The sequence below is a fragment of the Meles meles genome, chromosome 8 (assembly GCF_922984935.1).
Source record: "Meles meles chromosome 8, mMelMel3.1 paternal haplotype, whole genome shotgun sequence".
In the NCBI taxonomy this organism is placed as follows: Eukaryota; Metazoa; Chordata; class Mammalia; order Carnivora; family Mustelidae; genus Meles; species Meles meles.
This window is the reverse complement of record NC_060073.1, coordinates 16,820,594-16,892,682: the sequence shown is the minus strand read 5'-3', so window position 1 is coordinate 16,892,682 and position 72,089 is coordinate 16,820,594. Positions and strand designations below refer to the sequence as shown.

Sequence of the window (72,089 nt, the reverse complement as noted above, 5' to 3'; positions counted from 1 at the left end):
GCATTCTCATAAAAAAAACACCCTGTTACACGTTTTAGGGACTGTTATAAATAGTGTGATACAGGGCTTTCTGTCCCTGGCTTGCATCCCCTCACTGCACCTCAGCTGACTTCCCAAGGCACGCAAAGTTCTTACCAGACTTATATGAAACAGTCTCTCTTCCTCCAATCCCTGTTCATCCTTCCACTCACGCTCTCAATTACCTTCCATGTGTCCCCATTCCCTTAGGATGAAGGAAACGTACCTACCTCTATATTCATAGCTTTGACATCCATTTCTAAACACGATTTTCAGACTTAACAGCTAGTAGGACTACATCAAGATAGGTTCTTCGTCATCTCGGACAATGATGTGTGCACTGACACTCTTCAAGAACTCAAAACCACTTTCCATCTCAGAAACCTCCTGAGAATCCATAACTCAGTAGAATTTATGCATTTGTTATTTATAAGATGAAGACAGTTAATAAAGTTAAGGTTACATTACTTAAGGGGATTTCTTTTTCAGGTAACGTATTTAAACATACTATGAAATGATGAAGAATAGGAACAACCTGAGAGAGTTTGTTCTGCTGGGCCTCACAGAAAATCCAAAGATGCAGAAAATCATGTTTGTTTCAGTTTGGGTTATCTATATCATCTCTGCGGTAGGTAATGTGTTCACTGTGGTCACTATCACTGCCAGCCCATTTCAGGGTTCCCCATGTCCCTTTTCCTGGCCTCTTTCTCTTTCACTGACACCTGCTATTCTTCTGTCAATATCACTACAGTGATCTCAGATTCACTCCATGAAAAGAAGACGATTCCATTTAATGCCTGTATTATCCAAATATTTGGAGAGTATTTTTTTTTTTTTTTGAGGTGCTGATGATATCCTGCTTACTGTGATGGTGTACAACAGCCATGTAGCCATCTGCAAGCCATTGCACTACATGACCATCATGAATTGATGGGTTTATGGCCTGCTAGCAGGAGAGGTGTAGGTGGAAGACTTCCTACAACCATACAAGTCCTTTTTATTATCCCATTATCCTTCTGTGGCCCTAACATCATAGATCACTTCATGCGTGATCTGAACCCTTTGCTCAATCTTCCCTGCACAGATATCCATAATATAGAGCTCTTTGTGCTTCCAAGAGTGGTTTCATCTATCTATTAAACTTTCTCTTCTTGATGGTCTCCTATGTGGTCATTCTGAACTTCCTAAGGAACCATAAGTTGGAGGTGAGGCACAAAGTTCCCTCCATCTGCCTCCCAAATGACAGTGGTCATCCTATTATTATTGTGCCCTGCACATCTGTCTAGATGAGACCCAAAGCTATGTTATCTATTGATAAGACAATAGCATTGTGCCATTGTGCTATACTACAATGGTGCCCATGTTAAATCCTTTAATCTACACCTTGGTAAATGACCAGATGAAAAGTGCCATTAGGAAATTGTGTAGTAAGAAAATTATTTTAGGTGACACATTAAATCTCTTTCAAGTTCTCCATTGATACAACTCAAGCAAATTCAAAAAGATGCTTTGAATGATCTCAGCAAAGAACACCTATGAAGAAAATAAGAAAAAATGACTGCTATGAATCATAGATTTCGCACTGAGAGGAGAAGAAATGGGTGCAAGAAAAGGAGAATTAATCTTAACCCAAGATCATTCCTTGCATTTTGGACATTTCTACCAAATTAAATTTTAGTTTACTAGCTTCATTCATGTATATGGATTTATAAGCTTTCATCCAAAATTTTTTTAAAGATTTTATTTACTTATTTGACATACAGAGATCACAAGTAGGCAGAGAGGCAGGCAGAGAGAGAGGAAGGGAAGCAGGCTCCCTGCTGAGCAGAGAGCCCGATGTGGGGCTCGATCCCAGGACCCTGGGATCATGGCTTGAGCCGAAGGCAGAGGCTTTAACCCACTGAGCCACCCAGGCGCCCCAGCTTTCATCCTAATTTAACAATTAAAAATATTTTGGAATTGAGCTATAATCTCTATAACAATCCAAAGAGGGAGCCACTGCCATTATTCCCATTTTATAGTTGAAACACAAAGGTGAGTATCAAAATACCTGGACTGAAGAGTCGGTGATCAGAATCTACCAGATTTTTCAGGCCATGCTCTTCAATGTTGTGATACAGTACCAGACAATGATGATAGAAAGATGGTTACAATAGTTACCATTTATTGATGTAGGGATTTCAAAATATTATACATTTTATATAATAGTATAATATTTACATATTATATATAGTTTACATATACATGTTATATTATTTTATATGTGATATATCTTAATTACACACACGTGTGTGTGTGTGTGTGTGTGTGTGTGTAATATATATTAATCCATTATCCATAACAAAATTCTATGAACATTTCATTAAAACTCTCTGCTCATTTTTATCATATTTGATAATAATACATCCACTATAATATTGTGGTATGTAACTACATTAGGAATAAAATCAATGGTCCACTAAACCCTTAAGGGGTAGGTGACAAATATTATACTATGTTTCCAAGTTTCCTTGTAGGCTTCTAACTAATTTTGTATTATTCACATCATCCATCTTATGCTGATAAACCATTAGAAAATATAGTGCTTCAAATGAAGGATTATTTTAATGTCAGAGAAGAATTTTTTACTTTAAAATACACATTTATCTCATAATGTTTTTGCCTGCCTACTAAAAAATTAATTTCTATGTGTACAACAATGTCTGGTGCATCACAAATGTTGAATAAAAATTAAAGTATAAAGGGGCATGAATAAAGTCAGTAAAATGTACAGGGAAAAATGACTGGGTTGAAGGAATTTTTTTCTTTATCTGATTCAAACTCTGAGACTTCAAGCTAGATCTCTTTGAGAAACCACGATTTGTTGTAATTCCTACTTAAACTGTGTGATGAAAAACAAATTGAAACAGATTCTCAGTGAAGGAGCCAATAGTTTATTTGGATACTTTCCCTGCTCTCAGAAAGATTTCATCATATGATTGGGAGCTGTGTTATTTTTCTCTTTCAATTAGCTTAATTTTGGTAACATTTCATTAGAATGTATTGCTAAAAATATGTGGTTCCATCTACACACAAAACAAATTCAGGATAAATATATTCCACTTATTCCTTCTATCCCTCATTCATTAATCAACAGAAATTTCTTGAGCCCAAAAAACATATCAGGCACATTGATTGCTGCTGGGCCTCATCAGGGATATTGGCCTGAAATTCTCCTTTGTGATGAGGTCTTTGCCTGGTTTGGGGATCAAGGTAATGCTGGCTTCAGAAAAAGAGTCTGAAAGTTTTCCTTCCGTTTCTATTATTTTGAAAAAAATTCAGGAGATTAGGTATTATTTTTTCTTTGAACATTTCATAGAATTTGCCAAGCAATCCACCAGGTCCTGGACTCTTGTTTTTTGGAAGGTTTTTGATCAATGCTTCAATCTTGTTAGTAGATATTGGCCTATTCAAGTTGTCAGTTTCTTCATGTTTCAGTCTTGGAAGTTTATAGATTTCCAGGAATGCATCTATTTCTTCCAGGTTGCTTAACTTATTGGCATATAACTGTTGATAATAACTTCTGATGATTGTTTCTCTTTCCTTGGTGTTAGTCATTATTTCTTCCCTTTCATTCATAATTTTACTAATTTGGGTCCTCTCTCTTTTCTTTTGCATTAGTTTGGCCAGTGGTTTATCAATCTTATTAATTCCTTCAAAGAACCATCTTCTAGTTTCATTGATGTGTTCTACTGTGTCTCTACTTTCTATCTTATTGATCTCTGCTCTAATATTATTTCCCTTCTTGTGCATAGGTTTGGCTTAATTTGTTGTCAGCTTTCCAGTTCTTCAAGGTGTAAAGAGAGTTGGTGTATTCAGGATTTTTCTTTTTCTTTTTTTTTTTTTGAGTGAGGCTTGGATGGAAATGTATTTATGCCTTAGGACTACCTTTGCCATATCCCAAAGGATTTGGCCTACTGTGTCTTCACTCTCATTGGTTTCCTTGAATTATTTAAGCTCTTCTTTGGTTTTCTGGTTGATCCAAAGAAACTTGGATGACTTTAGGAGAAGGAAAGGAAAGTGAATTGGGTAAATCTGAGAGGGAGAAGAAACATGACAGACTGTGGACTCTGAAAAACAAACTGAGGGCTTTGGAAGGGAGAGGGATGTGGGGATGGGTGATGCTGGTGGTGGGTATTATGGAGGGCACATACTGCATAAAGCTCTTGGTGTGGTGCATAAACAATGAAACTTGGAACACTGAAAGAATAAAATAAAATTGATTAAAAAATAAAAAAAATTAAAAGGGTCAAACACCAAAAAAATAATAATAATAAAATAAAATAAAGAATGAATTTTTCATTTAAGATTGCCCTTAACCCCCCTAGGTGGGTCCAAAAGATATACCTTTTATCATGGCTGTGATAAATAAATTTGTGACGGTAGTCCCAGAACCTGTGAAAACCTTTATGATCACTGTTTTTTTGTAGACCAGACCTTTAGTATCACTAAACTGGAAAATCCCAATGCAATGGGAGATAGTTGATCCCAGATAATAGTGACCTTGTTGAAGTACTCAAGCTCCTCAATGCGAAGGTAAGCACACTTCCCATGAAGGAGAGAAGATGCAATACAACAATGAGATAATCAATACAAGCAGTCTTGGGGTAGTTTTTGACAGTGTTATTAGAAGTAAAATAGAGAGAAAACCTATTCAAGTCTTACTTATCCAACATAGAAAAAAGGTTTAGGTTAAGCAAATAGACGTCTAAATCATAAAGTCAGAGATTCATGGCTTCATAGTAATTTGCAGACTGGAAGCAGTATATGGACTCAAATTTGTTGAATCAATGGGAGATTGGATTCCCTTGATGAAAGACCCCAGGACATTTTTATATATTAATCTTCTCCTCAGCCTTCCCCCGGGGAGACCTGAGGCATTCTCTCAGTCAGGTTGTGCATTGGAGATAAGAGCATAACCATCTTTCAGGCACTTCTGGACATACTGACCTGAAACTGATTCCAGGAAATCCAAAATAACAGTATGGTCCACCAGTCAGAGTAGGAGTTTATGGAGGAATGTGCTCATTGAAGATTTAGCTCAGCCCAAATCTGCGTTGTAGGCAGTAGGTCAATGAACTCATCCTATGGTTACTTCTCCAGTTCCAGAATGCATTATTTGAAAAGCATATTTGCAACTGGCAGAATTCCCACATTGGTTCCCTGACATGCAGGCTATAATGGTGAAAAGCAAAGTTGAAGCCTCTAGAACTGCCTCTATTGAGGTAAGTTGTAGACCAAAAGCAAAACTACTCCCCTGGATGAATCATGGAGATTTGTGCCACCATCAAGGACCTGAAAGATTCAAAGTTGGTAATTCCCACAAAACACACATTTAACTCACTTATTTGGCCATTGCAGGAGAGAGATGGATCTTAGGGAATGACAGTGGATACTTACAAGTTTAATCAGGTGGAGATTCAAAGAATTGCAATAGCTATAGCTGGTGTGGTTTCCTTGCTTCAACAAACTGACAGATTTTCTGCTACCTGGTATACAGTGCCTGATTTGGCAACAGCTTCTTATCTCCCTGTCTGTAAGGACCATCAGAAGCAGTTTGATTTCAGGTAACAAGGCCAGCAATATGTCTTCCATGCCGTACTGCAGGGGTGTGTCAACTCTCCAGCAGTATGTCATAATTTAGTTCATAGACACCTCGATTGCCTTTTATTTTACCATACTGTACCAGTGTGTGCATTATATTAGTGACATTATGTGGAGTGAATCTAATGATCAAGATGTATCTACTCTAGATTTATTGGTAAGACATTTTTGTCAGAGTTTGGAAAATAAGTGCCATTAAAAATCAAGGGAATAAAACACAAGGAAATATCCAGGGCCAGGGGTATAAAACATATCAAAATATTTCTTTTGAAAGAAAACTAAAACATGATAGAAGCAGAGAAGGAGGCAAACCATAGAAGTCTCTTAACTAGAGAGAACAAACTGAGGGTTGCTGGAGGAGATGGGGGTGGCTAAATGGGTAATTTAATGATGGGTATTAAGGAGGACAGTTGATGTAAGGAGCACTGGGTGTTATCAGCAACTAATGAATCACTAAATTCTCTCCCAAAATAAATAATACTTTGCATTTAACCAAATTGAATTTAAATAAAACCAGAAAAATAAAGATATTTCTTTGAAGGTAAAGCTTATCTTGGTCCATCTATCCCCTCCAACATCAAAAAGATATACAATATCCAAAAGGACTCTTTGGACAGGAAAGGCAAAAGCTTTTTTATTTGGGTGTTTTTCTTTGGCTTATTTTTCAAGTGACTCAAAAATCTGCTAGTTTGAGTTGGACTAAGGACAAGACTCTGCCACTGGTCCAGACTGTGGTGCAAGCTTCTATTCCACGTGAGGGTTAAGATTCTGCACAACCAATGGTTCTTGAAGTGTCAGTGGAAGAAAGGGATGCTATTGGGGTCTTGCCATCCTCCATTTATAGATTGCAATGGAGAACTTCAGGATATTTGAGCGAATTCCTGCCATCTTATACAGATCATTATATTCCCTTTGAGAAATGGCTCTTGGCCCTTAGTACAGAATAAGGCTTAACTGTGGGCCACAAGTTTCTGTGAAATTTGAACTGCTCATCATGAATTTGGTGTTTTCATAGGCAGAACCATAGAGTTGGTGTCCAAAGCAGCACTCCATTATGGAACAGAAAGTCTCCTTTTATATATGTTTTTTTCTTTCCATGTTACAGTTACCTGAAGTTCAGAAGCAGATGATCCTCCTTCTGACATTATGTCAGAAGGTCAGTGGTACCATGCTTTCTCTCTCCCAGCCTACACCCAAGGCCTTGGGGGGAATTCACTATGATCAAGTGACAGAAGAACGCATTTGGGCTGATAAATAAAAAATTCAGCAGTGATATGTAGGTACACCTCAAAAGTGAATAGATACAACACTACATCCCCATTATGGAAAAATCCCTGAAGGTCCACGGTGAAGGGCGTTTCTCTAAATGGGTAGAACTTGACACAATGCACTCAGTGTTGAATGAGAAATGGCTGGATGTAGAAAGTATACTGATTCATAGGTTTTGGACAAAGATTTGGCTGAATAATCAGGGACGTGGAAAACAAACAAACAAACAAACATTATTGGAAAACTGGTAACAAGAAAATTTGAGGAAGAATCATGTTTCCATCCCTCTCTGAATGAAAAAAAAAATAACACACAAACATATTTATGTCCATTGTGAATGCTCACCAAACAACTGACCAGCAGAGGAGGATTTTAAGAATCAAGAAGGAATGGGGCACCTGGGTGGCTCAGTGGGTTAAAGCCTCTGCCTTTGGCTCAGGCCATGATCCCAGGGTCCTGGGATCGAGCCCCGCATTGGGCTCTCTGCTCAGCAGGGAACCTGCTTCTTCCTCTCTCTGCCTACCTCTCTGCCTGCTTATGATCTCTCCCTCTGTCAAATAAATAAATAAATAAAAATCTTAAAAAAAAAAAAAGAATCAAGAAGGAATGACCCAGTTGGTGCATACCAGTCAGCCTATTTCCCATGCACTCCTGTGATTAACCAATGGGCTCACGAACAAAGTGATCATGATGGCAGAGATGGAGGTTGTACATGAGCCCAACAACATAGACTTCCATCCCTAAAGCTACCATGGGCATGACCACTGCCAAGGGTCAACTCAGCAGATGCAACCTGAAGTACCCGATATGGCAGCATTCCTTGTCATGAACAGCTTGGATTCAGGTGGATTCCATTGGAATGTTTCCATCATGGAAGGGCAGTGTTTTGTTCCTACTGCCATAGACACTTCCTTTGGATAGGGATTTGCATTCCCTGCATGCAGTGGTGCTGACAGAACTACTATCCATGGACTTAGAGAATTTTATACCCAAAACCATAGCTCTTCATACAGCATTACTTCTGACCAACAATCTCATTTCACAGCAAGTGAACTGCCACAATGGGACCCTGCTCATGGAATTCACTGGTCTTATCATATTTCCCACTATCTTTAAGGAATTGGCTTGATAAAATGGGAGAATAACATTTTATAGAATTAGTTCTAGTATGAACTATGTAGCAATGCTTTCCAGGGCTGGAGCAAGAGTGTTCAGTTCTCAGGAAGACCATATATGCTCTGAATCAGCATCAATTTCATGTTGCTCTTCCTCCCATAGTAATCAAAAAATAGAAATGGGAGAAGCACCACACATTGCTACTCTTAGTGACTCACTAGCAAAATTTTTGCTTCCTATTCCCATTTGCTTATGCTCTTCTTGTTTGAAGTGTTCATTCCAAAGGGAGAAATGCTTCCAACATGATACACAAGAAGATTCTATTGAAAAGAGTGTTAAGACTGCTGCCTGACCTTTTTGGGTAGCTTATGCCTTTAAATCAATAGGCAAAGAAGATATCTGTGCTGATTCGGGTGAATGATCCTGACAACCAATGCGAAATTGGCTCCATAATAGAGGTAACGAAGAGCATAGCTAGAACCTGGAGTTCCTGTAAACATTTGGTCATCATGTTCTGTGCTAAGGCCAATAAAACTCCAGAAATTCAATCCAGGTAGAATTATTAATTACCCAGGCCCTTCAGTAATGAAGGTTTGTGTCACCCCACCAGCTAAAAACCACAACCAACTTTGGTGCTTGTTGAAGGCACATTGAATACAGAATGGGTAACTGAAGAAAGTAATTATAAATAAACCATGCGACTGTTACAAAAATGAGGACTGTAATTATTGTATTTACTCCTTACATTATGAATAATTCTGTCTATATATATATATATAAAATATCTTTGTTTTCTTCCATTTCTTATCACCTTATCATGAAACTGAAGATATATTGAATTTTTTAGAGATATTTTATTTATTTATTTTTAAATTTATTTATCTTTTTCAGTGTAATAGTATTCATTGTTTTTGCACAACACCCAGTGCTCCATGCAATACATGCCCTCCCTATTACCCACCACCTGTTCCCCCAACCTCCCACCCCCAACCCTTCAAAACCTTCAGGTTGTTTTTCAGAGTCCATAGTCTCTTATGGTTCGCCTCCCCTTCCAATTTTTTTTTTATAAACATATAATGTATTTTTATCCCCAGGGGTACAGGTCTGTGAATCACCAGGTTTACACAATTCACAGCACTCACGATAGCACATATATTGAATTTTTGCCCTAGCATTTTAATATATTTATTTTCCATAATATCTTTTAGCTAACTAAATATCAAGGGAAAAACAAAAATCACTCCAAAATTTTACTTTTTCTTCTTGTGGAAGTTTTAGTGTATTTTTGTTTATATACGTGGTTGTTGTATGATGTCATTTGGTATTATAACCATTTGTACCATTTACTGGAGGTTAAGTATGATTTACAGAGATGTATTTAGGTACTAAATGGATAATCAATGGGCTTTTAACAATTAATTTTATGAGTTAACTTGCCTAGACCACAGGGTGCTCAGATAGTGCCTTGACTATTATTTTGGTTATGACTATGAGATTTTTCTGGATGATATTAACTTTTGAGTTGGAGGAGTGAATAAAGTAAATTGTTCTCACTAACATAGGGCCCTCATCTAATGAAACGAAGGCTTGAACATTACAAAAGGCTAACCTCCCCTGAGTAAGAGGGAATTCTCCTGCCTGAGAGCTTTCAGACTGAACCATTAGCTCCTCCTGTCTGATGACTTGCACTCTGACACATTAACTCTTCCCTGATTTTACACTAGCTTCCTGCCTCTGGACCTGACCTAGGATATCGACTCTTTCTGGTTAACTAAAGTTTCTGGTGTTTAGACTCAAAATGGGACATGGATTATGCAGGTTTTGCACTTGCCAGTTTCCATATACACAAGAGCAAATTGTTATGTGTGTGAGTGTGTGTGTGTGTGTGTATATACAGAAAGATATCAGATCCTAATGGATCAAGATACTCAATATCGTTCAGATGTCAATAATATCTGAAACAATATACATTTTATACTACCCCTATAAAAACTCCAATGACAATTTTTGAAGACATAGAAAAATCAGCTGAATGTTTCATATGGAATATCAAGGGATCTTTAATCAAATAAAGATTCTTGAAAATAAAAATTTGTATGACCTACATGTCCTGATTTTAACATTATAAAACTATGTAATCAAAACTATGGTAATGGTATTAAGCCAAGGACATAGACAAATGGAATGAGCTGGAGAGCCTGGAAATATACCATCTCCTTTATGGTCAACTGGGTTTCTGCAAGGGCACCAACACTATCCAAGAGGAAAGAATAGGGTTTTCAGCAATAGTTTAGTTAAACTAGATATTCAAAATCTAGTTATGCAGAAGAACACCAGATACGCAAAAGAAGGAAGGCAGGGGGGCCTGGGTGGCCCAGTGGGTTAAGCCTGTGGCTTCCACTCAGGCCATGATTTCAGGGTCTTGGGATCGAACCCCACATTGGGCTCTGTGCTCAAAAGGTATCCTGCTTCCCCCTTCACTCTCTGATTGCCTCTCTGCCTACTTGTGATCTCTCTCTCTGTGTCCAATAAATAAATAAAATCTTAAAAAATAAAGAATGAAGGAAGATCCCTAAATTACACTACAGACAAAATAAACTCCAAATGGATCAAAGACTTAAGTATAAGAATAAAACTATAAAATGTTTAGAAGGAAAAACTAATGATGTATTTTATGTTGGCTAGCTGAATATGACAACAAAAAAAAGAATAAAATATAAATGAAATAAAAGCTTCAGGACATTACCTTAGGAAATAACTTCTTGAATATGACACCAAAAACACAAATTACAGAAGGAATAAATAAATTAATTGAATTATCTCAAAATTAAAAATTTCTTTGCATCAAAGGCCCCAATCAACAGAATGAAAGGCAATTCATGGAATCCTACACGACAATATCAACAAAAGGTGAATAAACATTTCTCAAAAAATATACATAAATGAGCTATGAGCAGCATGAAAAGATAAACTAAACACACTCATGCACACTGTCCATAAGAATATAAAAATGTTGAAGCAACTGTGAAAGGCAATAAGAACTTCTTCAGAAGTTAACAATACTGACAAAGTGATCCAGCATTTCCACTTGTGGGAATATAGCAAAAGCAATGGAAGTGGGGACTGGGAGAGATATGTATACGCTCATGTCCATATCAGCATTCATTATGAGAGCCAAAATGTGTAAGCAACCCATGTGTCCATAAAAGTATGAATAAACAAAATGTGGGAAAGCATACAATAATATTATTCAGCATGGAAAAGAAAGGAATTTCTGACCCATGCTCAACACAAACATACTCTGATGACATTAAATGAAATAAACTGTGTATCATCATGTCTTCTTCAATACCTCCAGACACTGAGAGTTTCTCTGTATATCCTTTTGTTGATTTATTTCAGTTATGTTGAAAATACAAGGTTATTTATTTATTTTTTATTTATTTTCAGCGTAACAGTGTTCATTATTTTTGCACCACACCCAGTGCTCCATGAAACACATGCCCTCACTAATACCCACCACCTGGTTCCCCCAACCTCCTGTCCTCCACCCTTTCGAAACCCTCAGGTTGTTTTGCAGTGTCCATAGTCTCTCACGGTTCATCTCCCCTTCCAATTTCCCTCAACTCCCTTCTCCTCTCCATCTCCCCATGTCCTCCATGTTCTTTGTTATGCTCCACAAATAAGTGAAACCATATGATAATTAACTCTCTCTACCTGACTTATTTCACTCGGCATAATCTCTTCCAGTCCCTTCCATGTTGCTACAAAAGTTGGGTATTCATCTTTTCTGATAGAGGCATAATACTCCATCGTGTATATGGACCACATCTTCCTTTTCCATTCATCCGTTAGAAGGGCATCTTGGTTCTTTCAACAGTTTGGTGACTGTGGCCATTGCTGCTATAAACATTGGGGTACATATGGCCCTTCTTTTCACTACATCTGTATCTTTGGGGTAAATACCCAGTAGTGCAATTGCAGGATCATAGAGAAGCTCTATTTTTAATTTCTTAAGGAATCTCCACACTGTTCTCCAAAGGGGCTGCACCAACTTGAACTCCCTCCAACAGTGTAAGAGGGTTCCCCTTTCTCCATTTCTTCCCCAACACACATTGTTTCCTGTCTTGCTAATTTTGGCCATTCTAACTGGTGTAAGGTTGTATCTCAATGTGGTTTTAATTTGAATCTCCCTAATGGCTAGTGATGATGAACATTTTTTTCATGTGTCTGATAGCCATTTGTATGTCTTCGTTGGAGAAGTGTCTGTTCATATCTTCTGCCCATTTTTTGATATGATTATCTGTTTTGTGTGTGTTGAGTTTGAGGAGTTCTTTATAGATCCTGGATATAAGCTATCTGTCTGTACTGTCATTTCCAAATATCTTCTCCCATTCCGTGGGTTGCCTCTTTGTTTTGCTGACCGTTTTCTTTGCTCTTGGATCCAAAGAATAAACATTGTTAAAATGTCTATACTGCCTAGAGCAATCTATTTTTTTTAATGTCATTCTGATCAAAATTCCACCGGTATTTTTCAAAGAGCTGGAGCAAATAATCCTAAAATTTGTATGGAATCAGAAGAGACCCCGAATTGCTAAGGATATGTTGAAAAACAAAAATAAAACTGGCGGTATCACGTTACCTGATATCAAGCTTTACTACAAAGCTGTGATCACCAAGACAGCATGGTACTGGCATAAAAACAGACAGACCAGTGGAACAGAGTAGAGAGCCCGGATATGGACCCTCAACTCTATGGTCAAATAATCTTTGACAAAGCAGGAAAAAATATACAGTGGGAAAAAGACAGTCTCTTCAATAAATGGTGCTGGGAAAACTGGACAGCTATATGTAGAAGAATGAAAGTCGACCATTCTCTTACACCATACAGAAAGATAAACTCGAAATGGATAAAAGACCACCACAATAATTCTGCTCAACTTTCCTTGTTTTTGATAAACTTGAAAGTTTTGAGGAAAACTAGTCAGACATTTTATATAAAAACCTTTATTTAGGGTTTGTTTGATATTTTATTTACGTTGGGACTGTGGTTATGGGTTTTTGGGAGAAGAGTCAAAGAGGCAAAATGCCATTTGCATCACAACGTGCCATTTGCATCACAACATGCCAGTGGGTACATACTTTCATTGTGACTCATCATCCTTGAGGTTAACCTTGATCACCTGGTTGAGGTAGTGTTTACCACATTTTTCCCCACTACCAGATTCTACAATGTGCCTTTTGGCAGGAATTCACTTGTGTGCAGGCCAAATAAGAGATTGAGTGTTATCCTATAAACCTTTGAGAGCTGAATACCAACAAAATAATTAGAAATATTTTAATATTTCTTGTCTATTATTCCCTCTTCATTAGCTATTTATTTAAGTGTTCATATCACTATGAACTTGTGGATCTTTAAACTATGAGTTATAGGGGCGCCTGGGTGGCTCAGTGGGTTAAAGCCTCTGCCTTTGGCTCGGGTCATGATTCCAGGGTCGTGGGATCGAGGCCCACATCGGCCTCTCTGCTCAGCGGGGAGCCTGCTTTCTCCTCTCTCTCTGCCTGCCTCTGTGCCTACTTGTGATCTCTGTCAAATAAATAAATAAAATATTTTTAAAAACTACGAGTTATATATCCTTTTGTGTTGTTTATTTTGTTGTTCAATTCTTTTCTAGCTTTAGGCATTGTGGGCTCTTTCCAGTGGCTCTTGTGTCCCTTTTGCATATTCTTATCACAGTGTCAGTTATCTCTGTGTGTGTGTGTGTGTGTGGTGTTACCACTTTTTTACCAGTTCATCTTGTACATTCCCCACCTGAGACCTAGAATCAGCCTTTTGTTTAAGAAATCCTAATTAATTTTTTTTGGATAAAGGTATCACGAACCAAGTCCTGCCACTAGATCACTAGAAAATCACTGTTTTTTTTAATTATTATTATTCTAGTCAAAACTTGTCATTTATGGCCCACATAAACACTTTAATTGCAAGAAGTGATCAACTTTTCCACAAAATCCATTAATACATAGTGAAGATTAAGTTCTTATCACATCAGGCTCATGTGTCTTAATTAAAAGGGAAGAATCACTTTAGGGAATGATGTCCCTAGACTCCTATATTTTGCATCATTCATATTTAAATACGGCTGTAGGAAAGACAGAAGACAAATATGTCCCTGTCAAAATTACAAGTGAAAATGGATATCAGAAAGTGTGAGAAGAATCCTGTACCAACTTTGTCTTCTGGAATGCAGGTGAGAACCTGAGCCTCAGTGACATCAAAAGAGAACAAACAGAATTTTAGAAGCACTTTTTAAAATTCTCATTGGAGTAAAGAGAGGCTGAATTACATTGAGAAGAAAAGAGAATGACTGAACTTCCTACCTTTTGCATAAGCTCTTAACACTACTGGTGAGATTTGTGTTGGGGATTAACTTAGTTGTGTTTAATACTCAGAGAAAATTCATCCAATCTATGCCAAATGTGCACCTAACACATAAAAGGCATTTGTGGAAAGATAGAAAGTTCAGGGAATTTTTTACAAGTGTTTGACAATCGAAACTGAGAAACAGAATAAAAGAAATACACAGTAGCTCCTGGTGGAGAGAGTGGCAAATAAAAATTGTATCTAGTCCAGTGTTCCAGGATGCTCCATGGATGGTTTTACTTGGGATGATGGTTTTACTTGGGATGTACTAGGCTTCCCTTTTCAGTGGTAACAAAGTATTGAAGGACTGACTGAATAGATTCTCTTAATTCTTTCATTTGCTTTATGAATACTTATTATTAAATATGTACATATTTCCAGATGCTTGAATTCAGCAGTGAACAGATAAAGATTACCTTCCTTATGTTGCTTCTTTAGAATGTATGCCCCTCTTATATCTATTCTTATTTGAACTACACAAATCTTTCAGTCTGTATCTTTGTAAGATAGATGATTGATAATAGATGATAGATAGAAAGATTGATTGATAGATATATGATAGATGATAGAAAGGTAGTAAATTGATAGGCAGATGTATGGATGAATGGATAGACAGACATCGCTTTATAATACTTAATTGTTATAATCCACAGACAGGATTTCACTCCTGTTTGCTGAAGAGGTGGACAAAGAGCATATTTGGCAAACTCCTAAGAGTGTAGGGGAACATGAAGTGAATGGTAGTATGGTGGGGGCAGTGCAGTTGGGGCATGATGTAGTAAAGACCCCGGAGTCCAGAACTGTCTCTACAGTGACTCACTCTCTTACACAGACATTGAAGTCTTACTCTAACCCTAGAAATTTTGCTGTTTCTGCAGCCTGTGTCAGAACACAGTTGTTATGTACCAGTAATATGCCAAAGCCAGTAATAAACCATCTACTAAGAAAAAGTCTTTAAGAAGCTTTATTTTGTTGCAGAACCACTATGACAGATTTTCAACTACCAATGGGAATATTTTAAAAGGTAAGTCATCCTCCTAACTTTGATTCAAAGAAAAAAATTTCCCCACCCTGAGGCCACACATATGTTATCTCAATACTCTCGTAAATACAATTAATTGATATGACTCTGTGTGTGTGTGTATGTGATATTATTCTGCTGTTAATGAAAATATTACCATCTTCAATAGACAGTCCTGAACTCTGCCCCTTTACAACATATTTTAGAAATCATTGTGTATATATATATCCACTTCCCTTTGTTTGATTATTGCATAAAATACCATCCCTGAATCATTTAGCATTCTTCTTGTGGGCATTGAAGTTGTCTCTTACCTTTGGTCAACATGGAAAGGATTGCTGTGATGATCTTCCTGCCTATGAGTGAGATTATTTGCAGAAAATGCATACACTAGACCTGTGTCAATGTGACACTGAAATATCATCAATGCTAAAAATCACCGCAGGAGAGATTATATCCCCTTAAACTCCTCCCAAGAATGTGTGGAGTCAATTGTGTCCAACATCATTTTCATAACAGTTTGTTAAGAGCCATTTATCAAAGGTGACATTTTGTTAATCTAAGTGAAAAGATAAATAATTGGATTTAAATGGAATATTTTTCTATGAAAGAAATTGGGAATCTTTTCACATTATTTCTAATAAGAAGAGTTCCTTTGAGATCAGTTCTTTTGCCCACTTTCATTTTAACTTTTTTTAAAAAATTTATTTAGAGAGAGAGAGAACACAAAAGAAAGGGAAGGTACAGAGGAAGAGGGAGAGATAGAATCTTAAACAAGCTCCATCCCCAGCACAGTACCAAGTATGGGGCTGGATTCCAAACCTTTGAGATCATGACCTGAGTGGAAATCAAGAGTTGAATATTTAAACAGCTGAGCTACCCAGACACCGTATGGATTGTGTTTTCAGTCTTGAGATCTATTCATATTTGAGAAAATTATTCTTTTGTCTGCAATACATGTTGGTAATATACTTAAATGCCTTGGCAATTATACATTTAATTGTGCTATTATATGGGAAATTTATGTGATGAAGACAGAAAAGGATTTTTCCAGTTTGATATATATAAATGAATATTCATTTTTTTCTTGTTTCTATCTTTTACTGAAGTCAGGACATGGGACTTACAAGAACATATGCTCCAAGAATCATATGAAAAATTTTAGCTATGACCTGCAGTTTCTTTATCTCATTGTCTAAATCCCTGTTGCTTAAAATAATGTGAAATTTGAAATAATATTTTGATTTATGCCAAACATTCCCTATTTATCCTTTATTTTAGAATCAGTCTTTCCTTCTGTCTTAAGAAAATATGCAGAAAGACCTATCAAAATACTAGATGAGTTGAAGAATTCCACTTTGGACAACATAGGATAATGTAAAAAGTACAAATTTTATGAATTCACAACTATAATCAACTATAAATTAGAGAGAGTTAAAGTAAAAGGAAATAAATTTAGTCAAGGCAACAGATCAAAATATACTTGGGGCGCCTGGTTGGCTCAGTGGGTTAAAGCCTCTGCCTTTGGCTCAGGTCGTGATTGCAGGGTCCTGGGATCTAGCTGGGCATTGGGCTTTCTGCTCATCAGGGAGCCTGCTTCCTCCTTTCTCTGCCTACTTGTGATCTCTGTCTGTCAAATAAATAAATAAAATTTTTAAAAAAGAAATAAACTAAAACAAAATAAACTTAATGATTGACTAAATGAATTAACTGAACATTCACTGCTAAAATATTGCTTATTTCTCTCTTGTCCTTTTTCTCTTTCCCTCACCCTGTCTCTCTCTCTCTCTCTCATATGTTTCATTAAACAAACAAACAAACAAACACACAAAAAAACTATTAAAAGTTTCCATGTCATTTACTGAATGTTCAGAATATTTACCAGAAGATACTTTATAAATATCTATCAAGTTCAAAAAAGTATGAAAGCACATTATGTATATCATGCATGAGTTTTCTCCTTTTTGCAACATTCTACCTTAATGGGTCCATGATGTAAAATAAGGAAAGATATTCAGCTCAGAAAGATACATTCTCAAAATAAATTCATTAATACTATGTTTATTATGCCTGAAGAATTGGGTACTTACTCATTATTAATGTATTTCATCTTTCCCTACGGAATCAGGTGAATAGATTGCGAATAAATATTATGATCCTTGCTTTATTCAAGGGAAAACAACACATGGAAAATAAGGGACTATCCACTGGTACGTGGCCCTTCCATGAACAAGCATATGAATTTGACCTCCAAAGGTAGTATTCATTTCCTCATATTTCTTTCTTTGCAGATTAATTATTTCTAACCTGCATTTTCTCCACTTGGCCTGAAATAATGGAGCAAAATAACACTGTTACTGAGTTCATACTTCTAGGACTGACCCAAGATCCAATGAAAAAGAAGATGGTATTTGTAATCTTCTTCATTTTTTATTTGGGAACTCTGGTAGGGAATTTGCTCATTATTGTGACCATCAAGTCCAGCCGCACACTTGGGAGCCCCATGTACTTTTTCCTATTTCATTTGTCCCTTGCTGATTCCTGTTTCTCAACGTCCACAGCCCCAAGACTAATTGTGGATTCACTCTCTTCACAAAGAACCATATCTTACAATGAGTGCATGACTCAAGTTTTTGCAATACATTTCTTTGGCTCTATGGAGGTCTTCGTTCTCAACCTCATGGCTATTGATCGCTATGTGGCTATTTGTAAGCCTTTACATTACTCAACCATCATGAGACGGCAGGTTTGCACAATCCTGATCATTCTTGCATGGATAGGGGCTTTTATCCATTCCCTTGCTGAGCTGTTGCCAGCCTTGAAATTGCCTTTCTGTGGGCCCAATTTGATTAATCATTACTGCTGTGATTTGCAGCCCTTGCTGAAACTTGCATGCATGGACACCTATATGGTCAACCTAGAATGGGTGTCTAACAGTGGGAGCATTTGCACAGGCAGTTTTGTGTTTCTGATGATTTCATACATTGTCATCTTGCATTCACTGAGAAACCACAGTGCAGAAGGGAGGAGAAAAGCTCTCTCCACCTGCATTACTCACATAATCGTAGTAGTCTTATTCTTTGGTCCATGTGTATTCATATATGCACGGCCCCCAAGCACTTTCCCTATGGACAAGATGGTGTCCGTATTTTATACTATTGGGACCCCTTTCTTCAACCCATTCATCTACACACTGAGGAATGCAGAAGTGAAAAATGCTATGAGAAAGCTATGCCATATCACAACTACCTCAGAAAGCAAGAGATGAATTGAGGGTTTTGGTTGATTCTTTAATCTGTACAGATATCAAATGTAATAGTGTATACCCTCACTTGTCCATCATGCTCTATTACAATGCACCTGATTTCCTTACTTTTTTCTGTACTTCTGCCCTCAAACTTGTAGCTTCCCTCGTAATGCCAGTCTGGTTCTTACTCTCCTGAGAGTTCAGTTCTGACATTGTTGGTTATGAAATACTCCTCACATTGCAGTCTACACTCTGGTTTGATAAAGGTGGTGGGTGATGGGGAGGGCACGTTTTGCATGGAGCACTGGGTGTTGTGCAAAAAGAATGAATACTGATAAGAAGAAAGATATTTACACAATCACAACTGTTCAAACAGTGAGTATTTATCAGTAAAAAGGAGCATATTCTCTAAGATTTGTAATTTTCTCTATAGAAAATTTCAAACCAGGTATCCTGTTTTCTCTTGAACACATCAGAGCAAAGGTTCTAACTTTGTGTGTCAATAATTATTTTTATTATATCATTCATTCATTTAAAAAATTTCTGTAATGGTGAACCCCTCACCAAAAAGGGGTGTGTGTGTATGTGTGTGTGTGTATAATTTATTTTTTATAATAAATTATTATTACTATTCTCCTTATTTATTTTCCTTTGACTATCAGGAGAATTGAAGCATTAAGTATGGGATTTTTTCAATGTAGCATTACATGGCCTGGAGATATTCAGCTAAGTTTTATGATTCGTATATAGGAGCTATAAGAGAATTCTACAACTCTAAAAGGAAAAGAGGCAAAATAATGTATGTTGTCAAAACTAAATAAAAATTTAAAATATATCATAGGTAAACCATATTTTTTGAGACTGAGGTATAGAAAAGTAGAACACAGTTTGGGGGGGGAAGCATATTATATCATTTTCTGCTATGTTTTATAAATGGAATAAAATAAAATACCAGAGACATTCAGAAATACTCACTTGAATGTCTCTAGTTAATGGAGTTGGAGTGAACCTGCTTTTGCAGCAGGAAGCCACTTTGTTTCTCTGTTTGTCCTTTCCTAGTAAAGTGGTAATGTGGATTGACAAGGTAGAATTGCCAGTAGAATTTTGGCGTTCATAGTTAGCAGAGCAGATTAGCAACCACGCCTTGAATGTGTACATTCCAGGGGTTTTCTCATGAATTTTTAACTCATTGATTTCAGAGAGTACAAGAGTGTTAATTCAAAGGTGTACATGCCCCTGATGTTTATACCAGCATTATCTACAATAGAAAAATTATTTACACGGCCCAAGTTTCCATTGAATGATGAATAGAATAGACACAGGGTATATATTACTCAGCCATTAAAAAGAATGATTTCGTGCCATTTGCAATGACAAGGTTTGAGCTAGAGACTATTAGGCTATGCTAATCAAGTCAGGCAATGAAAGAGAAATACATGATTTCCTTCATGTAGAAATTAAGAAAACAATGAGTACAGCGGAAAAACAGAGAGAGGTGTGCAATCAACACATGGGTTCTTCACTATAGAAACAAACAGGTTGTTACCAGAGGGGAGGTGACTAGAAGGTGGGGTTAAATAGGTGATGGGGATTAAGGGTGGACATGTTGTGATGAGCACTTGGTATGGTATGTAAGTGTTGAGTCTCTAAATTGTACACCTGGAAATCATACTACACTCTATGTTAACTAAATATAATCTAAACAAAATAAAATGAAATAAAAAATAAAAATGATTACTTTCAGTGTATTCAAATTTACCACATCCTTAATAACTGTTACAATATTCCATTTTATTTTTAATGCTGTTGCCCATTATTTACCTGGAAAAACCTTTTTAATGTCAATAGTTTCCTCTTGTCAAAGGTTATTTTGAAATAAAGTCATGGAAGTATCATGTTTTCAATGTTCTCACTACTTTTTGATTTCTGGGTCATTATGAAGTTAATGACTGCACTAGTGTCCAAAGTTGGCATGTTGATGTACAAGAATTTATATATATATATATATATATATATATATATACACATACACATATATGTATATGTATATATACATATTCAGTTACACAAATTGATGTTTGATGTACATATAATATGAAAATATCACCACAATCTAAGTAATTAGCACATCTATCTTCTCTATATAGTTATTCGTGTGTGTGTGTGTGTGTGTGTGTGTGTGTAAAACATTTTAATTTTAATCTATCCTGGTTGCAATTTCAAGTATTCATTATGGTCTTGTTAGCAATAGTGACCGTGCTATATTAGATCTCTAGAACTTATTCATTCTATATAACTGAAACCTTGTACACTTTGGGCAACATCTCTCCCTTTTTCTCAGTCCCTGGCCCCTGGTAACCACCACTGTACTCTCTGTTTCTGTGAATTGAACTATACCATTTCCTCATGTAAGTGAGATCATGCAGTATTTCTCTTTCTGTGTCTTTCTTATTTCACTTAACATCAAGACCCCAGTGCCATCCAGCTCTGATTTGTTACTGTAAATGGCAGAATTTTCCTCTTTTTAATGTCTGAATACTACAGATCTCACATTTTCTCTCTTGATTCATCAGTTAGGAATGAAGTTGTATCTATACCTTGGTTTCTGTGAGTAATGATGCATTGAACTCAGGAATGCAGATAGCCCTTCACAATCACAATTTCAGATCCTTGGTTTATACACCCAACATTGGGATTGATGGATGGCAGTTCTACTTTCAAGTTTTTGAAGAGCCAGTATATTCTCTATAATGACTGCACCAATTTATATGCCCATCAGCAGTGTACATGGGATCCCTTGATTCCACATCCTCACCAATATTTTGTATCTCTTATCTTCTCAATGACAGTCCAACAAAGGTGATGTGATAATTCATTATGATTTTGATTTGCAGTCCCCTGATGATGAGTGCCATTGAGCACCCTTTGAGGCATATGCTCACCATGTGTAAGTCTTTTAAAAATGTCCATTCGGTCCCTCTGCACATTTTGTAATCAGGGGAGATGAAGGAAATTGCCATAGCTTCTGCTCCATTTTCCTGTGAGCCTGAAACTGCTCTTAAAAAAAAAAAAGTCTGTTATTTAAAAATATGTTAAGAAGATTGAATATTAGACAAAAATCATCTACTCAGAAGAATATAGAAAGAAAGAAAATACCTTTCAAAGGGGAGAAAAAAGGAAAGTTTAATATTAGGAACTGACTCCCAAATATTTACTAATTATACTAAATGCTAATACAATTTACTTGAAAGACAGACGTTGACAGAGTAGACAGAAAAATCTTCAGCAAGAAAAGTAAAGGACTGATACACACATCAATATGATAGATCCCAGAACAAAGAAACCATGCACTATGAGTAAATGCTGTGATTCAATGTGCATGAAGTTATAGAATAGACACTACTAAAACAGAGTGATACAAATCAGGACAATAGTTGCATCTGAGGGAATTAACTGAAAAGGAGCATGACAGAACTTTCTGGGTTGATGAAAGTATTCCAGTTCTTGAATTTCTTTTTTTTTCTAAAGATTTTATTTATTTATTTGACAGACAGAGATTGCAAGTAGGCAGAGAGGTAGACAGCGAAAGTGGAGGAAGCAGGCTTCCCGCCCAGCAGAGAGCCCAATGTGGGGCTTGATCCCAGAACCCCGAGATCATGACCCGAGCCGAAGGCTGAGGCTTTAACCCGCTGAACCACCCAGGTGCCCCCCAGTTCTTGAATTTCTCAATGGCTATGTGAGTATATACATTTATAAAAACTCATCAAACCATATACTTAAAAGTTCTGCATTTCATTATGTGTAAACTTATCTCAGGAAAATAATTGTATTACTAAAACAAAACAAAACCTTACCAATATATGTAAGCATCCCCCCACAAAAACAAAACAAAACAAAATAAAACAAATCAAAAGCCTTTCAAATTTAGTGATCATTTCCGGGGTTGAGGGAGGCAGAACAGTGATTGTCGTTAAGAATTTCACTCCCGGGGCGCCTGGGTGGCTCAGTGGGTTAAAGCCTCTGCCTTCAGCTCAGGTCATGATCTCAGGGTCCTGGGATCGAGCCCCGCATCGGGCTCTCTGCTCCGCAGGGAGCCTGCTTCCTCCTCTCTCTCTGCCTGCCTCTCTGCCTGCCTCTCTGCCTGCCTCTCTGCCTAGTTGTGATTTCTCTCTGTCAAATAAATAAAATATTAAAAAAAAAAAGAATTTCACTCCCATGAGTGGAAGATAACAATATTTTATTGAAAATTAGTATATCATAGTTACTCTGAATGGTGGCCTCAGATTTCACAAAAGCGAAAAATGTTTGTAGTGAAAATTATGTCATCAACAAAGTGTAAAGCCAATCCACAAACTGAGAGAACATATTTGCAAATCATGTTTAAAATAAGGAACTTGTTTGCAGATTTCATAAAGAACTTGTTAATACCACATAATAATAAAAAAGGCAACAACCCAAATTAAAAATTGGCCAAATATCTGAGTAAACATATCTCCACAAAAATATTCGAATGGCCAAAAGAACATGAAAAGTTGTTTAACCCCTTTAGGTAATAGGAAATGCGAACCTCAGCCATAATGAGACACCACTTTCCACCCACTAAGATGTCTATGGGAAAAAAAAAAAAGAGGAACACGTTTTATTGAGGTGGTAGAGATATTGGAGTTGTCATAAATTGCTGATAATAATGTGAAATGGTGCAACCGCTTTGGAAAACAATGTGTCAGCTCCTCAAAAGATTAAACATATAATAGCAATGACCTAGCAATTCTAATTAATCTTAGGCATCTACCTAAGGGAAATTAAACATATATGCATACAAAAACTTATACACAATTGTTCATTGCATCTTTATTCATAGTTACTAATGGGGGAACAATCTATATGCCAATCAACTGATTCATGTGTAAATATATATTCATAAATGAGAGTGTTATTATTCTACAATGTGAATAAAACTTATGCTAAGAACATTATCCTAAATGAGAGAAACAGGTTAAAAAAGAAAACATACCGTATAATTCCTTTTATATGAAATGTCTAGAAAAGCTAATCTATAATGAAGCAAAGGAGATTAGGGGACCCCTTGGTGGCTCAGTCTGTTCAGCCACTGACTCTTGATTTCTGCTCAGGTCAAGATCTCATGGTCATGGGATCAAGCCCAGTTATACTTTGTTTTCAGCATGGAGTCAGCTGAAGAGATTCACCTTCTCCCTCTACCTGTCCCCAGTGCTGCAAGTGGGAGCTCTCTTTCTCTCTTTAAAACAAAAGAAAGAAGATTAGTACTTGTCTAGGACCCCTTGTGATGGTGATGTAGAGGAATGATAAGTGACTATAATGGGTATGGAGTTTCTCTTTAGGGTCCTAAGGGTGTTGTAAAATTAGATAGTGTCCATTGTTTGCCAGCCTTCTGTACTAAAAACCATTAAACTCTATACTTTAAATACATGAATGGTATAGTATGTGGAATATATCTCATTGACAAGGCAAAGCAGAAAAGAGTCAAATCCCCATGGGGTGAAGGTGAATGTCACCTGACCAGTCAAGCAACTAGAGCTAATAGCCGAATGTGAGGCAGATCAAGCATAAAACCCAGGAAACAATGTGGCACCCACAGTCCTCCCTTCTTCTGGTAGGCATAGATGCCTTAGGAATGCCCTGCATTTCATCATGATACTACGAGACCATAGATGAACAGAGTTCTGGAAAGTATTCTCCATCTTTAGGGTACTCAGCAAAGACTTTGGCTCACATTCATGGGGCCACTTCTGAAATCCACCCACAGATATTCCCTCTTGCTACTGAAGTAGTAGATACTGTGTGACATGATTAGAACCTAATATGACCCGCAGACTTCCCATCAAGCTTGCTTTCTGCTTTAAATGCTCCTGCTGCAAATTTTGATTCTGGGTTTTTTGTTTTGTTTTGTTTTGTTTTGGTTTGGTTTGGTTTTTTTTCCCTATGACTTCAGGAAGTGTCCAGTAACATGGGGAGATGGCAGTGCAAATGGCCCGCTCTGGGGGTTGAACTTTAGCCAGTGGGAAAAGTAAGTCAAATGCTAATTTCCCTCGATTATGGCTATTTGGAAAAGGAACATATAGTCTCTCTTAAAAGGTCCAGTGAGATCAAGAAATCAGCTGTGTAAGTGGTGAAACTAGCCAGGGGTATGCAGCTTATATGTTCCTTTAGGAATAGAAATGTGTAAGAGTCTGACATTTTGGATATTGTAGGCAAAAAGAAGAAGGAGATTTGATGAAAATAGGAAGGGTAAAGAAAAAAAAAGCAAAAATGAGGAGAAAGGGAAAAGTAGGAATAGTAGAGAAATAACAAAGGATGTTAGTGGTCAAGATCAATATCAATGGCTTACAATCAAAAAGTAGAATCATGGAAGCCGGCATTACAATTTCTCCCAGGTATAAACTAGAAGTCAATTTCCCAACAATTTCTCCAGAAATCAACAAAGATTTAATTAAAAAGAAAAGCAGTGAACATCAATGGCACTATTGAATCAACACTTTTTCCAATCAAATGGAACTTTCAAAAGAGTAGAAGAAATAAAATTCAATAAAGAACCCAAAATAGACATTTAATATATCCACTATATTAAAAATTTATCTTTATATATATTTAACAACATGAATCCATGAACAAGATATCAACCATAAATAATTACTTCTGTTTATAGAAATGTTTTGGATTCATATTTAGTCCTAAATGCAACAATTGATTGGTTTTTAAATTTAACAAATAAATAAAAATTTAAGATTTTAACAGGTTGAAAAGATATCCTGGAATTAACTCTTTTGCTCATTGGATGTCATCTTTTAAAAAATGAAAAGGCAATACACAGACTAGGGAAAAAAAAAAACAAACCTACATTTGTATAGACACACTCACTTATGTTTAAGCATTTTTTTAAAGGTTTTATTTATTTATTTGACAGACAGAGATCATAAGTAGGCAGAGAGGCAGGCAGAGAGAGAGGGAGAAGCAGGTTCCCCCTGAGCAGAGAGCCCGATGCACGGCTCGATCCCAGGATCCTGGCTTTAACCCACTGAGCCACACAGGTGTCCCTGTATAAGCATTTTTTTTTAAGATTTTTTTATTTATTAATTTTGACAGAGAGAGATCACAAGTAGGCAGAGAGGCAGGCAGAGAGAGTGAGAGGGAAGCAGGCTCCCTTCAGTGCAGAGAGCCCGATGTGGGACTCGATCCCAGGACCCTGAGATCATGACCTGAGCCGAAGGCAGCAGCTTAAACCACTGAGCCACCCAGGCGCCCTGTATAAGCATTTTTTTAAACATCTTTATTTTAATTTATTTTTTCAGTGTTCCAAGATTCATTGTTTATGCACCACACTGATGACCCTGCAATTTCACTACAGATGTAGTGAAAAGAAAGGTCATATGTACCCCAATATTCATATCAGTAATGGTCACAATCATTGAACAGTGAAAAGAGCCAACATGCCCTTCAACAGATATATAAGCATTTTATATTATATAAAACTTACATATTCAATTTCACATATAAATTATACATAAATATATATTTTATATTTAATATTCTGTTTAAACCATATATATAACAAAAGGACCTTTATCTAGAACATATAACTACACTTAGAGGTTAGTAATAAGAAACAGAACTACTATTTTTATGGTGTACACAAGACTTGAAAAGAAATTTAAAAAAAAGATGTACAAATGCAGGATTTTAGGGTAGTTCTATTTTTAACTTTTAAGGAAACTCCATATGTTTTCTAGAGTGGCTGCATCACTTAGCTTTCCCACTGACAGTGCAAGAGTGTTGCCCTTCCTCCACACCCTTGCCAACATGCCTTATTGGTTGTATTGTTGATTTTAGCCATTCTGGCAAGTGTGATGTGACATCTTATAGCAGTTTTGATTTGTATTTCCTTCATGTTCAGTAATGTTGAACATCGTTTCCTGTTTCTGTTAATCATCCCAATGTCTTCTTTTAGAAATGTTTATTCAAGTTTTCTGACCCTTTTAAATTGGATTACTCGTTTTTGATTGTTGAGTTTTTGAGGTTCTATATATATATTAGATGCTACCCAACAATCCAGAAATTGCAGGGCGCCTGGGTGGCTCAGTGGGTTAAGCCGCTGCCTTCGGCTCAGGTCATGATCTCAGGGTCCTGGGATCGAGTCCCGCATCGGGCTCTCTGCTCGGCAGCGAGCCTGCTTCCCTCCCTCTCTCTCTGCCTGCCTCTCTGTCTACTTGTGATCTCTCTCTGTCAAATAAATAAATAAAATCTTAAAAAAAAAAAAAAAAGAAATTGCACTACTACCAGGTATTTGCAGAAAGAATACAGACAAACAAGAATACTGATTCAAAGGGACACATGCACCCTGATATTTATAACAGGAATATCTACAAAAGCCAATTATGGACACAACCTGAATATATATCAAATGACGAATTGATAAAGAAAATGCGAGAATAGATAGATAGATAGGCAAACCCAGAAAATACTCTTTTATCATTTTTTTAAGTTTTATTTTATTTTTTCAGTGTTCCAAGATTCACTGTTTATGCACACCAGTGTTCCATGCAATATATGCCCTCCTCAATGCCCACAACCAGGCTCACCCGTCCCCCCACACCCCTCCCTTCCAAAATCCCCAGTTTGTTTCTCAGAGTCCACAGTCTCTCATGGTTTGTCTCCCCCTCTGATTTCCAACAATTCACTTTTCTTTTCCTTCTCCTAATGTCCTCTATGTTATTCTTTATGCTCTGCACGTAAGTAAAACCATATGATAATTGACTTTCTCTGCTTTACTTATTTCAATCAGCATAATCTTCTCCAGTCCTGTCCAGGTTGATGCTAAAGTTGGGTATTCATCCTTTCTGATGGAGGCATAACATTACTTTATATATATGGACCATATCTTCTTTATGAAACAGACTATTATATCTAGAGAACAAAGTGGTGGTTACCATAAGGTAGGTACATAGGTGCATGGAGGATGGCTTTTACCTTGTATATGAGCTAACTGAAATTTAAAAGAGAACTTTATCTATTTTGTGGTTATCTTGTGTATGGTGTAAGAGAATGTGTCAGTTTCATTCTTCTGAATGGAGCTGTCCAATTTTCCCAGCACCATTTATTGAAGAGACTGTCTTTTTTCCAGTGGATATTTATCCCTGATTTGTCAAAACTTAGTTGACTGTAGAGTTGCGGGTCAATTTCTGGAGTCTTGATTCTGTTACATTGATCTATGTGTCTGTTTTTGTGCCAATATCATGCTATATTAGTGACCATATCTTTGTAATATAGCTAGAAGTCAGGCAATGTGATGCTCCTGCATTGTTGTTCTTTTCCCACATTCTTTTGGTGATTTGGGGTCTTTTTTGGCTTCATACAACTTTTAAGATTGCTTGTTGCAGCTCACTCTGAGACAGGAATCCATCAAAATCTTAGAAGAAAACATAAGCAGTAAACTATTTGAAATTGGCCACAACAAATTATTTCGAGACACTTCTGCAAAGACAAGGGAAATAAAAGAAAAATGAGCTTTTGGGAAATCATCAAGATAAAAACCATCTGCACAGCAAATAACACAGCAACAAAACTAAGAGGCAACCCATGGAATGGGAGAAGATATTTGCAAATGACATAACAGAAAAACAGCTGGTATCCAACATCAATAAATAACTTCTCAAACTCAACACCCTCAAACCAAATAATCCCATCAAGAAATGGGCAGAATACATGGACAGACAATTCTCCAAAGAAGACTTACAACAATATATGGTGCATGATAAACAATGAATAAACAAAAGCAAGAAAGAAAGAAAGAAAGAAAAGAAAAGAAAAGAAAGAAAGAAAGTAAAGGAAGGTGAATAAAGTTAATAAAAATGTATAGCAAATATATACTGGGTTGAAGGATTTTTTTCATATTTTTATCTGATTCAGACTTTGAGACTTCAAGCTAGATCTCTTTCAAGAAACCACAATCTGTATTAACTCCTGCTTAAGAAGCATGATGATAAAGTAATTGAAACTGAGATTCTCAGTGAAGGAACAAATAGCTTACCTTGATACTATTCCTGCTATCAGTAACATTTCGTCATATGATTGGGAGCTGTTCATGTTAATTTTCTCTTTTTATTAGTTAATTTTTGATAATAGTTCATTTTGAAAGGTATTTTTAAATACATGACTACATCTACACACACACACACACACACACACACACACACACACACACACACAACTAAAAGATAAAGATATTCCACTTACTTCTTCCATCAATCACTCATTAATCAACAGAAATTTCTTGGACCCAAAGAAGGTATTGGACACAGTGATGGTTCCTGGGCCTGCAGTGATAACTAGTGAGTAACCTAGGTCTTATCTTCACTACAAACCCACTGACAGACACCCAGAGGGGAGCAGAAAATGACAACACAATGTTATATATGCTAAGGAAGCAGCTTCACAGGGTCCTGAGAGCATATTTGAGGGACACACAACAAAGGCTAGAGGGTTCAGGAAAGGTTCCAAGATTAAAAGACATACAAAAGAGAACCTGAAAGATGGAATGAAGTCAGCAGGTGGAATCAAGTCAGCAGTGTGAATATGTTCACATCATTTGGTGTAAGAGTATTCATGCAAGAGAGAATACATCACGAATGCCAGGGGATGAAAATCAGTATGCAGGAAACCTCATGAATTCAGTGTGGCTATAGTTGTTGATTCATCTATTCAATCAACAATTATTTATTATGCTATCACTGTGTGCCAGGCAATGTGCTAAACAACAAGCTTATAAAAGGTAAATAGCAGAATACGAACTTGGAGGGACAGGAATATAGAAGATGATGAAGAGTCTCATAATCCTGTGAAAGATTACTGCCAAATACACTGAAGCACACATTGGAAGACCTTTTGATCCAATGAGTGATGCAGTCTGACTTCAGTTTGAAATTATAACTGTATGGGTTATCAGTGCCGGAAATGGAATGAGGGGAACAAGAGTGACAGCACAATGCTACTGAAATGACTTGGGTGTGAAAAGATAGAACCCTGAAGTCTGGTGGTGCCACTGAGGATACAGAATGTGGTAGACCCTGTTGTGTCCAGCACCACTTCCTAGCTGCTCTGTGTCTGGGCTATTAAGAGCTCAGAGCTTAGTGCCCCACCTTCTGTACATTTGCACCAGGACAAAATTATAGGCAATGCCCACAATCCCAGGACCCAGCAGGGACCAATGAATGACAGGTTGGTCCCATTGCCTCAGCTGGATCCAGTCCTGTATTACAATATATATCTCAGGGTTCTCATGGTTGCAGGATAATGCCAAGCCCCAACTGGGACCATAAAGTCCTTCCTGTATGTAGTCAGCTTCTCTCATCCCTTGTCTTTAGAAATCACTTTCATGAAAATACTACCTAGGGAAGCCAAACTATCAAAAAGATCGATTTTAAGAAATATTTAAGGAAACAAACAGAAGAACTTGACATGGGATGAAGAGTTAAGAAAGAAATCATGGAGGAAACTAGATTCTTCCTTTGATGACTGGATGAGGGAACAGAGATGATGAGTCTTCTTTGCCAGTTTAAATGGCTTCTCCCTCTTCATCTGAAGGGAGATTAACTCTGCATTGCCTAAGGAAACTGTAATTCTCCTCTCCCAGGCATTTCCCTTAAAAGAAAGGGCTGATTCTCCTCAGGACCTACCCCCCACCACCCTCTTTAATCCTAGACCTATAACTAAGACATGAGTCCCAGCAGACCTCAAAACTGAGGTCTCGAGTGTGGCTGACCCATGAGGAGCAGACTACATTCCAAAGTAATGATGTGCTTTCTAATTTAAAAGTACAGAAATAGGGTCTTTCTTCGGGGTGCCTGGGTGGCTCAGTGGATTAAGCTGCTGCCTTCGGCTCAGGTCATGGTCTCAGGGTCCTGGGATCGAGCCCCGCATCAGGCTCTCTGCTCCGCAGGGAGCCTGCTTCCTCCTCTCTCTCTGCCTGCCTCTCTGCCTACTTGTGATCGCTCTCTCTGTCAAATAAATAAATAAAATCTTTTTAAAAAAGTACAGAAATAGGGTAATCCTGGAAGAAACATACATTTCAATCAAGACAAATATCTTGATATGAGTTCACTAAAAAGAGATTCTTCATTTAATATTGTAGCTGGGGAACTGAGTAAAAGTTAACAGTTTTTCTGCTTGGAGGCTGAAATAGGAAACAAAATGTGACCCACATTAAGCAAATTCGAATTTGACCTGACTTGATCATAGGGAAGGGATAGATTTAAAGCCATAGGGAGATTGGAATGTTAAAATGGATTTGTTATTTGTGATTGGCTTAACTTCCCTGGGAGGGTCCAGAAGACATACCTTTTATCATGACTATGGGAAATAAATTTGTTGTGCTGGTCCCAGCACCCTTGAAAACCTCTCTGATCACTGTATTCTTGTAGACCAGACCATTAGTGTCACTAAACTGGGAAATCCCAGTGCAAAGGGAGATAGTTTACCCCATGTAATAGTTGTCAAGTGGTAGCAATCAAGCTCCTTAAAGGCAAGGTAGGCATGCTTCCCATAGAGGACAGAAGACTCAGTACAACAATCAGAATAATCAATACACTTCCAATGAGTTAGGCACATGCTGTGAGGAGCAGTCTATTTTAGACTTAACTAATACATCATTAAAACTACATCACAAACTAATTATGTACTATACAGTGGCTAACTGAACATAATAAAAGAGTATATTTATGATGAACACTGAGTAATGTAAAGAATTACTGAGGACCAGTTGGACATCACAGATATATTCAGAACATTTCATCCCAAAGCAACAGAATACACATTCTTCTCTAGTGCACATGTAACATTCTCCAGAATAGATCACATCCTGGGTCACAAATCAGGTCTCAACTGGTATCAAAAGATTAGGATCATTCTCTACATATTTTCAGACCACAATGCTCTGAAGCTAGAACTCAATTACAAGAGGAAAGCTGGAAAGAACCCAAATACATGGAGACTAAACAGCATCCTTCTAAAGAATGAATGGGTCAACCAGGAAATTAAAGAAGAATTGAAAAAAATCATGAAAAGAAATGATAATGAAAAAAAAAAATGGTTCAAAATCTGTGGGACACAGCAAAGGCAGTCCTGAGAGGAAAATATATAGCGGTACCAGCTTTTCTCAAGAAACAAGGAAGGTCTCAAGTACATAACCTAAACCTACACCTAAAGGAGCTGGAGAAAGAACAAGAAAGAAACCCTAAACCCAGCAGGAGAAGAGAAATCATAAAGATCAGAGCAGAAATCAATGAAATAGAAACCAAAAAAAAAAAAAAAAAAAAAAAAAAAGAAAGAAAAATTCAATGAAACTAGGAGCTGGTTCTTTGAAAGAATCAATAAGATTGATATACCCCTGGCCAGACTCATCAAAAAGAAAAAAGAAAGGACCCAAATAAATAAAATCATGAATGAAAGAGGAGAGATCACAACTAACACCAAAGAAATACAGACAATTATAAGAACATACTGTGAGCAAATCTATGCCAACAAATTTGACAATCTGGAAGAAATGGGTGCATTCCTAGAGACATACAAATGACCAAAACTGAACCAGGAAGAAATAGAAAACCTGAACAGGCCCATAACCAGTAAGGAGATTGAAACAGTCATCAAAAATCTCCAAACAAACAAAAGCCCAGGGCCAGACGGCTTCCCAGGGGAATTCTACCAAACATTAAAGAAGAACTAATTCCTATTCTCCTGAAACTGTTCCAAAAAATAGAAATGGAAGCAAAACTTCCAAACTCATTTTATGAGGCCAGCATTACCTTGATCCCAAAACCAGACAAGGATCCCACCAATAAAGAGAACTACAGACCAATATCCTTGATGAACACAGATGCAAAAATTCTCACCAAAATACTAGCCAATAGGATTCAAGAGTACATTAAAAGGATTATTCACCACGACCAAGTGGGATTTATTCCAGGGCTGCAGGGTTGGTTCAACATCCGCAAATCAATCAATGTGATAGAACACATTAATAAAAGAAAGAACAAGAACCATATGATACTCTCCATAGATGCTGAAAAAGCATTTGACAAAGTACAGCATCCCTTCCTGATCAAAACTCTTTAAAGTGTAGGGATAGAGGGCACATACCTCAATATTATCAAAGCCATCTATGAAAAACCTACTGCAAATATCATTCTCAAAGGAGAAAAACTGAAAGCTTTTCCACTAAGGTCAGGAACACGGCAGGGATGTCCATTATCATCACTGCTATTCAACATAGTACTAGAAGTCCTAGCTTCAGCAATGAGACAACAAAAAGAAATTAAAGGCATCCAAATTGGCAAAGAAGAAGTCAAACTATCACTCTTCGCAGATGATATGATACTATATGTGGAAAACCCAAAAGACTCCACTCCAAAACTGCTAGAACTCGTACAGGAATTCAGTAATGTGTCAGGATATAAAATCAATGCTCAGAAATCAGTTGCATTTCTGTACACCAACAACAAGACAGAAGAAAGAGAAATTAAGGAGTCAATCCCATTGACAATTGCACCCAAAACTATAAGATACTGAGGAATAAACCTAACCAAAGAGGCTAAGAATCTAGATGCAGAAAACTATAAAGTACTCTTGCAAGAAATTGAGGAAGACACAAAGAAATGGAAAAATGTTCCATGCTCCTGGATTGGAAGAATAAATATTGTGAAAATGTCTATGGTACCTAAAGCAATCTACACATTCAATGCAATCCCTATCAAAATACCGTCCATTTTTTTTCAAAGACATGGAACAAATAATCCTAAAATTTATATGGAACCAGAAAACACCTTGAATAGCCAAAGGAATATTGAAAAAGAAAGCCAACGTTGGTGGCATCACAATTCCGGATTTCAAGCCCTATTACAAAGCTGTCATCATCAAGACAGCATGGTACTGGCACAAAAACAGACACATAGATCATGGAAAAGAATAGAAAGTCCAGAAATAGACCCTCAACTCTATGGTCAACTAATCTTCGACAAAGCAGGAAAGAATATTCAATGGAAGAAAGACAGCCTCTTCAATAAATGGTGCTGGGAAAATTGGACAGCCACATGCAGAAAAATGAAATTGGACCACTTCCTTACACCACACACGAAAATAGACTCCAAATGGATGAAGGACCTCAATGTGAGAAAGGAATCCATCAAAATCCTTGAGGAGAACACAGGCAGCAACCTCTTCGACCTCAGCCACAGCGACATCTTCCTAGGAACAATGGCAAAGGCAAGGGAAGCAAGGGCAAAAATGAACTATTGGGATTTCATCAAGATCAAAAGCTTTTGCACAACAAAGGAAACAGTTAACAAAACCAAAAGACAGCTGACAGAATGGGAGAAGATATTTGCAAATGACATATCAGATAAGGGGCTAGTGTCCAAAATCTATAAGGAACTTAGCAAACTCAACACCCAAAGAACAAACAATCCAATCCAGAAATGGGCAGAGGACATGAACAGACATTTCTGCAAAGATGACATCCAGATGGCCAACCGACACATGAAAAAGTGCTCCACATCACTCAGCATCAGGGAAATACAAATCAAAACCACATGAGATATCACCTCACACCAGTCAGAATGGCTAAAATTAACAAGTCAGGAAATGACAGATGCAGGCGAGGATGTGGAGAAAGGGGAACCCTCCTACACTGTTGGTGGGAATGCAAGCTGGTGCAACCACTTTGGAAAACAGCATGGAGGTTCCTCAAGATGTTGAAAATAGAACTACCCTATGACCTAGCAATTGCACTACTGGGTATTTATCCTAAATATACAAACGTAGAGATCCGAAGGGGCACGTGTACCCGAATGTTTATAGCAGCAATGTCTACAATAGGCAAACTATGGAAAGAACCTAGATGTCCATCAACAGATGAATGGATAAAGAAGAAGTGGTATATATACACAATGGAATACTATGCAGCCAACAAAAGAAATGAAATCTTGCCATCTGTGACAACGTGGATGGAACTAGAGGGTATCATGCTTAGTGAAATAAGTCAATCAGAGAAAGACAACTATCATATGATCTTCCTGATATGAGGATATGGAGATGCAACATGGGGAGTTAGGGGGATAGGAGAAGAATAAGTGAAACAGGATGGGATTGGGAGGGAGACAAACCATAAGTGACTCTTAATTTCAGCAAACAAACTGAGGGTTGCTGGGGGGAGGTGGGGTTGGGAGAGGGGGAAGGGGGTTATGGACATTGGGGATGGTATGTGCTATGGTGAGTGCTCTGAAGTGTGTAAACCTGGCGATGCCCAGACCTGTACCCCTGGGGATAAAAATACATTATATGTTTATAAAAAATAAGAAATAAATAAAAAATTTTAAAAAATACTGAATTACTACATTGATTATCAGAAAATAGTAGAACACCATATGAAAACTGTACTGGAATCAAACATTTTAAAATAAAATATACTTTAAAAAAAAAAGAAAGAAAGAAAAGAAAAAAAGGAATGTTGGCTGTTTTTTTCCAGTGATCCTACAAGTCAGATAGAGAGGAAGCCTATTCAAGTATTTCTTGATCTGGGTTAGCAAAAACAAACCAAACAAAGAAGCAAAAAAAAAGTCTAGGTAAAGAAAACAGAATTTTAATTAAAAAAAATTTTGTGTTATATTAGTCACCATTCAATACACTTGCTTTTAATGTAGTGTTCCAACATTCATTGTTTTCATGTAACACCTAGTGCTCCAGGTGTTATAACCACCTCTTTAATAACCTCTTTAATAACCACCACCAGGCTCACCCACCCTCGCTACCCACTTCCTTCTAAAACTCTCATTTGGTTTCTCAGAATCCACATTCTCTCATGGTTCAACTCCCCCCAACCCCAACTTTTCCTTTACTTCACCTAATATCTTCCATGTTATTCCTTATGTTCCACAAGTAAGAGAAATCATATGGTAATTGATTTTCTCTGACTGACTTACTTCACACCTCATAATCTCCTCTAATCCCAACAGAATAGACTTCTACCCACTAAAGCTACCATGGGCATGACCACTGCCAAATGCCAACTCAGCAGATGCAACCTGAAGTCCCCGATATGGCAGCAATCCTTGACATGATCAGCTTGGGTGCAGGTTGATTACATTAGAAGGTTTCCATCATGGAAGGGCAGCATTTTGTCCTGACTGCCATAGACACTTCCTGTGGGTAGGGATTTGCATTCCCTGCATGCAGTGCTGCTAACAAAACTATATTCATGGAATTAGAGAATTTTTTTTACCCCAAATCATGGCATTTCACACAACATTGCTTCTGATCAATAATCTCTCTTCACAGTAAATGAACTGCCACAATGGGCCCATGCTCATGGAATTCACTGGTCTTACTGTATTTCTTGCCCTGCTGAAGCAATTCCTCTCATAAAATGGTGGAATTATTTCTGCAAAATTACTTATAATATGAGCTAGGTAGCAATACCTACCAGGGTTGGAGCAAGAGTCTTCAGTTGTCTCAAAGGTCATATATGCTCTGAATAAGCATCCATGCCATATTGCTACTCCTCCCATAACATTGTCCTGTAATCAAAGGATAGAAATGGGAGAGGCAACATGCATTACTACCCTTAGTTACCCACTAGAAAAATTTGTGCTTCCTGTTGACATTTACTTATGCTTTTCTTCCTTTGAGGTCTGCATTCCAAAGGGACAAATGCTTCTTGCAGTAGACACAAAAAGATTCTATTGAACAGAGGGTTAAGAGTGCTGCCTGACCACTTTGGGCAGCTCATGCACTTAAATCAATAGGCAAAGAAGGAGGTTGCTGTGCTAGTTGGGGTGATTGATTTTGGCAACCAAGGAGAAATTGGACTACTACTCCACAATGGAGGTAATAAAAAGTGTATCTAGAAAACAGGAGATCTGATAGGACCACACTTACTATCACCATACTCTGTGATTAAGGTTAATGGAGTATTACAACAATTCAAACTAGGCAAACTATTAATGACCCAGATCCTTCAGTAATGAAGTTTTGTGTCACCCCATCAGTAAAGAAGCATGACCAATTTTGGTGCTTGTTGAAGGCACATTGAATATAGAATGGGTAACAAAAGAAAATATTTATGAATTAGTGATGTGACTGCTACAAAAATGAAGACTGTAATTATTGTATTTACTCCTTATATCAAGAATGTGTTTGTGCATGTGAGAATATCTACATATATATAGATATATATCCATAGATATAGATATCTATATAGATATATAGTGATATCTATCTATATAGATAGATATATATATCCCATGTCCTGATAATCACCATTTTTTACTGTTTTTTCCCTTAAATTATAGCTAAAAAGACACCATTTCTGGCCCAAAGAAACACCTTTTCCCCATAAACTAAAAATAAATATTGAAGTTAAGCAGAGAGAGTCAATTAACATATGGTTTCGCTTATTTGTGGAGCATAAGAAATAACACGGAGGACATGGGGAGATGGAGAGGAGAAGTGAGTTGGGGGAAATTGGAGGGGGAGATGAACCATGAGAGACTATGGACTCTGAAAAACAATCTGAGGGTTTTGGTGGGGCAGGGGGTGGTAGGATGGGTGAGTCTGGTGGTGGGTATTATGGAGGGCACGTATTGCATGAATCACTGGGTGTGGTGCATAAACAATGAATTCTGGGACACTGAAAAGAAATTAAACAAAATAAATAAAAATTGAATAAATAAATAAATAAACAAAAAATTAATTTTGACAAGTAAGTTCTTTATTACATCTAGCTCATGCTTCCTAATTAAAAGGGAAGGGGCACTTCAGGGAATGACCTTCCCCAGACTCCATATTTTGCATCATTCATGTTTAAATACTACTGCAGGAAAGGCAAAAGAGAGGCATTTCCCAGTCGGCATTCCATGTGAGAACTGATTTCAGAAAATGTGGGATGAATGCAGGGTTATCTTTGTTTTCTGGCAGGAAGGCAAGAAACTGAATATCAGTGACATCAAAAGAGATCAGACAGAGTTTTAGAAACACTTTTTTTTTTTAATTGAGATTTGAGCAAAGTGTGGCAAAGTAACTTTGAGAAAAGAAGAGATGACTGAACTGCCCACGCTTTGCATAAGCTCTTATCAAAACTGGTAAGATTTGTGTTGGGCTTTAACATAACCTTATTTAATACTCAGAGAAAATTATCTGATAAATGCCACACTGTGGCATTTATGGGAGGATAGAAATTTTAGGGAATTTTCTGGAAGTACATCACAATCTAAACTGAATAGATGGAACACAAGAAATGCACATTGGCTCCTCATGGAGAGATAAGCAAATAAAAATTATATATATATATATTCCAGTGTTCCAGAAAATGCTCCATGGAGATGATGATTTTACTTTGGATGTAGTAGGCTTCCCTTTTCAGTGGTAACTGCATATTGAATAGGACCAAAGACTATTGGATTGTATATGGGAAATTCTCTTAATTATTTCAGTCATTTTATAATACTTATTATTAAACATATACTTTTTTAAACATATAATTTTTATACTTCTTAAAATCAGCAACAAACATAAAAATTCCCTTCCTTATGTTGCTTTGTTCAAATGTATGCTATTCTTCTATTTATTATTATACGAATGATACAAATGGCTTAGTCTATAACTCTCACATAGATGATAAGTGATATAGATAGATAATAGATAGATGACAGGTAGTTGATATATATATATATATATATACAGGTAATAGATGATAGATGATAGATAGATAGATGATAGATAATAGGTAGATAGATATATTTTTTTTTAACATTTAACTGTTAGAAACCATGGACAATATTCCATTCCTGTCTGTTGAAGAGCTTGATAAAGAGCCTGTCTGGTGAACTCCAAAGAGTGTGGGGCAAACTGTAGTGAATGGCAGTGTGGTTGGGATATGATGTGGTTAAGAGCCTTGAGTCCAGAACTGCCTGTAGAGCTGACTCGCTGTCTTACACAGACATTTAGATCTTACTCTGGCCCTGGGAATTTTGCTGTTTCTGCAGTCTATGTCAGAACACAGTTGTTACCATCCAGTAATATGCCAATGTGATTCACAAACCATCTACCAAGAGAAGGTTTTTAAAAATTTTGTTTTTAATGCAGCATCATTATGACGTATTTTCAACTACTAAAGGGAATATTTTAAAAGGTAATTCATCCTCCTAACTTTGATTCCAAGAATACAATTTCCCCACCCTAAAGTCATTATGCAATGTCAGTCCTCTCTTAAATATGATTGATATGAGACCAAGAGTGTGTGATATATATTGTTCTGCTGTTAATGAAAACATTACCATCCTCAGCATACAGTCCTGAATTCTATCATTTCACAACATATTTTAGAAACCATTACACATGTATAACCACTTTTTTTTTGATGATTTCATAAAACACTGTCGCCAACTCACTTAGCTTCCTTCTGATGGGCATTGAAGTGGTCTCTTACCTTTTGCCAACATGGAAAGGACTGCTGTGATTGTCTTTGTGCCTGTGAGTGAGATTACTTGCAGCAAATGGAAGCACTAGACTTGTATCTATGCTTCACTGAAATATCCTCAATGCTGAAAATCACTCCCTGAGAGATGGCATCCCCTTAAACTCCTACCAAGAATGTGTGGGATCAATTGTTTCCGACATCATTTTCAGCAGTGTTTATTAAGAGGCATTTATTGAAAAAATGTCTCTTTGTTAATATGACAGGTGAAAGGATATATAATTGGAATTTAAATTGAATGTATTTTTTAGTAATAAATTGATAATCTTTACAAATTATGTTTAATGAGACGGGTTTCTTTTAAAATCAGTTCTTTTGCCCATTTTCATTTGAACTGGTTTATTTGTAAAGATTTTGTTTATTTATTTAAAGGGAGAACCAAACCAGGGAAAGGGGCAGAAGGAAAGAGACAGAATCTTAAACTGGCTCTATACCCAGCATGAAGCCCAGTGTGGGACTTAATCTCACAGCCCTGAGATCATGATCTGAGTGGAAATCAAGAGTCAGACACTTAACCAGCTGAGACCCTCAAGGATTCTATTCACTGTGTTTTTAAGGATTGATCTCTAAAATCCATTTATATTTTAGAAAATTATGTTTTTGTCTTGAATACATGTTGTAAAAGTGCATAATGCTTTGGCACTTATGCATTTAATTGTGCTAATACATGGAAAATGTATGTGAGGAGTACAGAGAAGGTTTATTCCACTGTTTGGTAGATATAAATAAATATTAGTTACCTCTTGTTTCTAACTTCTCTTATTTAAGTCCTAGTATGGGATACTCAAGAAAATAGATTTCAGGAATTCTATTGAAAAATTTCAGCTATGACTTGGAAATTCCTTAGCTTATTTTCTAAATCCCTGGTGCTTAAAATAACATGAAATGTAAAAGAATAATTTGACTTATGCCAATTGTTTTCTATTTGCCCATTATTTTAGTCTCAGTCTCTCCTTGTGCCTTAAGAAAATATGTGGATAGATTGATTGATACATTGAACTAGGCAAAGAATTTAACTTTGTACAAAATAGTATAATTTTTAAAATACAAAGTTTTTTAACATTAAATGAATTTAAAACTATACAAAACTAGAAATTATTGAGAGTTAAGGTAACAAGAAATAAACAGTCATGGTAACAGATTTAAATACATTTCATGATAGACTGACCAACTGACAATTTTCACTGCTAAAATAAGTTTTCTCACTTGTTCACACTCTCTTTCTTTCGCTCTCTCTCTCTCTCCCTTTTAGGTTTCATTATGGAAAACACTATCAGGTGTTTCTACAACATTCCTTGAATGTTCAGAATACTGCTAGAAGACACTTCACAACTGATTTACCAGGTTCAAATAGTGTGAATGCATATTATGCAAATCATGCATGATTTTTCTCCATTTGGCTACATTCTACCCTAACTGGTCCTAACTGTAAACTAAACAAAGATATTCTGCTCAGAAAGATAACCTCTTACCAAATCCTCTAAATTAATATTTATTATGCCTAAGGAATCAAGTACTATTTCATTACTGATATATTTCACTACATCCGTTGACAATTAGGTGAATAGATTGTGAATTAATTTTATGACTTGCACTTTATTCAGAAGAAAACAACACAGAAGGTAAGGGATTACCCACTGGTAAGTGGCACATCCATTATCAAGCATATGGATTTGAGCTTCCAAATGGAGTATTCATTTTATATTATTTTTTTCTTTGCAGATTGATTTTAACCTGTGCTTTCTCCACTTTGTCTGAAAAAATGCGGCAAAATATCAGCATAACTGAATTCATACTGTTAGGATTGACCCAAGATCCTATGAAAAAGAAGATGGTATTTGTAATTTTCTTCATTTTCTATGTGGGAACCATGATAGGGAATTTGCTTATTATCATGACCATCAAGTCCAGCCGGACACTTGGGACCCCCATGTATTATTTCCTATTTTATTTGTCCCTTGCTGATTCCTGCTTCTCAACTACAACAGCCCCCAGACTAATTGTGGATTCACTCTCTGCAAAAAATGTCATATCTTACAATGAGTGTATGACTCAAGTCTTTGCATTACATTTATTTGGCTGTATGGAGATCTTTGTGCTCATCCTCATGGCTGTGGATCGCTATGTGGCCATTTGTAAGCCCTTACATTACTCAACCATCATGAGACGGCAGGTCTGCATCATCTTGATTGTTATTGCATGGATAGGGTCTTTTATCCATTCTATAGCCCAGATTATCTTGGCATTGAGAATGCCTTTCTGTGGACCCAATTTGATTGATCATTACTGCTGTGATTTGCAGCCCTTGCTGGAACTTGCTTGCATGGACAAATATATGATCAACCTATTGATGGTGTCTAACAGTGGGGCCATTTGCTCAAGCAGTTTTGTGATTCTGATGATCTCATACATTGTCATCTTGCATTCCCTGAGAAACCACAGTGCAGAAGGGAGGAAAAAAGCTCTCTCGACTTGCACTTCTCACATCATCGTAGTAGTCTTGTTCTTCGGTCCATGTATATTCATATACACACGCCCCCCAACCACTTTCCCCATGGACAAGATGGTGGCCATATTTTATACTATTGGGACCCCTTTTCTCAACCCACTCATCTACACACTGAGGAATGCAGAAGTGAAAAATGCCATGAGAAAGCTCTGGCATATTAAAATTACCACAGAAAGCAAAAGATGAACTGAGGATTTTGTTGATTCCTTAACCTGTACAGATACCAAATATGATAGTGTACATCCTGACTTGCCCAACACTCTCTAATATAATAAATAATAATTATAATTTCCTTATGTTTTTCTCTACTTCTGTCCTCAAACTTGTAGCTTTCCTCATAATGCCAGCCTGGTTCTCTCTTTCCCTGAGAGCTCAAGTTTGACACTATGGGTTATGAAAAGCTCATATTTCATAATATGAAATATGAATTACAGATGTATCTTGTTGTAGCTCCTATAGGAGGAGCTATATATATCCTCCTATAGGAGCTACAACAGCAATGTTATTTCATCTGAAATTGGGTTTATCAATGGAATAAATGAAAGTATGAGAAGCATTCAGAAATACTTAGTGAACTTGTCTCTAGTTAACGTAGTTAGGGAGCATGTACTTTTGCAGCAGGAAGCCACTTTATCTGTGCTTTCCTAGAGAAGGTGTAGTGTTTATTGACAAGTTAGAATTACCAATAGAATTTTGATGCTTATAGTGAGCAAAGTATATTATCAGCCTTGCTTCAAATATGTGCATGCCAGGGGTGATATCACGAAGTTTTAAAATTCATTCATTTTAGAAAGTACAAAAATATTAAATCAAAGGGGTACATGCATCCCAATATTTATAGGAACAATATCTATAATAACAAAATTATGGAAAGAACCCATTTCCATCAAATGATGAACTGGGTAAATCAATGACTTTATATATATATATATATATATATATATATATATATGTATATAAATATATATAGATATGTGTGTGTGTGTATATATATATGGTGTATTAGTCATAAATAAGAATGAGAAATGAGATCCTGACATTTGCAATGACAAGGAGCTAGAGGGTATTATGATAAGTAAAACAAGTCAGTCAGAGAATAAATATTCCATATGACTTCAGTCATATAAAAATTAAGAAAAAAATGGATACAGTGAAAAACAGGGAGAAGGGGCCATTCAAAAAACAAATTCTTATATGTAAAGAGCAAACTGCTGGTTACCAGAAAGGAGGTGGGTAGGAGGAGAGTTAAGTACATGATGGGGATAAAGGAGTACACTTGTCATAATAAACACTGGGTATGTAGTATGTAAGTGTTGAATCACTAAATTGTACACCTGAAACTCCTATTACACTGTATGTTAACTAACTGAAGTTTAAATAAAAACTTAATACATAAATAAATAAAATTCATTGATATCACTGTATTCAAGTATAACACATCTTTAATAACTCTGATAAGATTCCATTTCATTTTTAATGCTATTCCCCTTTATTTAACTGGAAAGCTTTTCAAAACCAATATTTTCTCCTTGTCAAATATTGCTTTTTATTTTTTTTATTATGTTACTTTCATCACCATGCAGTACATCACTAGTTTTGATGTAGTGTTCCATGATTCATTGTTTGCATATAACACCTAGTGCTCCATGCAATATATGCCCTCCTTAATATCCATTGTTTTAAAATAAAGTCATTAAAATACCATGGTTTTAGTGTTCTCACTACTTTTTGCTTTTGGGGGATATTATGAAGCCTACTGATTGCATTAGTGTCCCAAAGTTGGCACATTGATGTACAACAATTATATATATACATTTTATATATTTATGTATTATATATACATTTTTTCAGTTATATAACTATATATATATATATATATCACCATAATCTAACTAATTAGCACATCTACTCTGTACAGATATAATTGTGTGTGTATTTTTATGTGTGTGCATACAAGATTTCATTTACAATCTACCTTTTTGCAATTCCAAGGATACATATGGTATTGTTAACTCTAGTGACCTTGCTATATACTAGATCTCTAGACTTTATTCATTCTATGTAACTGAAACCACACACCCTAGAGACAACATCTCTCCATTTCCCCCAGTGCCTGGCCCCTGGTAACCCATTCTTTTTTTTTTTTTTTTCCAACAGACGAATGGATAAGGAAGATGTGGTCCATATACATGATGGAGTATTGTGCCTCCATCAGAAAGGATGAATACCCAACTTTTGTAGCAACATGGACAGGACTGGTAACACCATTCTACTCTCTGCTTCTGTGAATTGAACTATATCATTTCCACATATAAGTGAGATCTTTCAAACATCTCTTTCTATGTCTTGCACGTTCTATTTAACATCAAGCCCTCCAGCTCCATCCATGATATTGCAAATGGCAGAGTCTTCTTCTTTCTAAAGTCTGAATAATATATGTCTCACATTTCCTATATTGATTCATCAGTCAAGGATGTGGATGTGTCCACAACTTGGCTACTGTGAATAATGATGCAATGAACCTAGGAATGCAGATAGCACTTCACAATCATGATTTCTCATCCTTTGGATATATACCCAACAGTAGGATTGAAGGATGTTAGTTCAACTTTTAATTTCTTGAGGAAACTCTATACTTTTTTTCCATAATAACTGTTCCAATTTACATACCCATCAATAGTATACTCAGGATCCCTTTACTTCACACCCACACCAATATTTCATATCTCTTATCTTCTCGATAATAATTAGTCTAACAGAGGTGATGTGACATTTAATTATGATTTTGATTTGTATCTCCTTGATGATAAATGTTGTTGAGGAACCTGTTGGCCATTTTTATGTCCTTGGAAAATGTCTATTCAGTCCCTTGCCTATTTGTTAATCAGAGGAGATGAAGGAAATCACCATAGCTTTGGCTCAGGTTTCTTGTGAAGCTGAAACTGCTCTAAAAAATAGAGTTTTATAAAACTCTAAAAATAAAAATAAAGATGTTAAGAAGAGAAACTTGAATAATACACAAAAACCACCTACTCCATTAACTCAAAAAATATTATTAGATTGGCAGCAGACTTATCCACAGAGACCTGGCAGGCCAGAAAGAGCTGGCATGATATATTCAGAGCACTAAATGAGAAAAACATGCAGCCAAGAATACTCTATCCAGCTAGGCTATCATTGAAAATAGAAGGAGAGATCAAAAGCTTCCAGGACAAACAAAAACTGAAAGAATTTGCAAACACCAAACCAGCTCTACAGGAAATATTGAAAGGGGTCCTCTAAACAAAGAGAGATCCTAAAAATAGTAGATCAGAAAGGAACAGAGACAATACACAGTAACAGTCACCTTACAGGCTAATAATGGCACTAAATTTGTATCTCTCAATAGTTACCCTGAATGTTAATGGGCTAAATGCCCCAATCAAAAGACACAGGGTATCAGAATGGATAAAAAACCAAAACCCATCAATATGTTGCCTACAAGAAACTCATTTTAGACACAAAGAAACCTCCAGATTTAATGTGAAGGGGTGGAAAACCATTTACCATGCTAATGGGCATCAGAAGAAAGCTGGAGTGGCAATCCTTATTTCAGATCAATTAGATTTTTTTTTCTTTTCTTTTTATTTGTTTATTTACAGCATAATAGTGTTCATTGTTTTGGCATCACACCCAGTGCTCCATGCAGTACGTGCCCTCCCTATTACCCACCACCTGGTTCCTCAACCTCACACCAACCCACCCCTTCAAAACCCGCTGGTTGCTTTTCAGAGTCGATAGTCTCTCATGGTTCATCCCCCTTCCAGTTTCCCTCAACTCCCTCTCCTCTCCATCTCCCCATGTCCTCCATGTTATTTGTTATGCTCCACAAATAAGTGAGACCATATGATACTTGACTCTCTCTGCTTGACTTATTTCGCTCAGCATAATCTCTTCCAGTCCCGTCCATGTTGCTACAAAAGTTGGGTATTCATCCTTTCTGATGGAGGCATAATACTTCATTGTGTATATGTACCACATCTTCCTTATCCATTCATCCGTTGAAGGGCATCTTGGTTCTTTCCACAGTTTGGCGACCGTAGCCATTGCTGCAATAAACATTGGGGTACAGATGGCCCTTCTTCTCACTACATCTGTATCTTTGGGGTAAATACCCAGTAGTGCAATTGCAGGGTCATAGGGAAGCTCTATTCTTAATTTCTTCAGGGATCTCCACACTGTTCTCCAAAGGCTGCACCAACTTGCATTCCCACCAACAGTGTAAGAGGGTTCCCATTTCTCCACATCTTCTCCAACACACGTTGTTTCCTGTCTTGCTAATTTTGGCCATTCTAACTGGTGTCAGGTGGTATCTCAATGTTTTAATTTGAATCTCCCTGATGGCTAGTGATGATGAACATTTTTTCATGTGTCTGATAGCCATTTGTATGTCTTCATTGGAGAAGTGTCTGTTCATATCTTCTGCCCATTTTTTCGATATGATTATCTGTTTTGTGTGTGTTGAGTTTGAGAAGTTCTTTATACATCCTGGATATCAACCTTTTGTCTGTACTGTCATTTGCAAATATCTTCTCCCATTCTGTGGGTTGCCTTTTTGTTTTGTTGACTGTTTCCTTTGCTGTGCAGAAGCTTTTGATCTTGATGAAGTTCCAAAAGTTCATTTTCACTTTTGTTCCCTTGGCCTTTGGAGACATATCTTGAAAGAAGTTGCTGTGGCTGATATCGAAGAGGTTACTGCCCATGTTCTCCTCTAGGATTCTGATAGATTCCTGTCTCACATTGAGGTCTTTTATCCATTTCGAGTTTATCTTTGTGTATGGTGTAAGAGAATGGTTGAGTTTCATTCTTCTACATATCGCTGTCCAGTTTTCCCAGCACCATTTATTGAAAAGAATCCACCCCCAAACTTCTAGAACTCATACAGCAATTCAGTAACGTGGCAGGACACAAAGTCAATGTACAGAAATCAGTGGCTTTCTTATACACTAACAATGAAAATACAGAAAGGGAAATTAGAGAATCGATTCCATTTACTATAGCACCAAGAACCATAAGATACCTGGGCATAAACCTAACCAAAGAAGTAAAGGACCTGTACTCGAGGAACTACAGAACACTCATGAAAGAAATTGAAGAAGACACAAAAAGATGGAAGACTGTTCCATGCTCTTGGATTGGAAGAATAAACATTATTAAAATGTCTATACTGCCTAGAGCAATCTATACTTTTAATGCCATTCCGATCAAAATTCCACCAGTATTTTTCAAAGAGCTGGAGCAAATAATCCTAAAATTTGTATGGAATCAGAAGAGACCCCAAATTGCTAAGGAAATGTTGAAAAACAAAAACAAAACTGGCGGCATCACGTTACCCGTTTTCAAGCTTTACTACAAAGCTGTGATCACCAAGACAGTGTGCTACTGGCATAAAAACAGACACATACACCAGTGGAACAGAGTGGATAGCCAGATATGGACCCTCAACTCTATGGAGAAATAATCTTTGACAAAACAGGAAAAAATATACAATGGAAAAAAGATCAATTAGATATTAAGCCAATGACTATAATAAGAGATGAGGAAGGACACTATATCCTACTCAAAGTGTCTGTCCAACAAGAAGATCTAACAATTTTAAATATCTATGCCCCTAACGTGGGAGCAGCCAACTATATCAACCAATTAATAACAAAATTAAAGAAACACATCAATAATAATACAATAATAGAAGGGGACTTTAACACTCCCCTCACTGAAATGGACAGATCATCCAAGCAAAAGATCAACAAGCAAATAAAGGCCTTAAATGACACACTGGACCAGATGGACATCACAGATATATTCAGAACATTTCATCCCAAAGCAACAGAATACACATTCTTCTCTAGTGCACATGGAACATTCTCCAGAAGAGATCACATCCTGGTCACAAATCAGGTCTCAACCGGTATCAAAAGATTAGGATCATTTCCTGCATATTTTCAGATCACAACGCTCTGAAGCTAGAACTCAATCACAAGAGGAAAGCTGGAAAGAACCCAAATACATGGAGACTAAACAGCATTCTTCTAAAGAATGAATGGGTCAACGAGGAAATTAAAGAAGAATTGAAAAAATTCATGGAAACAAATGATAATGAAAACACAATGGTTCAGAATCTGTGGGACACAGCAAAGGCAGTCCTGAGAGGAAAATATATAGCGGTACAAGCCTTTCTCAAGAAACAAGAAAGGTCTCAAGTACACAGCCTAGCCCTACACCTAAAGGAGCTGGAGAAAGAACAAGAAAGAAACCCTAAACCCAGCAGGAGAAGAGAAACCATAAAGATCAGAGCAGAAATCAATGAAATAGAAACCAAAAAAACAATAGAAAAAAATCAATGAAACTAGGAGCTGCTTCTTTGAAAGAATCAATAAGATTCATAAACCCCTGGCCAGACTCATCAAAAAGAAAAGAGAAAGGACACAAATAAATAAAATCACGAATGAAAGAGGAGAGATCACAACTAACACCAAGGAAGTACAGACAATTATAAGAACATACTATGAGCAACTCTACGCCAACAAATTTGACAATCTGGAAGAAATGGATGCATTCCTAGAGACATATAAACTACCACAACTGAACCAGGAAGAAATAGAAAACCTGAACAGGCCCATAACCAGTAAGGAGATTGAAACAGTCATCAAAAATCTCCAAACAAACAAAAGCCCAGAGCCAGACGGCTTCCCAGGGGAATTCTACCAAACATTTAAAGAAGAACTAATTCCTATTCTCCTGAAACTGTTCCAAAAAATAGAAATGGAAGCAAAACTTCCAAACTCATTTTATGAGGCCAGCATCACCTTGATCCCAAAACCAGACAAGGATCCCACCAAAAAAGAGAACTACAGACCAATATCCTTAATGAACACAGATGCAAAAATTGTCACCAAAATACTAGCCAATAGGATTCAAGAGTACATTAAAAGGATTATTCACCACGACCAAGTGGGATTTATTCCAGGGCTGCAGGGTTGGTTCAACATCCGCAAATCAATCAATGTGATACAACACATTAATAAAAGAAAGAACAAGAACCATATGATACTCTCCATAGATGCTGAAAAAGCATTTGACAAAGTACAGCATCCCTTCCTGATCAAAACTCTTCAAAGTGTAGGGATAGAGGGCACATACCACAATATTATCAAAGCCATCTATGAAAAACCTACTGCAAATATCATTCTCAAAGGAGAAAAACTGAAAGCTTTTCCGTTAAGGTCAGGAACACGGCAGGGATGCGCATTATCAGCACTGCTATTCAACATAGTACCAGAAGTCCTAGCCTCAGCAATGAGACAACAAAAAGAAATTAAAGGCATCCAAATCGGCAAAGAAAAAATCAAACTATCACTCTTCGCTGATGATATGATACTATATGTGGAAAACCCCAAAGACTCCACTCCAAAACTGCTAGAACTTGTACAGGAATTCAGTAAAGTGTCAGGATATAAAATCAATGCACAGAAATCAGTTGCATTACTGTACACCAACAATAAGAAGAAAGAGAAATTAAGGAGTCAATCCCATTTACCATTGCACCCAAAGCCATAAGATACCTAGGAATAAACCTAACCAAAGAGGCTAAGAATCTATATGCAGAAAACTATAAAGTATTAATGAAAGAAATTGTGGAAGACACAAAGAAATGGAAAACTGTTCCCTGCTCCTGGATTGGAAGAATAAATATGAAAATGTCCATGCTACCTAAAGCAATCTACACATTTAATGCAATCCCTATCAAAATACCATCCTTTTTTTTTTTTTTTTCAAAAAAGTGGAACAAATAATCCTAAAATTCATATGAAACCTGAAAACACCTCGAATAGCCAAAGGAATATTGAAAAAGAAAGCCAAAGTTGGTGGCATCACAATTCCGGACTTCAAGCTCTCTTACAAAGGTGTCATCATCAAGACACATAGATCATGGAACAGAATAGAGAGCCCAGAAATAGACCCTCAACTCTATGGTCAACTGATCTTTGACAAAGCAGGAAAGAATGTCCAATGGAAAAAAGACAGCCTTTTCAATAAATGGTGCTATGAAAATTGGACAGCCACATGCTGAAAAGTGAAATTGGACCACTTCTTTACACCACACACGAAAATAGGCTCAAAATGGATGAAGGACCTCAATGTGAGAAAGGAATCCATCAAAATCCTTGAGGAGAATGCAGGCAGCAACCTCTTCGACTTCAGCCTCAGCAACATCTTCCTAGGAACATCGGCAAAGGCCAGGGGAATCAAGGACAAAAATGAACTACTGGGATTTCATCAAGATCAAAAGCTTTTGCACAGCAAAGGAAACAGTTAACAAAACCAAAAGACAACTGAGAGAATGGGAGAAGATATTTGCAAATGACATATCAGATAAAGGGCTAGTGTCCAAAATCTATAAGGAACTTGGCAAACTCAACACCCAAAGAACAAACAATCCAATCAAGAAATGGGCAGAGGACATGAACAGACATTTCTGCAAAGAAGACATCCAGATGGCCAACAGACACATGAAAAAGTGCTCCACGTCACTCGGCATCAGGGAAATACAAATCAAAACCACAATGAGATACCACCTCACACCAGTCAGAATGGCTTAAATTAACAAGTCAGGAAATGACAGATGCAGGCGAGGATGCGGAGAAAGGGGAACCCTCCTACACTGTTGGTGGGAATGCAAGCTGGTGCAACCACTTTGGAAAACAGCATGGAGGTTCCTCAAAATGTTGAAAATAGAACTACCCTATGACCTAGCAATTGCACTACTGGGTATTTACCGTAAAGATAGAAACGCAGTGATCCGAAGGGGCATGTGTACCCGAATGTTTATAGCAGCAATGTCTACAATAGCCAAACTATGGAAAGAACCTAGATGTCCATCAACAGATGAATGGCTAAAGAAGAAGTGGTATATATACACAATGGAATACTATGCGGCCATCAAAAGAAATGAAATCTTTCCATTTGTGACGACGTGGATGGAACTAGAGGGTATCATGCTTCGTGTAATAAGTCAATCTGAGAAAGACAACTATCATATGAGCTCCCTGGTATGAGAACGTGGAGATGCAACATGGGGAGTTAGGGGGATAGGAGAAGAATAAATGAAACAAGATGGGATTGGGAGGGAGGCAAACCATAAATGACTCTTAATCTCACAAAACATACTGGGGGTTGCTGGGGGGAGGTGGGGTTGGGAGAGGGGGAGGGGGTTATGGACATTGGGGAGGGTATGTGCTACGTGAGTGCTGTGAAGTGTGTAGACCTGGCGATTCACAGACCTGTATCCCTGGGGATAAAAATACATTATATGTTTATAAAAAAAAAAAATGGAAGGGGAGGCGAACCATAAGAGACTATGGACTCTGAAAAACAACCTGAGGGTTTTGAAGGGGCGGGGGTGGGAGGTTGGGGGAACCAGGTGGTGGGTAATAGGGAGGGCACATGTTGCATGGAGCACTGGGTGTTGTGCAAAAACAGTGAATACTGTTACGCTGAAAAAAAAATTAATTAAAATTAAAAAAAAATTTAAAAAGCAAAATAAGTTACAAAGAGGGCCAAAAAAAGTAAACTAAAATAATATGAACTTACTCCCCCAAATTTAACAATTACATTAAATGCAAATACACTGCACTTGAAAGGCACAAGTTGGCAGGATAGACAGAATAATCTTCAGCAAAAAAAAAGTAATGGAATAATGATACACATGACAATATGATAAATCCCAAAACAGAGACCACGCAATATGAGTAAATGTTGTGATTCAATTTTCATGAAGATAAAGAATAGACAACACTAACACAGAGTGTTACAAATAAGGACAATAGTTGCATCTGAAGGAATTAACTGAAAAGGAACATGACAGAACTTTCTGGGTTAATGGAAGTGTTCTGGGTCTTGAATTTGTTAATGGTTATGTGAGTAGTACATTTATCAAAATTTTTCAAACTTTATACTTAAAAAGGTCTATATTTCATTATGTGTAATATTTATCTCACAAAAAGATTTTTACTACTAAATAACACCTTACCAATTTAACTAAGCCCTCTCCAAAAAAAAAAAAAAAAAAATTCCTTTTCAAATTTAGTGTTCATTTTCACAGAAAAAGAAAAAAAAGCAGAACAGTGACTGTCATTAAAAATTCCATTCCCATGAGTCGAAAATATACAAGTAATTTATTGGAAATGTGTACCTCATAATGACTTTGAATGACTGCCTTAGACTTCACAAAAATCAATACCTATTGTACTGAAAATTATGTCATCAACAAAGTGTAATGTCAAATCATATATTGGGAGGAAATACTTGTAAATCATGTATGTATATATTTTAAAGATTATATTGACTTGAGATATAGAGTAAGAAGAGAATCTGGGGGAAGAGGGAGAGAGAGAAGCAGATTCCTCACTGAGCAGGGAGCCTAATGCAGGGCTTGATACCAGGACCCTGAGATCATGACCTGAGCAGAAGACAGATACCTAACCAACTCAGCCACTAAGACAGCTTTTCTTTTTTTTTAATTATGTAATTGATAAGGAACTTGATTTCACACTCTATAAAATACTCCTAACACTTAATAATAAAAAGGCACTAACCCAAATTAAAAACTGGCAAAATATCTGAATAAGCACTATTCCGAAAAAAACATACAAATGTCCAAAAGGACATAAGAATTGGAAATGCAAACCTCAATCATAATGAGACACCATGTTCCACCCACTAGGACGTCTAGAATCAAAAAAGTCAGGTAATGACACGTTTTAGGGAGGTGGTGGAGTAATTAGAGTTCTCATACATTGTTTGTGGTAATGTTAAATGTGCAACCATTTTGGAAAACAATGTGGAAATGCCTCAGAAGATTAAACATAGAATAACAAAGACCTAGCTATTCTAATCTTAAAGCACTACACTTGGGAAACTAAATATATCTTCACATAAACTTGTACACCAATATTAATGGCAGCATTATTCATAAGAGCAAAAATGGGGAAAAATCTACAGTTCAAACAACTGATGAATGGTTTAATTATATATTCACAAAATGGAAGGTTATTCATCAACAAAAAGGAAACAAATACGGATAATTGCCACAATATGGATGAATCTAATGTTAAGAACTTTCTGATAAATGAAAGAAACTGGTTAAAAAAGAAAACCTACTTTATAATTCATTTTATATGAAATGTCTAGAAAAATTAATCTATAGAGAAATAAAGTGGATTATGGGGAGCCTTTGTGGCTCAGTCTCTTCAGGCTCAGACTCTTGATTTCAGCTCAGATCATGAACTCATGATCATGGGATTAAGCCACATCATGCTCTGCACCCACCATGGAGTCTGCTTAAGAATCTCTCCTAGCACCCCCTACTACTCCTGAATGTGAGCTCTCTTAAAAAAAAAAAAATTAGATTACTATTTGCCTAGAACTGCTATGTGATAAGTGACTAAAAGGTGCAAGAGGAATAGGGTTTCTTTTTAGAGTGGCAAAGATATTGTAAATTTAGTTAATGTTGGTTGTTTCTCAGCCTTCCATACTAAAATCTATTAGATTATTTACTTTAAATAAGTGGATTGTTTATTATGTGATGTATATATCATAGCCATTAAAAACATAAATGTTAAACCTAGTGATCATTTGTACAGAATAAAAGGTCATATATCTTATAGTAACTGTTCTTAAAAATTTATTTCCCATGAACAAAAGATATATAAATATTCATAAAAATTAGTGTATAACATTGAACTCCATTATAATTAAAATTTTATTTTATTCTTTAAAATACATTTATTTGTTTACTTTAAAAGATGTTTATTTATTTACTTCTCAGAGACAGAGCAAGCAGACAAGCAGAGCGAGAAGCAGGCAGCAGCAGGAGCAGGATCCCCACCAAGCAAGAGGCCCAATAGAGAGCTAGATCCCAAGAACCTGAGATCATGACCTGAGTCAAATGCAAAGGCTTCCCTGAAAGAGCCACCCAGGCATCCCATAATTAAAATTTTTAATGATCAAGATCATGTTTAAAATTTAGTTTGTATCATTCATCCAGAATCCTTATAGAAATTTTATTATTGGGAAATAAATAGCATGTGGCATGAGGAAATGCCATCTGTTTCTAATCTGCAAAATGGTGTCTTATGAATTAGACCCAGGACATGTGCTTCAGCAGCCATGTGCAGAGCACAATACTGCTCACTAAAGGCAAAGTTTCTATGAGCTACTGGAGAAGTCATATCCAGGTGTTTGAGTAGCATAGCACAAAGCCCCAAATGAAGGTGAGGGGTGTTGGTGAGGATGAAACATTAGTGCCAGGAGATTCTGGCAGGTCCAGCTCAATCTAAACAACACCAAAGGTCTGCCGTCATAAAAATTAATACTGTTCTCCTTTTGAGTATTGCCATTCATGACAACATAGATGGATCATTACGGGAAATATGCTAAATAAAATAAAAGACATATATTGTGAGATCAAACACTGTAAGATCTCATTAATGTGGGAAATCAGAAAAAATATATCCAAAAAACTGAACTCATGGATATACAGAACATATTTGTGGTTGCCACAGTGGGTGGTAAGAAGGGCAGATGAAATGGTGAAGGTAGTCAAAGGAAGAAACAAACAAAGCAGAATAAACATGTAGAAACAGGGTTTATTCTAGAGTGTAAACCTGAATTATTATTACTATAATGATTTTTACCATTGATATTAACACTGTTTCATCAAATATAAGAGAAAACACACTTGTAATGACTACTCTATCAGCCATAATACACAGATCTAAGGAAATAAAGCCTTGCAGTGTCTCAAAAGCTGGAAGAGCCAGGCACAATGTTAAGGCAAAGTGACAGCTGAGAACAGAGAGTAGAGTAGAAACTATAGATGCTCTACAAGACAGACCTAAAGGAGATGTGGCCTTAGAGAGACAGAATTCCTAATGATGGTCTAAGACACTGTGCAATGCCATCCTAACCTACCACTAGAGAAATCATTTACATCTGTGGCTCAGTTAGAGGAAACTTGTATTTTTTTTAAAGATTTTATTTATTTATTTGACAGAGAGAAATCACAAGAGAGGCAGGTAGAGAGAGAGGAAGGGAAGCAGGCTCTCTGCTGAGTGGAGAGCCCAATGTGGGACTCGATCCCAGGACCCTGAGATCATGACCCGAGCTGAAGGCAGTGGCTTAACCCACTGAGCCACCCAGGCGCCCGAGGGAACTTGTATTTTTAAATCACATACACATACACCGTTCCACACATACATTCAGGTGGCCTCACTAGACCACCTGACGTCCCAGTACTGAAGATGCATCTGATACTGTCTTCCTCCTAAATCCATTTAAAGTATTTCCAGTGATGACCTCATTGAAATACCTAATACATCCTGAGTGGGAGAATAATATAAAATACCATAAGACCTGAACATTTAAAAAGACAATGAAGAAATTAGTTAGATTATGAGCAATCCTTCCTTTTCTTTTTTTTTCCTGTGACTTTATTTTATTTTTTTAGTTAATGGACAGGTGTTTAAAAGTAATTCCTAGAAAATCCTGAAACACTGAGAGTGAAGACAAGAAATTGCCTGAGATTTCACTTCCCCTTCTTTCAAACACAACAAGTCTTGATGTGTCTACAACAGTTCCCTTCATTGCTTTATCTAATTTTAATTTATTTATTTGACAGAGAGAGGGGTCACAAGTAGGCAGAGAGGCAGGCAGAGAGAGAGGGAGAAACAGGCTCCTCACTGAGCAGAGAGCCTGATGCGGGGCTCAATCCCAGGACCCTGAGATCATGACCTGAGCCGAAGGCAGAGGCTTAAACCACTGAGCCACCAGGAGCCCCTGCTTTTTTTTTTTTTAAGATTTTATTTATTTATTTGACAGAGAGAGATCACAAGTAGGCAGAGAGGCAGGCAGAGAGAGAGGAGGAAGCAGGCTCCCCGCAGAGCAGAGAGCCCGATGCGGGGCTCGATCCCAGGACCCCGAGATCTCTGCCTCTTCATAAGAGATTCATTGCTACCCCAGGCTAAAAGAATGGATTTAATTTGATAGTACAAGTAACTGCTCATATGATAACAATAAAACCGATTTTCTAATTTCACAAATGGGATAACAGAAGCCTCATGAAACTAAATGATTTTATAACACCATGTTCTCAGAATGAGGTGTGTATAATTTTTGTCTTTTTAAATATACCCACCACCTTTTGACTATAAGAGCTTGATATCAAACAAGGGACAATAAATTCACATACTTAAAGATCACAATATTCTAAGAAAAGCCTGTGGAGATCACCCACACTCAACTACTTGAACACTCAAGGCAGTATTCAGAAGGGAAAATATGGGGACATGTTTTTCATTCTGGGGCAAAGATAAGAGGACCTTTTTCAGATATATGAACATTACCATATCCTCTGACTCTGAATTGTTTCAAAATTAGCTGGCTCTCTTATATGGAATGAAAACTACTAAATTTATAAAAACAAGCGAATGGGAAAAAAAAATTACAGAGCCTGACACAGGGTTTGATCTCATGACCCTGAGATCATGACCTGACCCAAAATCAAGAGTGGGACTTTTAATTGACTGAGCCACCCAGGTGCCCCATTGCTTCTTTTCTTGAAGGTGACTGCATTAGTGCATGTTGTGGATTGAATTGGGTCCATTCTCTCCTACCCTCACTCCAATTCATATGTTAATTATTGGGAGGTAGTGTCTTTAAAGAGATAATTAAGGTTCAGTGAGGTCATAAGGGTGGGGCCCTAGTCCAACCTGGAGTCTTTAGAAGAGGTAGAAGACACACGAGGAATTCACACACATGGAGGAAAAGCCAGCTAAGACCATCATTTTAGCCAGCTAAAAACCAATGAGAAACCTCTGGGAAAGCAAACATGGCAGCCCCTTGTTCTTAGACTTCCTGTTCCCAGAACTGTGAGAGAATTTTCAGTTGTCCAAGCCCCCCAGTCTGGGGCATCTTGTTATGGCAGCCAGTGTGTCCCAAGACACGACAGAGCAGAGCAGGGTTCACATACCCCCATGGCTTCCTATGGCTGGAGGCCCTGTCCAGACTTGCACCAAAAAGTGCTAGCAACTGTCTTCCTATACACACTGGATTTTACATTTTGATCTAATTTCTGACTCCAGAGAATCTAAATGCTCCACGACAAATCTGAAGGGGTGGAGGATTACCAAAATAATGTTTCTCAGGAGTGATAATAAATCCAAAATACATGCCGCCAAACTGACTTGGGTTGTGTTCACTGTTCTGAGCCCTCAGTCAGGCATTTCATGATAGCCTCTTTCCCATCACTTGGTATAAACACAGGCTCACTGGATGGCCCAGTCGAGCTTCAGAAGAGTGAAGCCCTATGATCCCATAATTGCACTACTGGGTATTTACCCCAAAGATACAGATGTAGTGAAAAGAAGGGCCATCTGTACCCCAATGTTTATAGCAGCAATGGCCACAGTCGCCAAACTATGGAAAGAGCCAAGATGCCCTTCAGTGGATGAATGGATAAGGAAGATGTGGTCCATATACACAATGAAGTATTATGCCTCCATCAGAAAGGATGAATACCCAACTTTTGTATCAACATGGATGAGACTGGAGGAGATTATGGTCAGTGAAATAAGTCAAGCAGAGAGAGTCAATGGTTCTGCTTACTTGTGGAGGATAAGGAATAACACGGAGGACATTAGGAGAAGGAGAGAAGTGAGTTGGGGGAAATCAGAGGTGGGAAGATGAAGCATGAGAGACTGCAGATTTTGAGAAACAAACTGAGGGTTTGAGAGCGGAGGTAGAGAGGTGGTTGGGTGAGCCTGGTGGTGGGTATTAAGGAGGAGACACATTGCATGGAGCACTGGGTGTGGTGCATGAACAATGTATCTTGGAACACTGAAAAAATAAAATTAAAAAAAAAATTTAAAAAGCCTGAGTTTTGTGGTTAGATGTGTGACTTAGAGAATTGGCTTTATGTCTTTGGATTTTGTTTCCTCATATAATGTGAATGAATGGGCTCAAAATGGAGGTAAAGCGATCAAAATATGTACAACTCAATTTCTATCAATATTCATGCCAAGCAACAGTGAGTACCCATTTTTCCTTTTCCAATTACTATCATTCTCCATTTATTTTGAATGAGAAATAAATGTTGTTTTTCCTTGTTATGCTTTTCTTTCAGATAATTTCATTTTCTTTGGGAACTTGTTGTACTAGATTTATTCCATGAGAAAAATGAACAATGAAACTGAATTCACTTCCTGGGCTCTTTCTCAGAACCTAGAGGTTGGAGTTTGTTTTGCGGTGATTTATTTCTTCTGCAAGGTCATTTCCTGGAAAACTTTCTCATCAGGCTGACTGGTTACATGGGTACACTTTTGAAGGTTCCCATGAAATTTTCACAACTGACAATTTATCATCTCACATATTCAAAAGAAGGGTGAGTACAGTTCACGCAGATATTTTGAGAGAGACCATATTCAGATAACTCTTTTTTTACAGCTTATGGTTGTAAGATTTCTACTTCACTATTATTTTTGTTAATATCTTATTGTGCCTAATTTATAAATTAAACTGTATCCTAGGTATACATGAATGAAAATAGTATATATAGGGTTCAGCACTATTTATAGTTTCAGACATCCACTGGGGGGTTTTGAAACACATCTCTCCCCCACCACACGTATATGGATGGACTACTGTATAAGTGACCTATCCCAAGCCAGAACTGAAGAAAAACTTATATGAAATGTCCAAATGATCACATTCCCCAATTTTTTTTTTAATAAACATATAATGCATTTTTATCCCCAGGGGTACAGGTCTGTGAATCGCCAGGTTTACACACTTCACAGCACTCACCTTAGCACATACCCTCCCCAATGTCGATAACCTCCCTCCCCCTCTCTCAACCCCCCTCCCCCCAGCAACCCCCAGTTTGTTTTGTGCGATTAAGAGTCACTTACGGTTTATCTCCCTCCCAATCCCATCTTGTTCCATTTATTCTTCTCCTATCCCCCCAACTCCCCATGTTGCATCTCCATATCCTCATATCAGGGAGATCATATGATAGTTGTCTTTCTCTGACTGACTTATTTCACTAAGCATGATACCCTCTAATTCCATCCACGTTGTCACAAATGGCAAGATTTCATTTCTTTTGATGGCTGCATAGTATTCCATTGTGTATATATACCACTTCTTTATCCATTCATCTGTTGATGGACATCTAGGTTCTTTCCATAGTTTGGCTATTGTAGACATTGCTGCTATAAACATTCAGGTGCACATGCCCCTTCAGATCACTACGTTTGTATCTTTACGGTAAATAGTGCAATTGCTGGGTCATAGGGTAGTTCTATTTTCAACATTTTGAGGAACCTCCATGCTGTTTTCCAAAGTGGTTGTACCAGCTGGCATTCCCACCAACAGTGTAGGAGGGTTCCCCTTTCTCCCCATCCTCGCCAGCATGTCATTTCCTGACTTGTTAATTTTAGCCATTCTGACTGGTGTGAGGTGATATCTCATTGTGGTTTTGATTTGTATTTCCCTGATGCCGAGTGACGTGGAGCACTTTTTCATGTGTCTGTTGGCCATCTGGATGTCTTCTTTGCAGAAATGTCTGTTCATGTCCTCTGCCCATTTCTTGATTGGATTGTTTGTTCTTTGGGTGTTGAGTTTGTCAAGTTCCTTATAGATTTTGGACACTAGCCCTTTATCTGATATGTCATTTGCAAATATCTTCTCCCATTCTGTCAGTTGTCTTTTGGTTTTGTTAAAAACCAAACTGTTTCCTTCAGCAAAGTGTCAGGATATAAAATCAATGCACAGAAATCAGTTGCATTTCTGTACACCAACAACAAGACAGAAGAACGAGAAATTAAGGAGTCAGTCCCATTTACAATTGCACCTAAAACCATAAGATACCTAGGAATAAACCTAACCGAAGAGGCTAAGAATCTATATGCAGAAAACTATAAAGTACTAATGAAAGAAATTGAGGAAGACACAAAGAAATGGAAAAATGTTCCCTGCTCCTGGATTGGAAGAATAAATGTTGTGAAAATGTCTATGCTACCTAAAGCAATCTACACATTCAATGCAATCCCTATCAAAATACCATCCTTTTTTTTTTTTTTCAAAGAAATGGAACAAATAATCCTAAAATTTATATGGAACCAGAAAAGACCTCGAATAGCCAAAGGAATATTGAAAAAGAAAGCCAAAGTTGGTGGCATCACAATTCCGGACTTCAAGCTCTATTACAAAGCTGTCATTATCAAGACAGCATGGTAGTGGCACAAAAACAGACACATAGATCAATGGAACAGCATAGAGAGCCCAGAAATAGACCCTCAACTCTATGGTCAACTAATCTTCGACAAAGCAGGAAAGAATGTCCAATGGAAAAAAGACAGCCTCTTCAATAAATGGTGCTGGGAAAATTGGACAGCCACATGCAGAAAAATGAAATTGGACCACTTCCTTACACCACACACAAAAATAGACTCAAAATGGATGAAGGACCTCAATGTGAGAAAGGAATCCATCAAAATCCTTGAGGAGAACACAGGCAGCAACCTCTTCGACCTCAGCCGCAGCAATATTTTCCTAGGAATATCGGCAAAGGCAAGGGAAGCAAGGGCAAAAATGAACTATTGGGATTTCATCAAGATCAAAAGCTTTTGCACATTCCCCAATTTTTTATAAAAATCTTTTTTTTTTAATTTTATTGATTTAGTTGACAAACAGAGATCACAAATAGGCAGAGAGACAGGCAGAGAGAGGGGAGGAAGCAGGCTCTCCACTTAGCAGAGAGTCCAATACAGGGCTTGTGTTGGGTCTCAGGGTCCTGGGATTATGACCTAAACTGAAGGAAGAGGCATTAACTGAGCCACCCGGTGCCCCAACATTCTCCAATTTTGCTATAGTGCCTTGTCCCCGACCCTGCACCCAAGGCCATGTGAGGGGTTCACTATGATCAACTGTAGAAGAAAGACGTGGACCTAGTGCACAGAAAGTTCTGCAGTAATATGTAGGTACAGCTCAAAAGTAATTAGATGTATCTCTATAGCCACCTTCTGGAAAATCGATGAAGGTCAGTGTTGAAGGGAATTTCTTTCAATTGGTAGAACTTGAAGCGATGCACCTGGTATTCACTTAGAAGGAGAAGTGGCCAGATTTAGAAAGTATACTGATGCTTGGGTTTTGGCCAAAGTTTTGGCTGAATAATCAGGGACTTGGGGAAAAAATGGAATATTTGTAACAAGAAAATATGAGGAAGAACCATGTTTACATAGATCTCTGAATAAGTAAAAGCACACAAATATCTTTGTCCCTTGTGAATGCTGACCAAGGACTGACCTGCAGAGCATGATTTTAATATACAAGTGGATAGGATTACCCATTTTGTGCATACTGGTTGCCACTTTCCCCATCTACTCCCATCATAGCTCAATGGGTGCATGTACACAGTGGTCATGGTGGCAGAGATGGAGGATGTACATGATCTCTACAGTATGAACTTCCAACCACCAAAGTTACCCTGGGCATGACCATCGCTTAGTGCCAAATCTTTCAGCAGTAGAATCTACCTGAATTCCCATATGGCAGCATTCCTTGGCATGATCAGCCTGGGTTCAGGTTGATTACATTGGACTCCTTCCATCATGGAAGTGCGGTGATTTGTTCTTACTGCCCCACAGACACTTCCTTTCGCTATGGATTTGCATTCCCTGAATGTAATGTATCTGCCAAAACTATGATTGAGAATTAGAGAATTTTTAAACCACATTCATAGCATTTCTCACAGCATTGCTTCTGGTTAACAATCTTAGTTCATACCAAATCAAGTGCCATAATGGGCCCAAGCTCATGGAATTCACTGGTCTTACCATATTCCCCACACTTCTGAAGCAATTAGTCTCATAAAACTTCTGCAGGATTAGTTATAGTACAACCCAGGTAGCAATACTCCCAGAGTTGAAACAAGGGGCCTCACTTCTCAGGAAGGCCCTAGATGCTCTGATTCAGCATCCATGATATGTTGTTGAACTCCCATACCCAGACCTCTAATCAAAAGGTAGAAATGCAAGAGGCACCACACATTATTAACCCTAGTGACCCAGTATCAAGTTTTTTGCTTCCTATTCCCTTTTACTTATGCTCTTCTTGCTTCAAAGTCTTCATTCCAATGGGAGAAATGTTTTCAGCAGGAGAAACAACAATTCTATTGAACAGAGTGTTAGGACTGCTGCCTAACCACTTTGGATAGCTCATGTCTTTGAATCTAAAGGCAAAGGAGTAAGTTGGTGTGCTGGCTAGGGTGACTGATCCTGGCAACCAAGGGGAAACTGACTACTACTGCACAGTGGAGATAAGGAAGAGTACATCTAGAATACAGGAGATCTATAGGACCACATTTAGTATCCACCATGCTCTGTGATCAAGGGCAATGGAAAACTAAAACAACCCAGTCAAGGCAGAACTACTAATGACCCAGACACTTGAGGAATGAAAGTCTGTGTCACCCCACCAGCTAAAGAAACACAACCAGTTTTCCTGTTTGCTGAAGGCACATTGAATACAAAATGAATAATAGAAGAAAGTAAGCATAAGTTAATCATGGGGCTGTTACAAAAATGAATATGTAATTATTTTATTTATTCTTTATATTTGAATATGTTTATGTGTGTAAATATATATCTATATCTATATTTATATTTATATAAAGCATTTTTATTTCTTTTTTATTACCTTGCCATGAAACTGAAGATATATTAAATTTGTGCCAGAGCCTTTTTGTATTTTCATTTTCCATCATAGTTTTTAGCTAACTAAATATCAAGGGGAAAGTACAAATCATCCAAACGTTTTACCTTGCCTTCTTGTGGAGGTTTTAGTGTATTTTCATTTGCATGCAGGATGTTGTACAATGTTAGGTGGAATTATAACCATGTATAGTCTTTATTTGGAGATCAGTTATGATTTATGGAGATTACACACACACACACACAAACACAGTGTGGATAATCAATGGACTGTTTAATTTTATGTGTTAACTTATCTAGTGCACAGGATGCTCAGATTTTGGTTTGACTGTTTCTTTGGGTGATGACTAAGATTTTTCTGGATGATATTAACTTTTGTATTGGGAGAGTGCATAAAGTAGATTGCTCTTACTAAAGTGATTCCTCATTCAACCAAATGAAAGCCTGAATATTATACAAGACTAGCCATCCATCAGTCAGAGGGGATTCTCCTGCCTGAGAGCCTACCAGCTGAACCATTAGCTCTTCCTGTCTGATGGCTTCCACTCTGACACGGTAACTTCCTAATGTACAGAGCCTCCTGCCCATGGACATGAACTGGGACATTAAATTTTACAGACTTATAGCAGTTTCTGGTGTTTAGACTCAAAATGGCACATTGACTCTGCAGGTTTTACACTCTTCAGCTTCCATCTAAACAAAACCAAATACTTTGTAACAGATCATTGTGTGTGTGTGTGTGTGTGTGTGTGTGTGTGTGAGTGAGTGGGTGTGTGTTTGTGTGTATACTCTGAAAGATGTCACATCTTCATGGATCAGGGGACTCAATATTGTTTAGAAGTCAATAATATCTGAAGCAATACACTTTTAATACAACCCATATCAAAACTCTGACGGCAATTTTTGAGGATATAGAAAAATTAGCTGAGAGTTTCATATGGAATCTCAAGAGATCTTTAGTCAAAAGAAAAAAAATATTGAAAAGAAAGTGTTGTGGGTCTCACGTCTCCTGATTTTAAAGCTCATCATAATGTTATAGTAATGAAAACAATGTGGTAATGGCATTAATAGAGGTACACAGACAAATGGAATAGATTGGAGATCCCAGAAACAAAACATCACTTATATGGTCACCTGACTTTCTACAAGGGTGTCCACATCATCTAATAGGAAAAGGATGTTTTTTTCAACAGTTTGGAAAAACTAGAAATTCATATGCAAAAGAATAAAGGTAGGGCTTAACTTACACCATATACAAAATAAACTCAAAATGGATCAAAACCTAAGTGTAAGAGCTAAAACCGTAAAATATTTAGAAGAAAATATAAATGAATAAAACCTTCAAGACATTATGTTAGGAAATGATTTCTTGCATATGACATAGAAATAAATGAATAAATTGAATAAGCTCAAAGTTAAAAACGTCTATGCATCAAAGGCCACAATCAATAGAGTGAAAGGGCAACTCATTAATTCCTAAAACTCAATATCAACAAAACTTTTGAATAAACATTTATCAAAAATATACATCCAAATGGATAATGAGCATATGAGAAAATACCTAACATCACTAAAAACTTATGTACATACTGTTCATAAATATAAAAATTGTGAGATCACTGTGAAGGACAGTGTGACATTCCAGAAAGTTAACAATACAATGATCAAGTGATCCCTAATTTCCACCTCCAGGTATATAACAAAAGCATTGGAAATGGGGATTGGAAGAGATATGTGTACCCTCATGTCCATATCAGCAATTATCATACTAGAAAAATAGGTAAGCCACTCAAGTGTTCATCAACATATGAACAAACAAAATGTGGTACACATACAGTGAAATATTATTCGGCATAGAAAAGGAAGTTTCCTGAGCCATGCTACAACAGAAATACACTTTGATGACATATTACTTGAAATAAGCCATTATATTTTATAACAGGTTTATATTAACAGGGAAATGGTGAAAAATAGATTTCCCTCATACTCTGTGCTTAGTTTCCTCTGTTATCATCTTACATGTAAGTCTATTTTTCCCTATTGATTATTTATTTAAGTTTTTAATATCATTATGAACTTGCGGATTATTTAAACTATGAGTTACATTTCAATTCAGAGTCATTTTTTTGTTCGTCAGTTTTTTCCAGCTTTTGTCAACAGGGGCTCTTCCCTTTGTTCTTGTGTCCCTTTGCCATATTCTCATCACAGTGTGTGTGTGTGTCTGTGTGTGTCTGTGTCTGTGTGTCTGTGTGTGTGTGCCTGTGTGTGTTAGCACTTCCTTAACTTCCATCACTCCAGGATGCTCTAGTTCATCTTGGACATTCCCTGAACCAGTCCTAGAATCAGCCATTTACTTAAGAAGTTCTATTCATTTTTTTGGTTAATGGTATAAAGAAACATGTACCGGCCACTAGAGCAATAGATAATCACTGTTTTTATTTCTATTTTTTTAAATTCCAACCAAAAGATGTCCTTATTGGCCCAAATAATCACCTTTAATTTCAAGAAGAGATCACCTTTTTCCCATAATCTGTTAATACATATTGATGATTAAGTTCTATACTAATTCTAGCTCAGGATTCTTAATTAAAACGAAGGGGTGAAAAGGGAAAAAAAAGAAAAGAAGGGTGACTTTAGGGAATTACCTTCCCCAGACTCCTATATTTTGTATCATTCTTGTTTAAATAGTACTGCAGGAAAAGCAAAAGGGAAGCATTTCCCAGTCAACATTCCATGTGAGATTTGATTTCAGAAAGAGTGGGATGCATCCAGGACCAACTTCTTCAGGCAAGCAGGTGAGATCCTGAGCTTCAGTGACATCAAATGAGATCAGACAGAATTTTAGAAACATTTTTTTTTAAATTCTCATTTTAGCAAAGAGTAGCCAAATTATCTTGAGAAGAAAGGAGGAGAACTGAACATCCTAACCTCATAAACTCTTATCAAAGCTGTTAATATTTGTGTTAGGGATTAACATAACTGTGTATATAACTCACAGAAAATGAATCTGATCAATGCCACAGTGTGAATCTGACACAGAAAAGCCATTTGTGGAAGGATAGAAAGTTTAGGGAATTTTCTAGACATAGATTACAATGGAAACTGAGAAGACCAAATGATAGAAAAACCCAGGAGCTCCTGGTGGAGAGATAAGCAAATAGAAATAATATCTATTTGAGTGTCCAAGGAAGTGCTCCATGGAGATAATGATTTTACTTGGGATGGAGCAGCTTCCCTTTTCAGTGGTAAGTGAGTATTGGATGGGACCTAAAACTATTGGATTGTATCAACAGGAAACTCTCCTACATCTTTCATTCACTTTATTAATACTTATTAATAAATATGTACTTTCTTCCTAGATGATAAATTTAACAGTAAACAGATAAAAGTTGTCTCTCTTATGTTGCTTCCTTTGAATGTAAGCCTTTCATAAATGTTACATGTGAACTATACAAATGGCTCTGTCTGTATCTCTGTTATATAGATAGATCAATAGGTCTGGATGGATAAGTATGATAGATGATGATAGATGGTTGATAGAAAGATGGATAGATAGATGATAAATACAGCATATATCAATAAGTAGATGGGTGGATAGAGAGGTTGATCCCTTTTAATAATATTTAACTGTTAGAAACCACAGACAAGTTTTCACTCCTGTTTGCTGAGGAGTTGGACGAAGAGTATATTTGGGAAACTCCTAAGAGTGCAGGGAAATTACAGTGAATGACAGTGTGGTTGGGCCATAATGTGGTTAACAGCTGTGAGTCCAGAATTGTCTCTATAGTGACTCACCTTCTCTGGTCCTAGGAATCTTGCTGTCCCTAAAGCCTATGTCAGAAGACAGTTGTTAGGAACCACTAATATGCCAAGGTGATTAATAAACGATCTACTAAGAGAAGGTATTTAAAAGCTTTATTTTTAATGCGGCATCATTATGACATATTTTCAACAACCAAAGGGGGTATTTTTCAAAGGTAAGTAATCCACCTAACTTTGATTCCAAGAATGCAATTTCCATACCCTGAGGACACAAATATTCTGCTATCCCCATGCTCTCTTAAATAAAACTAATGGATATGGGGGCGCCTGGGTGGCTCAGTGGGTTGGGGCCTCTGCCTTCGGCTCGGGTTGTGGTCCTGGGGTCCTGGGATCGGGCCCCGCATCGGGCTCTCGGCTCCACGGAGGGCCTGCTTCCTCCTCTCTCTCTGCCTGCCTCTCTGCCTAGTTGTGATTTCTCTCTGTCAAATAAATAAAATAAAATAAATTAAAAAAAAAAAAAAACTAATGGATATGAGTTCATGTGTGTGTGTGTGTGATATATATTATTCTGGAGCAAATCAAAATATTACCATCCTTAGCATAGAGTTCAGAACTCTATCACTTTTCAACATATTTTAGAAAACATTGAATATATATCCATTTCCTTTTTTTAATGATCGCATAAAACACCATCCTTGATTCATTAAGCTTCTTTCTTATGGGCATTGAAGTGGTCTCTGGCCTTTTGCCAACAAGGAAAGGACTGCTGTGATTGTCTTTGTGCTTCTGAGTGAGATTACTTGTAGCAAATGGGAACGCTAGACCTGTGTCTATGTGACATCGAAATATCAATGCTGAAAATCACTCCCTGAGAGATTGCATCCCCTTTAACTCCTACCAAGAATGTGTGGGATCAATTGTTTCCTACATCATTTTCATCTGTGTTTGTTAAAATACATATGTCAAAAATGTCACTTTATTAATATGATAGGTGAAAGGATATATAATTGGAATTTAAATTGAATATATTTTTCCATGAATTAAATTGATAATATTTTCAAACTGTGTTTAATAAGAAGGGTTTCTTTTGGAATCAGCTCTTTGGTCCATTTTCATATTCATTTTTTTTTTTAAGATTTTGTCTATCTATTTAGAAAGAAAGAGAGATCCTGAACAGGGAAAGAAGCAGAGGGAGAGGGTGAGATAGAATCTTAAGCTGCCTCTATGCCCAGCAAGGAGCCCAGCTGTGGACTCAATTACAAAACCCTGAGATCACAACCTGAGTGAAAACCAAGGGTGGGACAAAATTGACTGAGACACCCAGACACCCTATTCATTGTATTTTTAAAGATTGGTCTCTGAAATCCATTTATATATGACAAAATTATACTTTCTTTGTAATACCTGATGTAACTATACTTAAATGCCTTGGAACTTAAGCATTTTATTGTGGTACTATTTGGAAAATGTATGTAAATAGGATCGTGAAGGTTTATTCCAATGTTTAGTATATATAGATAAATATTAGTTCCCTTCTTTTTCTATCTTCTCTTACTGAAGTAAGGATATGGGATACTCCAGAAAATAGATTCCAGGAATTCTACTGAAAAGTTTCAGCTGTGACTTGGAGCTTCCTTAACTCATTTTCTAAATCTCTGGTACTTAAAATAACATGTAATTTGAAAAAAACTATTTTGATTCATTTGAATGTTCTTGATAAAGAACATTCAAATGTTCTTTATCCTTCATTTTAGTCAGTCTCTCCTTGTGTCTTAAAAAAATAAGCTGAAAGACCCATTAAAATATGAACAAAGTGAAGAATTTAACTTTGGACAATGTAATATAATATAATATAAAAATGTAAAAAGTTCATGAGAGAAACTGAATTTAAAACTCTAAACAACTAGAAATTACTGTGAATTAAAGTACATGAAATATACAGTCAAGCTGACAGATTAAAATAAATTTCATGATGGACTGGATCAAATGACTGAATGTTCACAGCTAAAGCATTGTTTGTTTCTCTCTTGTTTTAACTGTTTCTCTCTCTCCTTCCCTCTCTTTTAGGTATCATTATGGAAAACACTATCAAAAGTTTGTACATCATGCCTTGATTGCTCAGAATACTTACTAGAAGATACTTCATAACTGAACTACCAGGCTTAAATAGTATGAAAGAGCTTATGTAAACCATGAATGAGTTTTCTCCAGTTGGCAACATCTTGTCCTAATAGGTCCTTGCTGTAAACGAAAAAAAGACCTTCACTTCAGAAAGATGCTATCTCATATCAATCCCTAAATTAATGTTTATTATGCCTGAGGAATCACATACTCTTTTATTATTGTTATATTTCATTGCTTCCATAAGCACTCAGGGGAATATTTTGAATAAATATTATGATTACCACCTAATTCAGAAGAAAACAACACAGAAGGTAAGGGATTACACACTAGTAATTGACACATCCATGAGTATATGGATTTGATATCCAAATGAAGTAGTCATTTCATAATACATTTGTCTGTAGATTCATAATATTTTTTTGCCTGTAGATTATTTCTAACCTTTCATTTCTCCACTTTTCCTAAAATAATGCAACAAAATAACAGCGTAACTGAGTTCATACTGTTAGGATTGACCGAAAATCCCATGAGACAGAAAATGGTATTTGTAATCTTCTTCATTTTTTATGTAGGAACTGTGGTAGGGAATTTGCTGATTATTGTGACCATCAAGTCCAGCAGGACACTTGGGAGCCCCATGTACTTTTTCCTATTTTATTTGTCCCTTGCTGATTCCTGTTTCTCCACGTCCACAGCTCCCAGACTAATTGTGGATTCCCTCTCTGCAAAAAAAATCATAACGTACAATGAGTGCATGACTCAAGTCTTTGCCCTACATTTATTTGGCTGTATGGAGATCTTTGTGCTCATCCTCATGGCTGCTGATCGTTATGTGGCCATCTGTAAGCCCTTACATTACCCAACCATCATGAGACGACAGGTCTGCATTGTCCTTATTATTCTTGCATGGATAGGGTCTTTTATCCATTCTATAGCTCAGATTATCCTGGCCTTGAGACTGCCTTTCTGTGGACCCAATTTGATTGATCATTACTGCTGTGATTTGCAACCCTTGCTGAAACTTGCTTGCATGGACACCTACAGGATCAACCTACTGTTGGTGTCTAACAGTGGGGCCATTTGCTCAAGCAGTTTTGTGATTCTGATGATCTCATACATTGTCATCTTGCATTCCTTGAGAAATCACAGTGGAGAAGGGAGGAAAAAAGCTCTCTCAACTTGCACTTCTCACATCATCGTAGTAATTTTATTCTTTGGTCCATGTATATTCATATATACACGCCCCCCAACCACTTTCCCCATGGACAAGATGGTGGCTGTATTTTATACTATTGGGACCCCTTTTCTCAACCCAATCATCTATACCCTGAGGAATGCAGAAGTGAAAAATGCCATGAGAAAGCTCTGGCATATCAAAATTACCTCAGAAAGCAAAAGATGAATTGAGGACTTCGGTTGATCACTTAAACTGTACACATATCAAATACGATAGTGTATATCATGACTTGCTGGATGCACTCTAAAAAGGACAGCTGATTTCCTTTCTTTTTTCTGTACTTCTGTCCTCAAACTCGTAGCTTCCCTCATAATGCCAGCCTGGTTCTTACTTTACCTGAGAGCTCAACTCTGACATATGGATCATGAAATACTCCTCACATCTCAGTTCTACACTCTGTTTTCATAAAGAGAAAGATATTTATACAATCACAACAGTTCAAACAATAAACATCCAGAAAGAATGAAAGAAAGGAGGGAAGGAAGGAAGGAAAAGAAAGGAAAGAAAGAAAGAAAGAAAGAAAGAAAGAAAGAAAGAAAGAAAGAAAGAAAGAAAGAAACTCTTGTTCTCTATGACTTGTAATTCTCTCTAAGGCACATTTCAATTAAAGTATCCAGCCTTCCGTTGAGCACATTCAGAGCAAAGGAGCTAACTGTGTCAAGAAGTTCTTTTCATTATATCATTAGGTTATCTTGAAAAAAGTTTCATCCTAGTGAACCAAAGGCCAAAATGCTATATATATATATATATATATATATATATATATATATGAGAATGTACGTATTTTTTTTTCTTATACAATTGCTTTAATGGTTCCTTTGACTATTAGTATAACAGAGGCATTCTGTATGGGATTTTCTAAATGTAGTACTACAAAGGGCTCATTATATTGAGATAATTTCTGTGATTGTTAAACAAGGGGTACAGCAAGAGACTTCTACAGCTGTAATAGGGAAAGAAGTAAAACTATTTATGCCGTCAAGACTAAATAAGAATTTACAATACACCATAGATACAACATATTTTCCATCATTGAAGGACAGACTGGTAGAAACGACCTTAAAGGAAAAAAATGAATAGGGCGCCTGGGTGGCTCAGTGGGTTAAGCCGCTGCCTTCGGCTCAGGTCATGATCTCAGGGTCCTGGGATCGAGTCCCGCATGGGGCTCTCTGCTCAGCGGGGAGCCTGCTTCCCTCTCTCTCTCTCTCTGCCTGCCTCTCTGCCTACTTGTGATCTCTCTCTGTCAAATAAATACATAAAATCTTAAAAAAATGAATATAATTCCATCTAAAATTGGGTTGTATCAATGGAATAAAAGAAAGTTTGAGAGGCATTCAGAAATACTCAGTATCCTTGTATCTAGTTAATGGAGTGTGAGAGAACTTACTTTTGCAGCAAGAAGCCATTTTCTTCCTCTGTTGGTGCTTCATTACTGAAGGGGTAGTGTGTATTGTCAACTTAGAATTGCCAATAGAATTCAATGCTCATAGTGAGCAGAGCACATTCACAACATGCCTTGAATAGATGCATACCAGGGGTTGTATCATGAAATTCTAAAATTCATTCATTTCAGAGAATACAAATAACTAACTCAAAGGGATACATGCCTGCCAAAGGTTACAGCAGCATTATCTGCAATGACCAAATTGTGGAAATAGCTGTAGTGTTCATCAAATGATGAATTGGAAAATATATGTTATATTTAGATATATGGTGTGTTTTATATATATCTATATATATAGATAGATGATGATAGATGATAGATAGATAGATATAATGGCATGTTACTCAACTATCAACAAGAATGGGAAGTGAGATCTTGCCGTTTGCCATGAGAAGGTGGAGCTAGAAAGTAGTATGCAAAGCGAAAGCAGTCAGTCAGAGAAAGGTAAATACCATATGATTTCACTCACGTGAAAATTAAGAAACAAAACAAATGAGTATAGGAAAAAACAGAGTGAGGGTGTCAAATCAACAAAAAAATTCTTTAATATAAAGAACAAACTTATGGTTGAAAGGTTAGGTGGGTAGAAGGACAGGTTAGATATGTGATGGGCATGTAGTAGTACGCTCACTAAATTGTACACTTGTAACACCTGTTACACTGTACGTTAGTAAACTAGCATTTAAACAAAAACTTAAATACATGCATCATACATATATACACACATGATAAATAAATAAAATTCATTTATATCAGTGCATTCAAGTGTAACAGATCCTTAGTAACTGCTTTAAGATTCCATTTCAGTTTTAATGTTATTCTCCATTATTTACCTGGAAAACCTTTTCAGTACCAGTAGTTTCCTCCTGTCAAAGATTGTTTTAAAATAAATACATTAAAATATCATGTTTTCAGTG

General features: G+C 37.0%; 3 protein-coding genes across 3 annotated transcripts; all 3 read left to right on the top strand.

The window, feature by feature from the left end:
• The first annotated feature begins 17,823 nt into the window (after positions 1-17,823).
• On the top strand, positions 17,824-18,756 carry LOC123949486 (olfactory receptor 4C11-like). The gene has a single exon (XM_046016980.1). The coding sequence runs from the start codon at positions 17,824-17,826 to the stop codon at positions 18,754-18,756; it is 933 nt and encodes a 310-aa protein (XP_045872936.1).
• Positions 18,757-41,051: 22,295 nt separating this feature from the next.
• LOC123949238 (olfactory receptor 4C11-like) lies at positions 41,052-41,984 on the top strand. The gene has a single exon (XM_046016601.1). The coding sequence runs from the start codon at positions 41,052-41,054 to the stop codon at positions 41,982-41,984; it is 933 nt and encodes a 310-aa protein (XP_045872557.1).
• A 26,976-nt stretch (positions 41,985-68,960) lies between these two features.
• On the top strand, positions 68,961-69,893 carry LOC123949213 (olfactory receptor 4C11). Its single transcript, XM_046016572.1, has one exon. It carries the CDS (start codon positions 68,961-68,963, stop codon positions 69,891-69,893), a length of 933 nt encoding a protein of 310 aa, XP_045872528.1.
• The last annotated feature ends 2,196 nt before the right edge of the window (positions 69,894-72,089 follow it).

Coding starts and splice junctions, on each gene's coding strand:
- LOC123949213 (XM_046016572.1), top strand. CDS start 68,961: ATGCAACAAAATAACAGCGTAACTGAGTTCATACTGTTAGGATTGACC.
- LOC123949486 (XM_046016980.1), top strand. CDS start 17,824: ATGGAGCAAAATAACACTGTTACTGAGTTCATACTTCTAGGACTGACC.
- LOC123949238 (XM_046016601.1), top strand. CDS start 41,052: ATGCGGCAAAATATCAGCATAACTGAATTCATACTGTTAGGATTGACC.